This window comes from Pinus tabuliformis, chromosome 4_2, assembly GCF_031772625.1.
Source record: "Pinus tabuliformis cultivar Carrire ecotype Pingquan chromosome 4_2, CPIR1, whole genome shotgun sequence".
NCBI lineage: Eukaryota > Viridiplantae > Streptophyta > Pinopsida > Pinales > Pinaceae > Pinus > Pinus tabuliformis.
In genome coordinates, this window is record NC_142304.1 from 90749927 (window position 1) to 90822015 (window position 72089).

Consider the following 72089-nt stretch of genomic DNA (forward strand, 5'->3'; position numbering starts at 1 on the left):
AGGATGGGGTGCATACTTTTGAGTACATGTATGGGTGTACTTAGAAGAGTGACTTGATGTGGAGGATTGATATGAGACACTTTGGAGTGATGGAGTTGTAGCGATGATGATTCCTTGGTGACAACACTTGGGCATGGGTTGAGCTGAGACTTAACCACTTTTGACACATGGGAGCTGATTGATCAATGATAACGGGCAGTGCATGGATAACACATTGCAAATGAGATGAGGAATAATTCATTGACCTGGACATGGATTATATGGAGATGGATTCCTGATCGAGTTGATGTTGTGACAGGAGTCTGAGAAACGACTGATTATGGCATGAGGATGTGCATTCTCATGCTTTGGGCGTGACAGTTGGATTAGCTACCTAGCTAGTTCGAATCATGGGGTCTGGAAATGTGTAGAGATGTGTTAGCATTGCATTGGAGTATCATGGTAGCAGTTCACAAGATGATGATACATGATGAGGTCAACATGATATGTTGCAGGGAGCATGTAGCTTGAGATGGAGGGACTAGCCTTCCACGATGGGAGTAGCATGTGGAGATTGTAACAGATGTGGTTGATGATCATGGATTGAGGAGACCTTCCGATATATGACATACGAATGGAGTATATGCCTTGGTATGGATATCTTGGCGACATATGGTTGTCAGAATGAGAGATTGTTTAGGATGACAATGATTTCAAGTGGGGGAGAATGTAAGGCCCACGAGATGTAGGGCGTTCAGGTGCATGGGCAGTTGGATGAGCTGCGACACGGTGGGAGAACCCAAAAAAAGAAATCATGAAAATGTGATGTGTTTTGGTGGAGACATGTGTTTATAACTCGTGGGCGGTCCTGGGCAAGCCGATAGGTGGGTGAATTGACGGGAGGGCCAACGGGCGAGCCAACTTAACGATGGGAGGGTGAGCGTGGATGAATGAGTGGGATAACGAGTTAAGGAGAGAAAACCAATGCGTTGAGAGTAAGTTGGTGGGTCAGCCTGGGCGCCCCCACACAATGTGTGATGGGTATACATAATGCGGAGGTGAGTTTGAAAGGAGGAATTCAAACTTGGACAAAGCGTCTTAGTGAGAGGTGCGAGCTAAGTCTATAGTGGAGGTTCTGTTCAGCGTGCAGATATGCGCGCATGACGAGCATGTCGAACCACAGCGTATCATGCAGACCAAATGAACCGAATAGGGCCTTTGTGCAGGGCTTAAGAACGAGTGAACCAGATAGGGTGTTCATGTAGGGCTAAATGACAGGTGAACTGGATAGGGCATTCGTGCAGGGCTGAATGATGAGCGTGCTAGGCGACTCAGTGAGGGCATCCATCGAATGAGCTGAACGGTCGGTTGGTGGTTCGTGCAGGATGACACAATGAGGGCATCTCCCAAACGAAGGGGTGGTTGAACCAGAGGCATGAACGGGAGTTTGTGTAGGCGGTACTATGTGCGGCCCAATGAACAAAGGGAGGTCAAGACCGTGAATGAGAGTTCGGGTGAGAGGTGACATGGGTGTGTGTGCACCCACTAAACAAAGGCACGGTTGGGCTTAATGAAATGTCGGGTAGGGTAAGATGGTGAGGGTGTTTGCTGAATGAATGGTGAACGAGATGGGTGAAGAAGTGTGATGGGTTGTGAACAAATGCGGACAATGTGCATACGTGCCGTGTAGGCGTGCACAATGACATGGGTGGGAGCCCAAGTTGGGCAAACAACACGATGAGTTGAAAAAACACCTTTAGGGGTGAACAAAGAGTTGGGTAGAACATGTGGCAACCATTCAGAGGTTTCGATGAGCTGGGAAACTGAGTTTGCCGATGAAGTTGTAAAATTGGCTAAGTGTAAATTTAGGGTTTCCTCCAAGATTTAACTTGTACATGAAATTTACATATATTGATATATGGGCAGACTCACATTAGGGAGTTGCCCCTCCATTTATACTGTTGTGCATTTCTATATGTTAATGTTGTTATGATGGATGTTCATGGTTTTCATAATGTATAAAGGATAAACTAATACTTGGTAACAAAAAATAAACTAAGTACGAATTTTAGGCGTAGTCCATGACTGTGCATATTGGTGAAAAGAAAAGGTTCGGTGGTGCCGCACCTCACTATAGTGTGGTTGGAATATTACCGCCAATGTAGGGGCATGACAGAAATGAAGGGACAAGGGAGAGCTAGGCAAATGTGCTACACGAACGTGCACAAAGCCCACCCCGGGTCACAACATAGCATTTTTGATATAGGCTCATGTGCCCGGGCATGCCCTCACACTCAACAACCTGTCCAAATTAGTTTACATGGATTCCCTCACCTAACCCACTCAAATTAGTTTACATAGATTCCCTTGCTCGACCCTCCTGAACGAGTTTACATAGATGCCCTCAAATGACCCGCCCGAATGACTTGCCCAAACAAGTTTACATGGAAGCCCTCAAACGACCCACTCGAATGAGTTGACATGGACGCCATCAAACGACCTGCCCAAATGAGTTTACATGGGCACCCACACGACTGAAACAAAGGCACAAGGGAGAGTAGGGAAAATGAGCTACACGAATGTGCACAAAGCCCACCCTAGGTCAACAACTTATCATTTTTTTATATGGGATCGTGTGCCTGGGCACGCCCTCACATTGAATGACCCACCCGAATGAGTTTACACGAACGTCATCATCTAACCCGCCCGAACGAGTTTACACAGATGCCCTCGCCCGACCCTCCCAAATGAGTTTACATGGACACCCTCAAACAACCCGCCCGAATGACCCACCTAAACGAATTGACACAGACACCCTCAAACGACTTGCCTGAACAAGTTGACACGGACACCCTCAAATGACCCGCCCGAATGAGTTTACACAGACGCCCTCAAATGACCCACCCTAACGAGTTTATAGGAACGCCCTCGAATGACCTGCCTAAACGAGTTTACACGGATGTTCTCAAATGACCCACCTGAACTAGATTACATAAACGCCTTTAAATGACCCACCCGAACGAGTTTACACGGTGTCCACACTACCAAAACGATGGCACAAGGGAGAGCTAGGCAAACGAGCTGCACGAATGTGCACAAAGCCCACTCCAGGTCACAACTTAACATTTTTGATACGGGCTCTTGTGTTCAAGTGTGCCCTCAAATTGAATAACACGACTGAACGAGTTTATGCAGGCGCCCTCAAATGACCCTCCCAAATGATTTTACGTGGAAAACAACCCACCTGAATGAGTTTACATGGTAAACGACCCGCTTGAATCAGTTTACATAGAAAACGACTTGTCTGAACAAGTTTACATGGGCACCCTCAAATGACCCTCCCAAACGCGTTTACACGGCCGCCCTCAAATGACCTGCTCGAATGAGTTTACATGGAAAACAATGAGTTTACATGGGTGCCCTCAAACGACCCACCCGAATGAGTTTACATGGCAAACGACCTGCCCGAATGAGTTTACACGGAAAATGACCCTCAAACGACTTGCCCACATGATTTTACATGGAAAACGACCCTCTCGAATGAGTTTACATGGGTGCCCTCAAACAACCTGCCCGAATGATTTTACATGGCAAACGACTCGCCTGAACAAGTTTACACTGACACCCTCAAACGGCCTGCCCAAACGAGTTTACATGGCAAATGACCTGCCCGAATGAGTTTACACAGGCAAATGACCTGCCCAAACGAGTTTACATGGGCAAATGACCTATCTAAATGAGTGTACACAATAAACGACCCACCCGAACGAGTTTACATGGGCTCCAACACACGACCGAAATGAAGGCACAAGGGAGAGTCGGGCAAATGGGCTGCACGGCAGTGCACAAAATCCACCCCCAGTCACAACTTAGCATTTTTGATATGGCTACGTGTGCCCTGGGTGCCCTCACACAACACGACATGACCCGACACAACCCGACCCACCTGTCACGCCCCCAGGCCTACGATAGTCTTTCAACCGTACTTGGCGAGGTGCGGCACCACTGAACACTTTCTTTTCACCAATACTTATGTTCATGGACTATGCCAAACCACTTGTCCTACTTAGTTTGTGTTTCTAAACCAAGTAATTATTATGTTTCCTTTATACCAATGAACATCCATACATTCATTAACATCAACAATTATACATGAAGAACACAATTGCATAGTATAAAGGGAGGGGAAACTCCCTAAACAATGAGTCTGCCCGAATACAATATATTATATAATGTTTACAATGCTTTACAAGTATACTTAGAAACACCAAGTTTCATACTTAGCCAACTTTACATCAAGGCCACACCTTCTTGTGTCAGCCAAGTTCCTTGCCCAAGTAGGGTGGGCGCACCCTTACACGGACCGCCAACCACACTCCTCAACCGAACTTCATTCACCTTGTATCTCTGTGCAAGATGAGCGACTCACCCAAGTCGCTCGTTCACCAAACAGTTGGCACCTTCACCCACGAGTTACCCATGTTCACCAATCGAATGTTGGGGGCTCTCATCCAAGTTACACCCATGTTGTTTGCCTTTTCCTGGCGGATTCCCTTACCCGAGGCTTATCCCCACTCTTCTAAACGATGGGCGCTCCTCGCCCACGCCTTCACCCAACACCCAAGTCCTTTGTGTGAGCTATCATGTAGTCCTACCCGTGAGCGAGCGCATAGACCTACACCTCTGCTTGACTTCCTAACACCTTTGTGCACTTCTACTTGCGATGTAGAGTGAATGATTCATGTTCAAATGATCGTTCAAAGCTCCAACAACGCACCAATATATACGCATTGTTATGTGGTCATGCCTCCTCTTGGCCAACCCTTGTTTAACATCAACTGACGCCCTCTCCTTCACCTTTCCATGCGGTTGGCCTATCGGCCAACACTCCAAACACGATTCTCCACTGTCGACTTATTTCGATGAATGCCCATGCTGTCCACCATATAAACACGCTCGCTCAACACTCGTCCATAATATTTTCAAGTGTCGCTCTGCTGTTCTATTCCATTTGTGCGCACTTTTCCAACCAACATTCGCACTTTACCTTTCATTCGTTCACTTGCTCGTTTTGATTATGCCATGGACCGCAGGTCCTTACATCCTCCTCCACCTGAAGTCGTTATCATCCTCGACAACATCCCATCCTGGTAGCCATCCACCAAGATCAATATTTTTATATCTGAATAGTCTTATCCATGATATCAACTCCCCCACATACTGAAAACATTGTTGCAACATATGTAGAACCATCATCTCCATCATGTCTCATCCTGGCAATCATCTGTTACCAAGCTATCCATACCAAGGCATACACCCCATCGGTATGTCATACATCGGAAATCATCTCAATCCATGATCATCAACCACTCCGTCGCAATCTCCACATGCTACTCTTCATCATGGAAGGTTGGTCCCTCCATCTCAAGCTACATGCTTCCTACAACCTCTCGTGTCAATCTCATCATGTGTCGTCCTCGTGTGAACTACTGCCATGATACTCCAACACAATGCTAACACATCTCTGTACATTGAGCTCCCTCATGTTTGAACTAGTTGGGTAGCTAATCCAACTGTCACACTCAAACCATAAGAATGCACATCCTCATGCCACCATCAGTCGTTTCTCAGAACATCCTGTCACATCCTAAACTTGATCGAGAATCCATATCCATACAAGTATAAGCCATGCTCAGGTCCATGAAGTAGTCTCCATCTCATCTGCAACATGTTTTCCATGATGTTTGGTGTTAATGTGCTGCATGAAATCGGCCACATCTATCCCAACATCATCCATTTGCAAAACATCCATCTCATCAAACTCCAACTCTCGATGTGCCACATCCAGGTCCATGAAGCAACCTCCATCATATCTATATGTGCCATCCCTAAAGTCTGCCATAGAAACAAGTATACACCTGTCTCATCTATCCATGTGCTTCCCATGATCATAGATAAATCAGCTCCCATGTGTCAAAGGTGCCTGAGTCTCGGCTCAACCCATGCACAAGTGTTGCCACCAAGGCATCATTATCGTTGTAACTCCATCACTACAAAGTGTCTCATATCAATCCTCCACATCAAGCCACTCTTTCATGCCACACCCATACATGTACTTGGAAGTATGCATCCCATTCTGCATCAAAGTCTCTGACCTCAGCTCCTCAATGCATCAGACCCTCCAAGTCCACCATTTATGAAGTCCCCAAAAGGCACAACAATCTCATGTCATCATGAGCTCCATGAGTCATCTCTAACCAACACTCTAGCAAGCATACAAGTCTCAACCCAAAGGTCTCTGCAAGATGCATCAGCTCTCCATGTAGTAAGAATGCTCCATAGTCTGCTCACAATTTTATCCAAGTCCATGGCCTTGTTGTACAAGAGCGCACAACCTCTCCATCGACTCATAAGTAATAAGTCTCCATGTCACATCAACAAATCCACCTGCACAACATCCCTACCTTGTCACTCCTCATTGGATGCCCATAAGTGACACCTCTACAAGTGCTCCTGCACAATGTCCCTACATAAGACTGCCATGCTCCATGTCTCCAACCTGATGTCCATGACTAAGTTGCCCATGTAGTCCAACCAAGTAGACCCATCACAACAATCGGTCATCCTCATCCAAGTCTACAATCTTCGGTCTAGTGAACTCGGTCACCCAACCATATCATCATCACATGAGTCTCTCCATCATAGCTCCTCCACTAAAGGTTCCACCAAGACTATCTCTTAGTCTCAGCCATGAGAAGTCCACTGAAGTATCATCATACCTCAAGTGTGTGCCCTCCAATCTATCCATGAGTCATGCCAGGCACTTAGCCAATTCTCCATGTGGCTAAAGAATGACCCATTCCTCCACAATGATCATCATGTTCCTCCCTTGTCATGGGATTTTGTACCTTCTGCCACAAGGTCACAAAAAACCCCAAAAAGTCCTGCAAAAATCAACAATCCTTGCTTCTCCATACAAGGTCTCATCATAGACATCCATGGTAATATGTTTCCTTGCATCGACAAACTGACTTTTCCCTTCCCTGCATACGATTCATCTACAAAATGCTCAAGTGAAACAAAAGTATCAATAATACTTACATCATCATCATGAGGCTCCTCCATGTGAGTATCCTTATCCATCCATGTCTGCAAACTGCACGATCCTGGTCCAACTTGATCAATATCAAGTTCATCCTCCATTGTTGTCACATCTGCAACATCCTCAATCATCATGTCTTCTTCTTCCTTGTTAGCACAATCTAAAAATTCATCCTACTCCACTGTCCAACCAAGTTGAAGAAGTTCATCTTCAACATTCCTTTCCAATACTTCAAGTTTCTCTCAAATCCAGGGATTCTCTTCTTTCATCCACTTCAACCTATATAAGGTAAGGAAGAGCTTCTCTTTGCATTCTTTCAAACCTGCCATGCCTTGTCGTTCAGCTTGGCCCAAGTACTAAGCTTCACCTCTGCTAAACCTATTTCACCACTCACCAGCTTCACCAAGTTCCCTGCAATCATGAACCAGCCCTTGTTCCACTTGTATGTGAAACCAGCTTCCTTCACCTGCAAGTACCTGCTTCCACTGTCATCAATTGTCAAGCTTCTTCAACCCTGAATTAGCTTCAATACCATCTCTCACGAAGTTCAAATAAACACCATCTCCAACTGAGCTCTGATACCAATTGTCATGCCCCTAGGCCTATGGTAGTCTTTCAACCATCCTTGGCAAGGTGCAGTGTTATAGACATTTTTGTGCCTTAAAGCATTGAGCATGAAATGTCCATAATTCAAGGGATCCAAAGTCCTTAAAGATGTTGTTACTACCCCTAGAGGAACAAGGTCAACCAATGACAGCTTCTCCCAGAATTTCTCCACCAAAAACCACTCAGAAACAATCAATTCAGGATCAATTCAGAGGCTCCACTAGCTATCTGCGCTGAAATGCAGAGATTACACTGGCTAGGTGCACTGCAACGCAGGTAGAAGCACTACTAGGGTGCGTTGAGCAGGAAATGACAAATGGAAAGTTCATTCAACGAGGTGGAAAGGCCATGGAAGCTTCCAGAATCTTCCTCAATGACACTTGCCTCAATGAATTCGACTAGTGATGAGTAAGAGGTTCTCAACCTCCAAGTGGCAGAAAGAACTGACAGAGAGAAGCCAAATGTCAAAACATGAGCTGACTCATCCTCTCTGCTCACATCTATATATGGATCTCTCACCCAGAGGTTCAGGAGGTGGGAATTTTGTACTTTGCAGAGAATTGCTGTTGGTTTGAGATTGATATTAGCACATTGGGTGATTTATGCTTTGTTGGAGGAGAGGAAGGGATTCCATTGCTGGGAGGTAGATGCTGGATCGGAACTCACTTGGTTGTATCTCCTCTTGGACTTTCTTATTTCATCAATAAACTATTTGAGTTTCTCCTACATGTTGTATACTAATGATGTTTTGTTATGCTTACATGTTTAGCTTAATCTGATCTTGAGCTTTTTATGAATGTATATCTGTATCTTTGTGTAGTTTCTCTCTCTTGTGATCTTGTAGGAATTCGGTGAAGCTGGACCGGTGAAGGAGCAAGAAGATGGGAGCTACTGAAGAGAAGAGTGATTTGGATCGACAAACTAGCGGAAGATACAGGTTAGATAGATTCTTCTCCCTCACTTGCATTTCATAAAGAAGAATACTCGAATAAGTTTACATGTTTGTTGCTAAGGCACTATCACCTCTTAGAGTGGGATAGGGGCATTCCGAATTGGATACTTTTCCCAACAACAAATTGGTGACTCCGCTGGGGATCGTATCTTGTTGGTTTATTTGTGTTTCTGGTGTTGCTCTTCTCATAAACTCAGGAGTGCCGAATCGAAATGCACTTACCATTTTCAAGTGCAAAGTAGAGATCTGCCACTCTAGTCCAATCACTGGGCCTGTTTTTATGATCTGAAAAAACTGATCCACAAGTGCTCTAACAACCCTTGTGATAGATCTTAGTCCTCCTATAAATCATCCTCCTAATTGTACCTAATTGATAGCTTTGATCTGGCCAAAAACTGTTGATTTAACTGCAAACCGTAACCTAGAACCCAGAGACAACTCTCGTTTCTGCTTCAGTGCAGACTCTGTGAAGAGGTTCTGCATTTCAACGCAGGTCCTGTGAAGGCTACCTGCGCTGAATGTCAAAACCTATGTGTTGAGAGTGCGCTGATCAGTCTTTGCCTTGTGCAGCTGTGGTTCCCTGCTTCCTTTTGCTCAGTTTTATCTCTGTTTTTTGCAGCCTGTTATCAGTCAGGGTACCTATCTGAAACCCCTTTTCTTTGCCTCAATTCCACCTCAGTTGTATAAAGAAACTGTATTTGTTCTTTGTGTATTTGTTACATCATTTGCAGTTTCCCATTACAAAAGTAAACTAGTCATACTGTCGCCTTAGATCTAGACCTGTCATAAGTGTCGTTTTGATCTTAGGAGTGAGTTTGTTTGCTGTTCACAGTTGATTGAGCTTTTACTTTTGTCATTTGCTTTGAATTTATGCATTTCTAGTGTCGAAACAAGTAAATCATAAGGTGTCGTAATCGTCTTTTTGATTTTGAAAAAGGAACTTGTTTATGTTTTCACTTGAAATCGAATTCAAATTTATACAACAGCTTTCTTTTTAGGCATCAATATTAAGGAAGCGAAAACAAATACATGCATTTGTGCATTTGCATTTTGATAGCTCGCATGCTTTGATTTAGGGAAAAGTGCATTACAGTGTGCTCTATGCTCTTTGAGAAAAGTTTGTATCTTCCTTTTCCCCTTGTAGCTAGGATTTTCATTTTTGAAAAGATATAAAAGCTTGCTTATCATCTTTAGACTGCATTTAGGAATTGTATCATACATCTCGTGGTGATCCAAAAAGGCAAACTTCTAAGAAAGATCAACCTAAAATAAATTGAATGAACTTAACAATGCTTTGTAACTTAACGCACAACATAGAGGTCTAGGCTAGAGACGTGTTCCGGCGTCGTAAAACCTGGTGACTGTCGATCTCACTGATGGTTGGGTGATTCCTCCTGAGGGATGATAGCGTGAGTACGGATTGTGCTCCCACGTACCGTCGCGTATATATTGGGAGACCCCTATAGGCATAAAACCTTTATCCTTAGGAAGCCGTATCGGCCGCCCTACTGATCGCAATGCACTGAACACAGCATTCAGGAAGATTGACCGCCCGTACCTTAAAAAGTATTCTGCGGTTTTGCGAAAAGTTTGGCACACCCTCTACCTAGAACTCCAGACAGTTCCTTTTGGCCTTTTTCAGACTCTATAACGGAAAAAGTCCATCCGAGCATTTGTCACTTCGGGCTCGTTAAAACATCGAAGGAGACTAGAGTCATCTTTAGCTTTTTCTCGACTCTTTAAAATTGAAAAAGCAAGTTGTGTCTAAAGCGTCTAAAAATTCATTTAATTCGGAAACACACTTTACCCTTTTGTATTTTGGTTGATCGAGTAATCCACAATCGTGGAAGAAAGTCAATTGAAACCCCGTCGTTCGCGAAGGCTTACGAGTCAACCGTCTTTGTCTTCGGAATCGAAAATAGTATGGACAAAGCGAACTCGTTTAACCGGTTCTAAATCTCCTATCAAAGTTAGAACAGGTGTTCCAACAACATATGAGATTCTGGTTACTCCAAACATTTCTGGAAACCCTGCCTCTACAGAAGAAGTTCAACAACCACAGAGGGACAGTGACACTGATCCTAGTCTAAGAGCAAACACTTGTGTTACTGAACCAGTTCCATCTGTAACCGGTTCAGAGAGTCTTGTTCCTCAAACATCTGTCGCTGTTGATTCAACCCCTTCTTCGGCACCATAAATATTTTACAGACCTGACGGTCTTCCCCTTCCACCTAGTTTGATTGCAATAGAGGAAACTGTAGAAGATCCGCAAGCAAGTACTCCAACACATTTTGGAGTCGGGGTCACTCTATTTCCTTCGACATCAGAAGTTAGTCTACCACCAGTGGAAGTTCCTGTAGAATCGCTAGGTAATCTTTTGGATAGACTCAAAATGTCTGAACAACCATCAACATCTAGGACTGTGTCAAATGACACAGTGACAGCAGAACTCCCTGCCATCACTCGGACAATGTTTGCCGGCATACCATCTGTTCCGTCTAGCTCACAACCGCTAGAAGGAGTCCACCCAAGGACTATTTCGACAGTGTGGTCCGTTCCTGTTTGTTCCTCCAGAATAATATCCGGCAACTCTTATGTTGAAACTCGCAAAATTGATTCTTTTGGAGGTCAATTTGGGCAATCCAGTCCCCAAGGGCAGACAATCCCTTTGAGTTCCAGATTGCCGCCATATGGGGGGCAGTATGCCCTTTCATTACCCCCTCCGAGAGGATATCCATACGGGAGTTCACAACAGTATTCAGGTTATACTGGAGTTACATCAAATGGTTGGGTACCTATACTACCCCAACAACCAAGGGTTGTGTATTCTATGCAACAATGTGTACCTATGTCGAACATTCCTACAACACCAGCTATTGTAACAGTGTCACAAGTTCAAACGTTGCCTGTTGTATGTCAACCTCAGATTTCTCAGGTTGTAATGCAACAGCCCCTTGACCCTATGACTCGACCACAATTGCCAACTGGTGGGGCGACACAGGTCCAAACGGGTACAATTACCCCACACCTTGGTCCAACGGTTAGTATAGCGCAACAGAACATGGCTTCGCAACCGTGGCTAGTGCAATATCAACAACCACAATTCCAGCAAGTATACCAAGGTTCTGAGCAACAGATCTTTGTGAACAGTGGACAACCGTACATTCAAAATGGTCAAAATCAATCACTTTACGGTGGTCATGTCCACCAACCGTATCATTCATACCAACATCAATTACATTATGCCGGTATGCAAAGGCCAACTGCTCAGACAATCCCATCGTATCCTGGGTATGCTTCACCTAACTTGAATCAACAGTTACCATTCGTGGCAACTTTAGAGTTACCCGATTTACACCGGTTAACAAACGATCCAACTGCTTACGCCCCTTGGTGGCCAGCGATTCCTCACAAACTTCCTTCAGATATTCCTAAATTCAATGGAAATCTAGGTGAGGACCCATCGAATCACGTGATGACATTTCATCTGTGGTGTTCATGAAACAACCTAAACGATGATTCGATAAGGCTTCGCCTTTTTTAGAGGACGTTAACGGGTCCCGCAGCAAAATGGTATATTGAATTGCCTAGAGCTTCGTTCGACAATTTCAGCACCTTAGCCACGACTTTCTTAACCCATTTTCAATTACCGATAAGGTATGAAACGGGAACGGAAATCTTAACCAACTTTAAACAGACAATGGCCACTCACATATCTGATCATATACATGAGTGGCGACGTCGTCGTAGGATGGTAAAAACGTACGTTCCCGATCAGCTATTAGCTGAATGGTTTATCAAGTTGTTACTTCTTGCTATAACGGAAGATGTGGCAAAAGGGGAGTCGTAACGGAAGAGCAAGTTATCGCTCGTGCGCAATATCTAGACTTAGTCTATACTCAGTCTGGCACGCTCTACGACAAAATACCTGACACCCCTAGACCGGAATTCTCAATTCCTCCTCCTCCTAAATCAAACAATGACTCTCATGCCGGTAATGGCGTGATTGGCACGACAAACGCGAAGTCGACAAAGGCCAACTCCAAGAAGGCTCGTAAGACTTTAGATCAAAATTCAAAAGACGAAATTCTTGCTTCGGAAGTAAATGTCATATCAGCAGATAAAGGCAAAGAAACCAAACAACCAGGAAGCAAGAAGAAACAAAACAAAGGGAAGAAGAAGAAACAGGGTGAATCATCTCCTGAAAAAACTTCTTCAAACCCTCCTGGAAATAGGAAACTAAAATATCCATGTCAAATATGTGATGAGGATCATCGGACAGGAGAATGTCCATACAAAGCTGAGCTTAAAAGGTTCTTTAAGAGTTCGCAAACCTCAGCTGTGTTAACTAACCCGTTTCCAAATCCAGGCACAAATCTGGTTGATAGTGGAAATGCTTCTCCATCGCAAGTGCTTATGTTGTCGATTTCCAAGCAGCAAAATGATGCTTTTATTTCGACAAGGAACAAAGATTACGGGAATCCGCAGCTATCGAACGGCAAGGAAAAATATCAACCAAGCAGTTCGACAACAACTTCGACAGAAATTGTACCACCCATCATTCCTGAATTAACAATAAAACCGCCAAAGGGAGTAGTACACAAGTCGACATTTAATCCTCGCGCCAGAGTAGCGCAACATTATAACATAGTGGAAGATTTGGCCCAATCGCCATCCGCTATGTCGACTCTTGAAGTACTACAAAATTTCCCATCCCAAAGGCAGGCTTTGTTATCAGCCATTGGTGGGGTTGATCCTAAGGATTCCAATCTTGTATCCTTCGACCACAAAGGATACGATCCTTAGTTACCAGCTCAACTAGCTTTCCTTATCCAAGTGAAAGCCCTCAACAAAATTGTTCACCGAACAATTATTGATGAGGGGGCATCTACATGTATTATGTCGATGAGTTGCTGGAAAAATTTAGGATCTCCAACCTTGTCGCGATCCTCGACAACATTAAAAGCATTCGACAGAAGGACATATACCCCGTATGGTATCCTAAATAACTTGAAGGTTGAACTAGGGGGAAAAACAATAGAAATAGATGTTGAAGTCATCGATGGGAATATTGATTACAACATCCTACTAGGAAGACCGTGGATCTATGCCATGGCAGCTGTTGTGTTGACCTATTTTAGAAAGATTGCATTCCCCTTTCAAGGGGGGATTATGATCGTCAACGAACAAAACTTCCTCCCTAATGGTTCTCAAGTTACAGGAAGCATTCCCATGATCCATGGAAGCCCACATTCGCTTCAGAATATCGGAGTAGGCCTACTAAAAGATCATATACTGATGGGAACTTTCGCTCTTCCACCTCCAATCGATTTGGCGGAAGTAGCTTCGATAGGTACCTGCAATATGATATCTTCTACGAAGATCTCAGAAGAAGATATCAACATGGATCATGCAATGGTTTTGCCCCCAAGCCCAATAGAAATATTATAGCAATCAATGTTTCTGGCACGGGAGGCGAACCCAAATCAACGCTCATCAAGCGTTTGGGTAGATAGGTCTAGAGAATATGGTACCCATTTAGATCCTTGGTCGTGAGTGCATGGAACCGACGAAGGAATTCTACAATCAATGTTGATTGAGGGGGCACCATGGAATGATTTCCACCATCGTTCCCTTCTTCCTGACTATGAAGAAAATACTCAAGATGACCTTTATCACCCTACAGTTTTTGAATTCCTATCAAATACTGTAAATACGGTGGATTCCGAGCGAAACTTATCCAATATTGAAGAGACTATAGCCATAAATATCTCGACTAAAACGAATGTTGTAGAGAATATTTATGTCGGCAAAGGTTGTTCTCCTTCAGAATTGGAAATATATAACGCTCTTTTTCGCGAGTTCAGAGATGTCTTTGCTTGGTCATATGATGAAATGCCAGGCATTGACTCGAGTATCGTTGAACACGAAATTAAGATGTATCCAGATGTCAAACCAGTACGACAACGGCTGAGGCAGGTGCACCCAAAGAAAGCCGCTGCCATTAAGGCAGAAGTTGAAAAACTTCTCCATGCTAGTTTCACCTACCCAGTTCCTCTAACCGATTGGGTATCGAATATTGTCCCTGTTATGAAGAAACAAGGGACAATTAGAGTGTGTGTCGATTATAGGGATGTAAACCAAGCTTGTCCAAAAGACAACTACCCTACACCCTTCATCAACCAGATAATTGATGAATGCACCAAATGTGAAATATTTTCATTCATGGATGGATTTTCTGGGTATAATCAAATAAATATCCGCCCACAGGACCAGTGAAAGATTGCATTCATTTGTCCGTGGGGCACATTCGCATATCGAAAATTACCCTTTTGTTTAAAGAACGCAGGGGCGACGTTTCAGAGGGCAATGAATTATGCCTTCCATGACATCAAGAACATCGTTCAACCATACCTCGACGACCTTCCGGCTCATTCGCGAAAGCGGACTGATCATCAGCAGCATTTAAGAGCGATATTTCTACGTTGCCGACACTACAAGATACGACTCAATCCACACAAATGTGTATTTTGCGTCAGTTCTGGTCGTTTACTTGGCTTTGTAGTATCAAAGGATGGGATTTGTCTTGACCCTTGCAAGGTCCAGGCAATCATCAATTTGCCTTCACCTTCAAATTTGCTTCAGATTCAGAAACTCCAAGGGAAAGCAAACTTTCTGAGGAGGTTCATTCCAAATTACGCCGAACTTGCTAAAGGTTATACACGTCTTTGAAAAATGAGGTACCCTTCGTCTGGGATCAGGTTGCGCAAGATTCCTTTGATGCTTTAAAGGATTCCTTAATAAAAGCATCATTAATGTACGCACCCAATTATCAAAGAGACTTTAACCTGTATCTAGCTGCAGCAGATACGACCATCACAATGGTTTTAGTTCAAGAAGTCGATGGAATTGAACACCCTATATATTATTTAAGTAGAAAATTAAATGATACAGAAAGTAAATATTCTTATGTTGAAAAACTAGCGCTTACGGCTGTTCAAGCGATTCAAAGGTTTCGGCAATATGTCTCTTTCAGAAAACTACCATTTTGTCTGATTGCAACCCCATGACTTATATATTGTCGCGACAATTGCTGGGGGGCAAATATTCAAAATGGATAGCAATCCTTCAAGAATTTGATCTGGAATTTGTAAAATCCAAATCAAAGAAAGCTCTAGTTTTCGCAGAATTATTGTGTGATCTCCCATCGTCGTCCAATGATGAAACATCCGAAGAATCAATCACGGACGAGAATTTTTTTCTGATATCTACAAGCAATGAGTGGTATGGAGATATAATAATTTATCTCCAAACCCAAAAGTTTAGGCCTGACACCTCTCACTCAGAACAGAAATGTATACGATACCAAGCAAAAGACTACATGATCGTCGGCGATACACTTTACCGTCGTGGTATCGATACAGTTCTAAGAAGGTGCCTCACCCATGAGGAGGCCGAAAAAGCCCTGAATGAGTGTCATTCAGGCATGTGTGGGGGGCATCAATCTGGATATGCTACAACACAAAAAATCTTACGAGCAGGATACTTCTGGCCAACCATGTTCAAAGATTGCATAACCGCAGTCAGAAGTTGCCATGCTTGTCAAATTTTTGATAGCAAAACCAGAAGACCACCCGCACCTTTACATTCAATAGTTTTTGTTGGGCCTTTCGCCAAATGGGGCATCGATTTCATGACATGTAACCCCACCTCGACCAGGGGGCATGGGTATATTATAGTCGTCGTTGACTATTTTACCAAATGGGCCGAGGCGATGCCTACATTAGATAACACTGGTGAAACAGCTGCCCTTTTCTTTTTCAATCATGTAGTCACCAGATTGGCGTACCACACGCTATAGTTACAGATCATGGATCGCATTTTTGCAATCACATGATGGTTGAATTAGCTTCCAAGCTAGGGCTATCTCACAACAACTCTACCCCATATTATCCGCAAGCCAACGAACAAGTTGAAGCGATCAACAAGGTCCTGAAGCGTATGTTGCAAAGGATGATCGGGGTTCACAAAAGAAGGTGGCACCTAATCCTGTACTTAGCCTTGTGGGCCTACCGAACATCGGTAAGGAATGCGACCGGGTTCACACCTTTCCAACTGGTATATGGCCTAGAAGCAGTGTTACCAGTCCAGTGTGAAATCTCGTCTCTTAAACTCGCAATTGATCTCCTCCCTGGAACTTCAGAAGAAGAGGCCTGTTTCTTGGAATTAATCCAATTGGATGAAACCCGTCGTGATGCCGCGTTGGCTAACGAAGCCCATAAGAAACGAGTCAAGGCGCAGTTCGACAAAAATGTCAAACCCCGTGTCTTCTCAGAAGGTGACTTGGTCTTGCTTTACGACCAAGAATCCGATAAATTGGGAGCAGGTAAATTTAATTCTTTATGGATGGGCCCCTATATTGTTAAACGGGTGTTAGCAAAAGGAGCCTACGAGTTAATGGATTATGATGGAATTCCACTGGCGCAACCCCGTAATGGGTTGTACCTCAAGTGTTACTATGCTTAAATAGTAACCAGTATGCTTTTGTTGTATTTTGTTTTCGCTAAAGTGTTTGTTTTGGTCGAGTAATCCACCTTTTTACATTTATTACAGATGTCAAACCTTTTGGAGACATGTGTTGGATATGCTGATGGAGCGAGTCGTAGTTCGCGGAACCTGTCCTCTGCAGCCTGGGCCATTTTTTATCCAAGCAGTGAGTTAGTAAGTTTCAGAGGTGTATGTATTGGGCAATCAACAAATAACATCGCTAAGTATAGCGCGTTGATAGAACTGCACTCTGATGCCATCACCCATGGTATACGCCGACTAATCGTCAGGCTAGATTCACAACTCATAATACTACAACTCAATGGTATATATTCCATCCGAAATCCAGCCATTTATCACATGTTTCTAAGGGTTAAGATTTTGGAAAGACAGTTTGATTTAATTCAATACCAGCATATTTCCAGAAACTTAAACACATTAACCGACTCATTAGCAAACTATGTGTTAGATAGACATTTGCGACATTTATAAAAAGGAACACATCACCAATGTTGTACATGTGGATCACATAACTCAACTAGAATAAAACCCCGAAAATCAAAATATATATATATATATCGAGCAGTTTTAGCGTATAGTTCATGCTCGTTAAAAAATAAACATAAAATCGAGCAGTTTTAGCACATAGTTCATGCTCGTTAAAAAATTAACATAAGATCGAGTAGTTTTAGCGTATAGTTCATGCTCGTTAAAAAATAAACATAAGATCGAGCAATGTTTTTCCATGTTTAAGCTCGTTAAAAAATGAACTATCTTCCGGTAAATAACCACCGTGAATGTAACATTATCAGCCATTAAAGCCTTGGTCGTCTTTGCACCGTCACCTCCACTTTTCCATTGGCCGATCGTTCACCTCCATATGATTGTTTACCCATTTTGAGGAACAGCTGCGAAGAGTGATTTCACTAGCCATCCTTGTGACACTGCCGTGATTGGAAAATTCCAACTCTTACCTGGAATCAGCTGCTAACCCGTTTTATCACTCGTTCCTCAAAAGACGAGTCTTCTTTAAGCTCTTTTCATCTGACTTGTAAAATATGAAAAGATTGCCAAGTTTTGGCCTTCCAGCTCATTAAAGCGACCGGGAGTGCTATCCCTCCTCTAGATTTTAATCTTTTTGGACCTGAGGGATTATTTCGCAAAAAGATCGAGCGCTTGTTTTGTTCGGCTCCTTAAAACTATCGAAAATTCATCCCTTCTGTATTGTTTTATACTTTTTCGGACTTAAGGGATTAGATGACGAAAAAGGACTTTCGGAGTTGACTTTACGTACCTTTTTAGACTCTCTAAAAATGAAAAGGACCGAGTTATCTTTGTCGTTAGACTTGTTAAAAACATTAAATAGCGACAAACTTGTCTTTAGACGAGAACGAGTTTCACTATCGCTAGGCTCGTTAAAACATAGCGATGGGTTTGCTCGAAGGGAAAATTATAGAACAAGCATATGTTATCCTCCTCAAGCTTGACAAAAATAAAGAGGTACTGGTCAGCAATGACTGGGGAAAAATTGGGAAGAAACTGAAATAACTTTATTGGTAGCAAGTCGCTCTTGAACATGACACTTCCACTCCGTGTCTGAGTCGGGTTGGGTTGTTTCATTCACCGGTCACATCGCCATGGTCTCACCATACCATCCACCTTTGGGGTAAATGCTACCAATCCATCACACAAGTGTCACCGATATGTTCAAGAGAAGTCATCCAGAGAAGTCAACCGTGTTCCGTCCACTACCATACATTATCCTTCATCCTTTCATGACCGCCACCCTGAACCATATATCATCAGATCGTTTTCACCTCCATCAAAATCATTTGCTCCGTTCCGTGTCACTGATGTGGGATACATTAAGGCCCTCCTTTGACGGATCGCTTCTTGTCGACATCAGCTCATTATCCAAGAAATTGATCTAGGAACAACCCCTTCAGTAATTTGAAGCTTGCATGCCTCAATGGCAAGTTTCTCACTTCCGGTGACAGGTATACATCAATGACCTTCGACCGAAAGATTTTGCGTGGTGTTCGACACCAAGTCCTTTATTCACACCACGTGAATTGTACTGCAGTACCTTGAGGGTCATTATCATTATTGGTGATTCCTCTTGTGCTTGTTAACGGTTTACCTCATTGACCGGTAATCAAGCGATGTCTTTCCATTTTCGACTTCAGAACATCTCTCACATGGATTGACTTGTACTTAGAGTGAAGATCGAACGAGTTTGAAGACCCCAGATCTAGTTTCATCCATCCAGGCTGTGATATATATTCAGGAAAGATAAAGACATTGACATGTACATCATTGCAGCAGATAATCATCCTACCAAAAGGATGATGATTTCATCAAAATTATCAGTCTACCATCAGACGATTGTCTGTTCTATGTACAGAAAAATGAATTTATAAAGTTGAGCATGGGAATGCCCGCCTCAGCTAGATCATGAAAGCAGTATGAAAAATAATGTATTGTATTGTATCTTATTACAGGTCTCCTCCCAGCATTGGAAGAACTTCGGATCCTCCTAATAAAGAATTTCACCCGATAAACAACCTCATACTTTAGGGGGCAACTGTTATAGACATTTTTGTGCCTTACAGCATTGAGCATGAAATTTCCATAATTCAAGGGATCCAAAGTCCCTAAAGATGTTGTTACTACCCCTAGAGGAACAAGGTCAACCAATGACAGCTTCTCCCAGAAGTTCTCCACCAAAAACCACTCAGAAACAGTCAATTCAGGATCAATTCAGAGGCTCCACTAGCTGTCTGCACTGAAATACAGAGATTACACTGGCTAGGTGCACTGCAACGTAGGTAGAAGCACTACCAGGGTGCGCTGAGTGGGAAATGACAAATGGCAAGTTCATTCAACGAAGTGGAAAGACCATGGAAGCTTCCAGAATCTTCCTCAATGACACTTGCCTCAATGAATTCGACTAGTGATGAGTAAGAGGTTCTCAAACTCCAAGTGGAAGCAAGAACTAACAGAGAGAAGCCACAAGTCAAAACATGAGCTAACTCATCCTCTCTGCTCACATCTATATATGGATCTCTCACCCAGAGGTTCAGGAGGCGAGAATTTTGTACTTTGCAGAGAATTGTTGTTGGTTTGAGATTGATATTAGCACATTGGGTGATTTATGCTTTGTTGGAGGAGAGGAAGGGATTGCATTGCTGGGAGGTAGATGCTAGATCGGAACTCACTTGGTTGTATCTCCTCTTGGACTTTCTTATTTCATCAATAAACTATTTGAGTTTCTCCTACATGTTGTACACTAATGATGTTTTGTTATGCTTACATGTTTAGCTTAATCTGATCTTGAGATTTTTATGAATGTATATCTGTATCTTTGTGTAGTTTCTCTCTCTTGTGATCTTGCAGGAATTCGGTGAAGCTGGACCAGTGAAGGAGCAAGGAGTTGGGAGCTACTAAAGAGAAGAGTGATTTGGATCGACAAACTAGCGGAAGATACAGGTTAGTTAGATTCTTCTCCCTCACTTGCATTTCATAAAGAAGAATACTCGAATAAGTTTACCTGTTTGTTGCTAAGGCACTATCACCTCTTAGAGTGGGATAGGGGCATTCCGAATTGGAAACTTTCCCAACAACATGCGGCACCACTGAACACTTTCTTTTCACCAATACATATGTTCATGGACTACGCCTAACAACTTTTCCTACTTAGTTTGTGTTTCTCAACCAAGTAATTATTATGTTTCCTTTATACCAATGAACACCCATGCACATTCATTAACATCAGCAATTATACATGAAGAAAACAATTGCACAGTATAAAGGGAGGGACAACTCCCTGACCAATGAGTCTGCCCAAATACAATATATTATATAACGTTTACAAAGCTTTACAAGTATACTTGAAAACACCAGGTTTCATACTTAGCCAATTTTACATCTAGGCCACACCTTCGTGTGCCAACCAAGTTCCTTGCCCGAGTTGGGCGGGCGTGCCCTTACACGGACCGCCAACTGCACTCCTCAACTAAACTTCATTCACCTTGTATCTTTGTGCATGGCAGACGACTCACCCGAGTCACTCGTTCACCAAACAACTAGCGCCTTCACACACGAGTTACCCATGTTCACCAACCGAATGTTGGGCACTCTCATCTAAGTTACACCCATGTTGTTTTCCTTTGCCCTATGGGCACCCTCACCCAAGGCTTACCCGGGCTCTTCCGAATGATGGGGGCTCCTCGCCCATGCCTTCACCCAACACCCAAGTCCTTTGTGCAAGCTATCATGTAGTCCTACACATGAGCGAGCGCATAGACCTGCGCCTCTGCTCAACTTCCTAACACCTTTTCACACTTGTACTTGTGATGTAGAGCAAATGATTCATGTTTGAATGATCCTTCAAAGCTCCAACAACGTGCCAATATATACGCATTGTTATTTGTTCATGCCTCCTCTTGGCCGATCCTTGTTTAACATCAACCAACACCCTCTCCTTTGTCTTTCCATGTGGTCGGCCTATCAGCCAACACTGCAAACGAGATTCTCCACTGTTGGCTTATTTCGATGAATGCCCATGTTGTCCACCATATAAACATGCTCGCTCAACACTTGTCCATAATATTTGCAAGTGTCGCTCTGTAGTTCTGTTTCGTTCGTGTGCACTTTTCCAACTAACCTTTGCACTTTACCTTTCATTCATTCACTTGCTTGTTTCAGTTATGCCAAGGACCGTAGGTCCTTACACACCCCAACGCATTTGCATGGGCACCCACACAGCACATGTCCCGACCTGCCCAAACGAAATTTGGGGTTTCCATGGGTGCACGAACCAAATGAAATTTGGGGTTTCCGTGGGTGCAAGATCCGAATGAAGGCATGAGGGAGCATCAGGAAAACGGGCCACATGAACATGTAGAAGACACACAGGTGATCTCGACCCAACATTTTTGGCATGGCCACGTGTGCCTGAGCACCCGCACATGGCACAACATGACCCGACCGGCCCTGGGCAAGCCAACCCGACATGCCCAAATGCATTTACATGGGCACCCACACATGACATGACACGACCTGACCTAAACAAAATTTTGGGTTTTCATGGGTGCGCAACCTAAACGAAATTTGGGGTTTCCACGGGTGCATGACCCGAACGAAGGCACAAGGGAGCGTCGAGCAAGCGGGCCGCACGAATGTGTAAAAGGCACACAGGGGGTCACGACTTAGCATTTTTGGCACTGCCACATGTGCCCGAGCACCCACGCATGGCATGACCCGACTTGCTCAAATGAAATTTGGGGTCTCCATGGGTGCACGACCTGAATGAAGGCACGAAGGAGCATCGGGAAAATGGGTCGCACGAATGTGTAGAAGGCACATGGGTGGTCACATATTAGCATTTTTTGCATGAACACATGTTCTCGAGCACCCACACATGGCACGACATGACCCGAAATGACTCGCTCGAATGCATTTGCACGAGCACCCACACATGACATGACCTAACCTGCCCAAACGAAATTTTTGGTTTCCATGTGTGCATGGCCTGAATAAAATTTGGGGTTTCCATGAGTGCATGACCTGAGAGAAGGCACGAGGGAGCATCGGGCAAATGGGATGCACGAACGTGTAGAAGACACATGGGTGGTGATGACTTAGAATTTTTGGCACAACCACATGCGCCTAGGCACCCACATACGACATGGCACGACCCGACCCACCCTGGGCGAGCCGACCCGACCCGCCCTGGGCGAGCTGACCTGACCCACCTGAATGAAATTTGGGGTTTCCATGGGTGCACGACTCAAACAAAGGCACGAGGTATCATCGGGAAAATGGGTCGCACGAACATGCAGAAGACACATGGGAGGTCAGGACTTAGCCTTTTCGGAATGGCCACATGTGCTCGGGCACCCACACACAGCATGACACGGCATGACCCAGCCCGCCCGAATGGAATTTGGGGTTTGAATGGGTGCACTACCCAAAATAAGGCACAAGGGTAGGAATATCTTTGACTCTAATACATAAATATACCTAGTGTTACATGCCCTTAAGGTCTTCAATAATTTTTTTTGACTCTTCGACTCACCTATAACACTTTAACATGTGCTAGGCCTATTTCAATGAGAAAGAAAATCAATGATAAATATAATAATATATAATAATATATATATATATATATATATATATATATATATATATATATTTCTTTTCTTGAATAAATACAAATATCAAAAGTACATTTATGAAGACCGAACCCAGTTACACTTTCTTCAACCTTAACTAGGGAGGTATTCATAAATCATTACAAGGTGTTTGGCTATTTTTAAATATTGAATATTTCACATAAGAGAAAGTGGATTGGCAACCCATCTGTTATAGCATCATATTAGCCAACATTGTTCATAGCAAGGCCTTAACTAACAACTTTATCTCTCATAAGATCAGACCACAATGTTGGCGAGGCCAATGGCTTATAAACACCTTAGTCATTATCTCTCAAGGTACATACCCGCCCAGGTGTTCCCTGAGTATGATCTTCTAGGACAATTCTTGTCTTGGCTTCCCAACCCTCAAATAATATCACTCCTCTTGTCTTCTCTTGTCTTGGATGCCCTACACATCCTCAAAGAGCATCAAATGTGAGATTATTACCAAATCCTCCCATTCTTTCTTGCCAAGTGAAGACAAGAATGTTGTGTCTATATCTTCCCCTTGTTTGAGGAAGACATGCCCAAGTTTCCTCTGACAAGGAACTGTCCCAAGCTCCTTTGTAGTTGGGAACTTGTTAGAACTCTCTCTTCTATGGACTTGTCCATTCATCAACAATGTCTTCTTCGTGGGTCCTTCAGCTGCTTGAACTTCTTCTTTCCTTTGATGTCATGAAGTCTTTGTTTGAACTTCTTCTTGGTAGGGTACCGTCCATCGATCACTTTCCCTCCTGGTTTGTCATGTCATTGCTCCCTTCATGGAAAGCGGCCTTCTTGATATATATCAAGTCCCTTTTTTCATCTAGCTACTCCTTTGTCATCTTGTCTATCCTTCATAATAGTTATCACATCGATGCTTAGTTGTACTTGCTTGTTCCCATACTTTGATTTAGTGGCCCTTCATGACTTCATCGTGATATTGCTTCAATATAAAATGGTGCTTTTGTTGGATGGCCTCTTCATCATGACATATTTGTAGAGTTGAATCGGTTATCTGCGCCTTACTATCTCCAAGGCCTTCATAGGTGTCAAGGATCCTTTGATATTTTTCATCCTTTTTCAAAGTTGCCATGCCTTCTTTCGAGAGATGTTGAGGAATCTTGTCAAATAGTTATTCTTTGTGACCACGATGTTCTTCACATGCTTGATCTCTTGCCTCATTTGCTTATTCTTGGATTGATTAGTCAACCACCTTATACTACTTATGAGAGCACTTCTTCATGTTGACCTTTACTCCATTGTAGTACATGCCTTCGAGCATATCATTGATGAAAGAGATCCTTTTCTTCTTTATCATGATTCTAGAAATTTTCATGACTCAATATATATGATGACATGACTTAAACTTTGATGCATACATAACTCATCTTGATTATGCTTTTATCATCTCAGCTTTATTTGATAGTTCTCCTTTGGTGTAGACTTTCTTGCTTCATCTCCTCTCACCTGTATATCATCCTTTCTTGAATCCCATAAATGGGACTCCTAAGGAGACATCTACCCCCTTACGTAGGAACCTTATTTTGAAGAGTGTATTAGGATCTTGAAGACCCTTACCTTGCAAACGTTTCTTCCTTTGATGATGGAGGCCTTCTAATAATTTTCATCATGATCAATCATTTTTTCATTGTGGATGAGACCCTATAATAGGTATGCTCCTTCTATGTGAATATCTTGAGCTATATCTACACCATGCTCCTATATTCTAGAAGATATCATTAACCATGCAATATGTTCTATTTCTATATGCTCCTATACTACTCAAAACTTGAAAGAAGAATTTAATCAAAGATGTTGACTTAGTAATGGGAAGATCTTCCTTATTTCACTTTTTGTCATCTTCTTTCACTTCTTGAGTTACATGAGCTTCTTCCCTTTTTCTCTTGTTGTTGTTGTCCTTCTTAAGTTTAGGACAATCCCTTTTGTATAGTCCATATTCTTGGCATCCAAATCATTGGACTTTGGACTTCTAGTAGTCCCAACTAATTTATTACTTTCCTTGCAAAAAGAAATTGAGGTATAGTGAACTTGCATTCTTCTTGATAGAGTTTGAGATGTAGTGAACTTGCTTTCTTCTTGAATACTTGATGGATTTCCTTCCTTAGATCTTGATGTTCTTCAAGTTTCTTACTTCAAATGGACTTGCTTGATGACTTGACTCATAGTGCATTTCACTTTTCAAGATGGTGTAGCTTGATGTAGGTCCCTCTTTGATTTGTTCTTCTTGTAGGTGCCTTTATACAAGGTTTTTATTCTTGCTTTATAGTCTTCCATGATGAATGATAGATGGTAGACCTTCTTTTCCTTGATGTGATTGAGACTTCTTGGCTTGATTCTTCAACCTTGCAGATGTTGTTGAGATTCCCTTTCCTTGATGTGTCACCTTAGCTTCGATACCACGTTGAAGAATCTGGGGCAATGGGGTATAGTGGGATTCTTCCAGACTTGATAACAATTTGTGAAGCTATTTTACAATTTATCTTGTTATCTTAATCTTCTTGTCTTCTTATTAATGCATGTGTGTTTACTTCATAAAACTGGTGCCAAAAACATAAGAGCAAGAACACAAGATGTTGGCTCTCTACCAGGGCAAATCCTCTCTCTCTCTCAGAGAGGAAAACCCTTTTGTAAATTTCTCTTATTGAAGCTTATTATTGGTCATTGCGAAGCCCTAAACCCTTGACAAGAATATCCTCCAAGCACAACTCAAGTCCTTCCTCCTCTCTGCACTATGTTTCTTCGGCACTTCGTTCCCCGACACTGTGTCCTTCTTTCAACTTTTGATAGTACTTGGAGGAATAGCTCTAGAAAAGACTCCAAACTTTGATCCTTAGAGAGATCCTTTACCAATAAAGAAACATTCATTATCTTGACCAACCGAACCTTTTTCTTGATGTGAGGTTGCAGACTCGATGTAAACCAAGTTTCCTACACCTGGGGTGATTTCCATCACGACGAGACATGGAAACCCCAAATTTCCCGCACTTTGGAGGCTCTGGAAAAGGCGGGACATGGAATCCCCGAGTTCCCCATAATATGGTGAATTTTGTCGAGGAGGGACTGGGAGACCCCATGTCACACTCCTATCCTAGTGGTAGTATTTCAACCACACATAAGAGGGTGCAGCATCGTCATAATTTTTCCTTTTACCAATACTTGAGTACACGGTCTACGCCTACTTCAACACTCAGTCAATTTTCCAATAAGTGTTCTTAACAATGCAGTGAAAATAACTTACCATCAATTTATCTTTTTCAATTATTCTTTCAACTCGTCATCTCATGTGTTCATGCTGCACTGCTCACGTCTTGCATGACACAACTCCACATCTGAACTGCAAACCTGTCTACCCAAATTTCCATTCTGCGGTTCCCAAACTCTGCTCGTTGGTGTGGTCCATAGTGAGGATGCATGGCTCGCATGCAGTGCAGCCTGCCTACCTAGTTGGTAACCTGCCCCGCTCTTCCTATCTACACTACCAAGTCTAACCCACCTGTTGTAATCCACTCACTGTTGTGGCCCTCTTACCCACGTCGTTCTCTTCCTTCTATTTTCTCCAAACTCCTTCCTTTGCACTTGTTCTGCACTATGGAAATCTGAGTTCGATGTCCCTTCATCGAACGTGATCCTCCTTACTTATACACATGCTTTCGCCCAAGGGCCGTGTCCCTCGAGGATAACAAGGGTCAGCTCCATCACCTGCCACATAACCTCAACACACCCCATTCCAACGAACCACTGCATCCCTTCATGTCCATCGTTGCACCCATGGGTCAGCTCCAACTCTAAGCTAATTACACCCATTGAATCACGTCGCACACCTGCCCGTGTCCTAACTCGTCCACACATGGTCACCTCTTTCATCCAGGCACCCAACAAGGGTCGCCTGCATGCCTTCCGCCGGTGACTTGCCCATCATGCACGTATCAAGGGGCGTGCACCCTGCCCAACACGGTGCGCCTACTATGAGTGCGCCCATCACCGTCGCACATAAGCGAATGTCATGCCAAGTCTTCGCATATAACCAAACACTCACCCAAGTCACATATAACCGAACGTGGGTGCCCATACTATGGGTTCAGTCTTTCGACTCTCTCGGGCGCTCCCAACTCCAATACCTAACACCCCAGCCCCCCCCCCCCCCCCCCATACATGGTAGAGGTTTCCGGCACGATGGGAGATGGAAACCCTAGATTTTGTGCACTTGGGTAGCTGTCATCATGGTGGGGCAGGGAAACCCTACTTTCCCCGCACTTGGACGGCTCCCGTCACAATGAGGCATGGAAACCCCAAGTTCTAGAGATAGACCAGGCAAGCAGTTTCCACCCCGCCGCAAAATGGAAACCCCGAGTTTGCAAGACTTGGGTGGTTCTTCATCGTTCCACAACATGGAAACCATGAGTTCCATAAACTTGGGTGATTTCGGTCGTGTTGTGACATGGAAACCCAAGTTCCCAGTACGAGGGCCGCAGTTTTCACCCGAGCGGGAGATGGAGACCCCAGAGGTTCCCGGAATTAGGCGGTTTCCATCATGCCACAAAATAGAAGCCACTAGATTCCGTGGGCTTGGGAGGTTCTCTGTCATTCCCCAGCATGGAAACCCGAGTTTCTTGCACCTAGGTTGTGGTTTCTGTCGTGGTGGGACATGGAAGACCCCGAGTTTCCCATAATTGGGTGGTTTCTATCATGCCACAGAATGGAAAGCCCCATGTTCGATAGACTTGGGCAGTCGTTCGCCATCATGTGATGACATGGAACCTGAAGCTCCCCAAAATTGGTCGGTCATTCCCTGTCATGTGATCACATGGAAACCAAAATCTCCACAAACTTGGGCGGCAGTTTTAGCCGTGGCACGAGCGACATGGGAACTCCGCTTTTCCCAGACTTGGGTAGCAATTCTTGTCATGATGTGAAATGGAAACCCTGTGTATCCACTGACTTGGGTAGTAATTTCCATCGCGCCTCGAAATGGGCAACCCGAGTTCCCCAGACTTTGGTAGCTTTTCGTCAACCCACAACATGGAAATCCGAAGTTCCACAGACTGTCGGGCAATTCAGGGTGTGTTGCGACATGGAAACCCCAAGATTCCTAGACGTGGGTGGTTTCCATCGATGGTTCCAAACATGCCGCAACATGGAAACCATGAGTTCCACAAACTTGGGTAGCAGTTTTGAAACACCCCAAGTTCCCCAGACTTGCAAGCTGGTTTGCATCGTCATGGAAACCCCAAGTTCCCTGCGTTGGGGCATTGTTGAAAACCTCGTGTTTCCATTGTGTCGTAAAATGTGGAAACCCACGGTTCCATCAAGGGTGGGACATGGAAACCCCAAGTTTCCCCAGACTTGGGCACCACCGTTTTCGGCTGTGGCACGACATGGAAACCCCAGGTTTCCCAGGCTCAGGCACCAGGGTAGGGCATGAAAACCCCAACTTTCCTTAGGCTTGGGCATCGCTAGTTTCGGTCGTGGCATGACATGGAAACCTGAAGTTTCCCAAGCTTGGGTGCCAGGGCATGACATGGAAACCCCAAGTTTCCATAGGCTTGGGCGCCGCTGGTTTTGGATGTGGCGTGACATGGAAACCCCAAGTTTCCCCAGGTTTGGGCGCCGGGGCGCAACTTGGAAACCCCAAATTTTTGGCACAACATGGAAACACCAAATTGTTTGCGCCAGGTAGAAGCCCCAAATTTTAGACGCCAAGTGGAAACTGAAAACTTTGGATGCAACATGGAAACCCAAAAAATATTTTGCGTTGGGCGGAAGCCCCTAATTTTAGGTGCCGGGTGGAAACCCCAAATTTTGGGTGCTGGGGCGTAGTATGGAAACCCCAATTTTTCCCATGCTTGGGCACATTTTTTGTCGCAATGTGGAAACCCCAAAATTCCCACCCCCAAGTAATAAAAAAGTATCGTCTAGAGGAAGAGGCAAAGGTGCGAGAGGAGGAGGGCTGTCTGGAATTGTTTGTGACAAGAGCGAAGCTCTAAATTGAGGCGACCAATGGCTGAATCTCAGTGGATTGTGGCAGCACGGCCACTCTGCCACTTAAAATGTCCCGTCACGTATTTAAGTCGTCTACAAATGATTCTTTTCAACGACCATTTGGAATTGAACTTCAAAGCTTCCTCGATCGATATGCTTCACGATCACGGTTTGCAAATGACACTCACCCTTGGGGGCGATAAAGCGACGCCCCCATTGTAGGTTGAGATACAGTCGAAGAGTGACATGCACCACTTCTAGCATGGATTTTGACTTAGAGGCATCCAGTCATAATCCGACACACGGTAGCTTCGCGTCACTGGCCTTTCAACCAAGAGTGATGACCAATTGTGTGAATCAATGGTTCCTATCATACTAATTTGAATTACTATTGCAGTGCAGTTCATCAGTAGGGTAAAACTAGCCTATCTCATGGTGGTCTAAACCCAGCTCATGTTCCCCATTGGTGGGTGAAAAATCTAACACTTGGTGAATTTTGCTTCACAACGATAGGAAGAGATGACATCGAAGGATCAAAAAGCAATGTCACTATGAACACTTGGCTGCCACAAGCCAGTTATCCCTATGGTAACTTTTTTGACACCTCTAGCTTCAAATTCCAAAAATCTAAAGGACTGATAGGCCACGCTTTCACAGTTTGTAATCATACTGAAAATCAAAATAAAATGAGCTTTTACCCTTTTTTTCCACACGATATTTCTGTTCTCGTTGAACTTATATTAGGACACCTGTGTTATCTTTTAATAGATGTGCCACCCTAGCCAAACTCCCCACCTAACAATGTCCTCTGCCTGGATCTACCCGCTGAAATGTGCCTTAAGGCTAAAAACAAGGATAGTGCCCCGTCTCCACCCTATGGAATAAATAAAATAATGTTAAAAGTAGTGGTATTTCACTTGTGCTGAAAACGGCTCCCAGTTATTCTACACCTCTCAAGTAATTTCACAAAGTTGGACTAGAGTCAAGCTCAATAGGGTCTTCTTTCCCCACTGATTCTGCGAAGCCTGTTCCCTTGGTTGTGGTTTTTCTAGATAGTAGATACAGATAGTGGGAATCTAATTAATCCATTCATGCATGTCACTAATTAGATGACGAGGCATTTGGCTACCTTAAGAGGGTCATAGTTACTCCTGTCGTTTACCCGCGCTTACTTGAATTTCTTCACTATGACATTCAAAGAACTGGGAAGAAATCACATTGTGTCAACATCCATAGGGACCATTGCAATGCTTTGTTTTAATTAAATAGTCGGATTCCCCTTGTCCGTACCAATTCTAAGTCGACTATTCAATGCCTAGGGAAAAGCCCCCGGCAGGGGGCATTCTATGCCCGTAGCCCATTCGGCATGCAACTGCTCACCCTCACCATGAGAGTAGCTCGGGAAGACTGTCGACAACCCATGAGCTGAGGGCATAGACCCCTAGGCCGAGCCCTCAGAGCCAATCCTTTTCCCAAAGTTACAGATCCATTTTGTTGACTTCCCTTACCTACATTGTTCTATTGACCAGAGGTTGTTCATCTTGGACACCTGATGCAATTATGAGTGTGACCGGGCATGAATGGTACTCAATGCTCCAAATTTTCAAGGGCTGTTGAGGACACACTGGACACTGCAAGATGTGTAGTTCTCTTATAGCTACTAGACCATATCTCTAGGTGAACCGATTCCATGGTGGGAAAGCTATTAAAAGGAAAATATAACTCTTCCCGAGGACCCCGACGACGTCTCCGGATTTCCTAACGTTGCCGCCCACCGCAATGTATTGGTTTGGGAATATTAACCCAATTCCCTTTTGATGCTTGTGCAGAGTGCACCCTTGATACAAGGCTTCCCCATCGCTTAGGATCGACTAACCCATGTCCAAGTGCTTTTCACATGGAACCTTTCCCCACTTTAGTCTTCAAAGTTCTCATTTGAATATTTGCTACTACCACCAAGATCTGCACCTGGGGCTGATCCACCCAAGCTCATGCCCGAGGTTTCTCAACTAACCCCACGTCCTCCTACTCATCAGAGCCAGGAAATTTCTCCTACGGTCGAGTATAGGTTGTGCACTTCAATGCCATCCATTTTTGGGGCTATTTGATTTGGTAGGTGAGTTGTTACACACTCCTTAGCGGATTTCGACTTCCATGACCACAGTCCTACTGTCTTAATCAACCAACACCTTTTGTGGGATATATGTTAGCATGCAATTTAGCACCATAACTCGACTTTCGGTTCATCCCGCATCGCTAGTTCAGCTTACCAAAAATGGCCCACTTGGAGCTCTTGATTCCACGGCGCAGATCAATGGAGCAGCCGCACCCTCTTACCTATTTAAAGTTTGAGAATAGGTCGAGGGAATTACGCCCTCGATGCCTCTAATCATTTCCTTTACCTGATAAAACTTGCATGCGAGCTATAGCTATCCTGAGGGAAAATTCGGAGGAACCAACTACTAGATGGTTCGATTAGTATTTCACCCCTATACCCAAGTCAGACGAATGATTTGCACGTCAGTATCACTACGAGCCTCCACCAGAGTTTCCTCTAGCTTCACCCTACTCAGGCATAGTTCACCATCTTTCAGTTCCCAACAGGTGTGCTCACGCTTGAACCCTTTGCATAAGCTCAAGGTCGGTCGACAATGCACCCCATAGAGAGGGGATCTCTCCCGTCCGCTTCCTTGCGCCTCTCAGGTTTTCAAACACATCGACTCGCACACATGTTAGACTCCTTGGTCCGTGTTTGAAGACAGGTCAAATGGAAGGCCCACCAACCAACAACACAAGCGCACAGGTGCACTTGACCCACCACAAGGGCGCACGCTTCATTCCTCGACCACCACAACTGTAAACCAACAGGCAGTAATCCACCCGTGCTTGTGATGATGGAGCAGCCCGTGTTGGTTTGCACCTTAAGTCGAGCGGTAGACCAACCTGAGCCATTCCACATTCGACCGAGATGCATCGACAGCCTCCATCCGCTTCCCTCCCAGCAATTTCAAGCACTCTTTAACTCTCTTTTCAAAGTCCTTTTCATCTTTCCCTCACGGTACTTGTTCACTATTGGTCATTCATCCGTATTTAGCCTTGGATGGAATTTACCACCCAATTAGGGTAGCATTTTCAAACAGCCCGACTCACTGACAATGCCTCATGATGTGGTAGGGCCCCAGCCTGACGGGGTTGTCACCCTCTCAGGCGCCCCCTTCCAAGGGACTTGGCCTAGGTCTACTAATGAGGGCACTTCTACAGACTACAATTCAGGAGATGCTGTCACCCGATTTTCAAGCTAGTCTCTTCCCGATTCGCTCGCCGCTACTAGGGGAATCCTTGTAAGTTTCTTTTCCTTAGCTAATTATATGCTTAAATTCAGCGGGTGTTCTTGTCTGAGATGAGGTCATAAAGTTGGAGCTAAATCCATCCTACCCAATGGGAGGACAAAAGAGAGCAAAGCAATTTTGAATGAAGCTACACAAAGCCCACATCAGCCAACACTGACTACCCATCCAAGGGGACAAGATCACCACTTGCCAATGCATGCCACGAAACATCAATTGAGGTATTTGAGCCAACTGCACCACATTGGGCATGGACGACCAGCTCTGTTGCTCCATAACATATTGTAGGGAGTGCATTTGAATGGGATGCAACGCCCAGGTAAATGTGCCCTTGACCAACGCCTCGGGTTCAAATTTCATTCAAAAATGTGATGATTCACGAGGTTCTCCGATTCACACTAAGTATCACACTTCGCTACGTTCATCATCGTAACAAGAGCCGAGATATTCATTTCCACATATTACCGAAAAATCTGCCACAACACTGAATAGGGGCATCCCCCACAACAAATGTAAGGCTAAGGGCCAAAAGGAGGAAAGGAAGAAAAATGCAGGAATGAAAGAGAAACAAAGGTGTCTACCCCCATCACAAGGGGAGGTTCAAACAGAGAACAATCTCCTCGAGCCCCATTCCCTTGCAAAAATGGGGGAAATGCATGGAACAATAATCAAGAAGGACTAGGGTGGCCACCTCGGGAGCTCTCATTGCTTTTAGTCCTTCTCGAACACCAATCCACAACAATTCCCCCTTTTCTTCGTAAAGCTAGGGACTAAAATGAAGAAGGGAAGAAAACAAGCTGAAAGAAATAGAGATCAAACATGGCTACCAGCTCACAAGGGGAGGCTCAAACAAAGAACAAGCCTCCTAAGCCATGTGCCTTTGCAAAAAGGGGGGAATTAAAGGGGACAACGATCAAGAAGGACTAGGGTGGCCAACCCATGAGTTCACACCACATTTCATCCTTCTCGAACACCAATCCACAACAATCCCACCTTTTCTCCGTAAAGCTAGGGGCCAGAAGGAAGAAGGGAAGAAAACAACATGAAAGAAAGGGATATCAATTATGGCTACCGGCTCACAAGGGGAGGCTTCAAATAGAGAACAAGCTTCCCCAACCTCGTGCCTTGGAAAAAAGGGGGGAACTGCAGGGGATGACAATTGAGAAGGACTAGGGTGGCCACCCTAGGAGCTCGCACTATGTTTCATCCTTCCCGAACACCAATCCACAACAATCCCACCTTTTCTTTGTAAAGCTAGGGGCCAAAAGGAAGAAGGGAAGAAAACAACATGAAAGAAAGAGAGATATCAAACGTGTCTACCGACTCACAAGGGGAGGCTCAAATAGAGAACAAGCTTCCCAAACCCGTGCCTTCGCAAAAAGCGGGGAACTACAGGGGACGATGATCGAGAGGGACTATGGTGGCCACCCCCAGAACTCGAACGGCTTTTCATCCTTCCTGAACACCAATCCACAACAATCCCACCTTTTCTCCGTAAATCTAGGGGCTAAAAGGAAGAAGGGAAGAAAACAACATGAAAGCAAGAGATATCAAATGTGGCTACCAGCTCACAAGGGGAGGCTCAAATAGATAACAAGCTTCCCAAACCCTGTGCCTTCGCAAAAAGGGGGGAAATGCAGGGGACGACGATCGAGAAGGACTAGGGTGGCCACCCCAGGAACTCACACTGCTTTTCGTCCTTCTCGAACACCAATCCATAACAATCCCACCTCTTCTCCATAAAGATAGGGGCAAAAGGAAGAAGGGAAGAAAACAACACCAAAGAAACAAAGATCCCAAGAAAAGAGAGAAGCTCAATAGCACGCTGAGTAGATGTATGCTAACCAAAAAGAAATCAAATGAGGAACCCAATCAAAAAGCATTCCACCCCTTCACACCCTCCCACATACATAATGGCACAACACTCTTTCTAGCTTACAACATAACAAGCAACAATCAAACAACCAAGCAAATAAATCACAGCCTAAACTTGACCACTAAAAAATACAAGGGCCACGATGAGACCAGTGTTTGGATCACGTTACTGAGAGGTAAACAACCCCCTAACCCAGCACAAGGTTTCAAATGAAAAATAGACTACTAATAACAAACCAACCCCGTTGTTGCACCCCTCTGTGTACAAAACACCCAACAACCTCTCCAGTGAGAAAGTCAACGAGCATCAAGAATCAAACTCCAAAGAGGCATTGTCACGGGCCAACGCTCAATGCTGGAGAAATCCATGGGCCACTAATACATCGGTGGTGCAAGGCCACTAAAGAGAGGGACATCCATAAAGTTCACACCATGAAACAAAGAAATGACCAAGTCCCACAAAAAACCAACAATCCAAAGGGAGGAACAAATACACAACTCGCTACTTCTTTTTTCTTAGAAGGGGGGTGGCTCATGAGAGGATGAGGAATTCCCTCGATGGCAAAGGCATGAGATAAGATTGCCACCATCGTGCCCATTGGCGGGAAAAATTGCGATCTCGATGGAGCTCAGACCAAGGGAGGGGTTGTTTATTACCTAGATAGCCAACCATTCCATGAGGGCATATCGAGGAACGGTCGGGAGGACTAGGGTGGATAGCCCAATAGGTTGAACCGCTCTTCATCCATCCCATACTAACCCCACCACGACAATTTCCCCTGATGAAAGGTTTGAGCTACCAGGCATGCACGCAACCACTCCCTCGACCCAAACACTAGAAAAGAAGCTCACCCAAGCAACACATCAACCACTGCCGCCTTTTCGAGAGAACCAACTATGGAAGCCCACACCCTTGGCCCATGCCTTCCAATGAAAAAAATACCGAGCACTGCTGTTATGAATGACTCTAAATTTATCCATTGTATTTACCAAGCACCTCAACTACATCAACCATGCCCAGCTGAATAGATTGTTTGAAGGGATCCCAAGAAATAAGATTTTTAACCCCCTACAAAAACACATTGGGGGAAAGAAAAACAAAGGATGGATGGGACAAGCACAAGCATGGATTGCAAGCACACACATGAAAAAACAAGCGTTACCTCAAGACAAGAAACCAACAATGTTCCCGCCAAACACCAAACCTGCTCCCCTAGAGACACACCACACAGTCCCACATTGCAATCAAAACCCAACCAACCCGAACCAAAAAAGAAAACCCCTACTATCAATGATCCTACTGCAGGTTCACCTATGGTAACCTTGTTACGACTTCTCCTTCCTCTAAATGATAAGGTTCAATGAACATCTCACGACATTGACGGCGGTGAACCACCATCATCGACGCAATCCAAACACTTCACGGATCATTCAATTGGTAGGAGCGACAGGCGGTGTGTACAAAGGGCATGGATGTAGTCAACACAAGTTGATGACACGTGCTTACTAGGAATTCCTCGTTGAAGACCAATAATTGCAATGGTTTATCCCCATCATGATGCAATTTGATAATATTTCCCGATCCTCTCGAACTAGGAAGAAAAACTCGTTGGCTGCATCAGTATAGCATGTGTGCAGCCCAAAACACGTAAGGGCATCACAGACCTATTATTGCCTCAAACTTCCATGGCCTAAATGGCCATAGTCCCTCTGAGAAGCTAGCCGCGAAGGGGAACCTCTGTGTAGCTAGTTAGCAGGCTGAGGTCTCATTTTTTTATCGAAATTAACCAGACAAATCACTCCACTGACTAAGAACAACCATGCACCACCACCCATAGAATCAAGAAAAAGCTCTCAATTTGTCAATCCTTACTATGTCGCGACCTGGTAATTTTCCCCATGTTGAGTCAAATTAAGCCACAAGCTCCACTCCTAGTGGTGCCCTTCCATCAATTCCTTTAAGTTTTAGCGTTGCCACCATACTCCCCCCGGAACCCAAACACTCTAATTTCTCAAAAGGTGTTGGCAGAGTCCTTAGAGAAACATCCGTCGATCCCTAGTCGACATCGTTTATGGTTGAGACTAGGATGGTATCTGATCATCTTCGAGCCAACAACTTTCATTCTTGATTAATGAAAATATCCATGGAAAATGCTTTCACAGTGGTCCGTCTTTCATAAATCGAAGAATTTCACCTCTAATAATGAAATACGAATGCTCTCGATAGTCCCTATTAATCATTACTCCGGTCTTGAAGGCCAACACAATAGGACCAGACTCCTGTCACGTTATTCCATGCTAATGTATTTAGAGCATAAGCTTTCTTTGAGCACTCTAATTTTTTCAAAGTAACAGCACTGGAGCCGCGACCCAACCAATTAAGGTCAGGAGCATGCCGCTGACAAAAGGGACGGAAGGGCAAGCGCATACCGAGTAGGCGGATCGACCTTTACAACCCAAGATCCAACTACGAGATTTTTAACTGCAACAGCTTAAACATATGCTATTGGAGCTGCAGTTACCGCGACTGCTCACACCAGACTTGCCCTCCAATGGATCCTCATTAAGGGATTTAGATTGTACTCATTCCACTTACCAGACTCGATGAGCCTAGTATTGTTATTTATTGTCACTACCTCCCCATGTCATGATTGGGTAATTTGTGTGCCTGCTGCCTTGGATATGGTAGTTGTTTCTCAGGCTCCCTCTCGGGAATCGAACGCTAATTCTCTGTCACCCGTCACCACCATGGTAGGCCTCTATCCTGCCATCGAAAGTTGATAGGGTAGAAATTTGAATGAAGCATCGCCAACGCGAGGGCTGTGTGATTCATCGAGTTATCATGATTCACCAGAGAAGTGGGAAAGCCCACACCGGACTTTTATCTAAAAAATTCATCCCTTCCAAAGAGTCAGGACTTGGTGCATGTATTAGCTCTAGTATTACTATGGTTATTCGAGTAGTATGGTACCATCCAAAAAACTATAACTGATTTAATCAGCCATCCGCAATTTCACTGTTAGAAATAGTTCATACTTAAACATGCATCGCTTAATCTCCCACTTAAAAGGGAATTTCAGGCACTCTATTACCAAGAACTAATCTAAAAACCCATCAAGTCAAAGAGATATCAAAATATCATGTAAAAATTTTATGCCTTGCACCTCTTGCATCCCAAGAAGGAAGCACACGCAACATGCCAAGGACACGGTGAACAAATGGGTAGACCTGTTGAACCACAACGCACCAAGGCCACTTCGGAGTTTGCAACCACATCCCAACCAACAAGAAAACAAGAAATCACTCACCCACTCCCTTAGAAATGCCTCCAGAAACAACCATGCCCCACACTGAGGCCACCTAGGAGTCCACCTCGATAGCAGCAAAGGTGGACCTCAATCTCCTGATCGCCTACAGTAGCCTCGATGCAAAGGCAATAAATGGAGAATGACCAACCACACAACCTCTACATTATAAATGAGCCCCAACCCTCCCCGCCCCGCACGGAGGCCACCTAGGAATCCACCTGGATGGCAACAATGATGGACCTCGAACTCCTGATCACCTATGGCAGCCTCGATGCGAAGGAAAAGAAAGGATATAAAAGGAGGATGACCGACCACAAATCCTATCATAGAGAGGCCATACAAACTTCCCCTCCCTGTACTGATGCCACCTAGGAATCCACCCGGATGGCAACAATGATGGACCTCGAACTCCTGATCGCCTACGGCAGCCTCAATGCGAAGGAAGAGGAAGGATATAAAAGGAGGATGACCGACCACAAATCCTATCATAGAGAGGCCATACAAACTTCCCCGCCCTATACCGATGCCACCTAGGAGTCCACCCAGACAGCAGCAATAGTGGATCTCGATCGGATGATTTCCTGTGGCAGCCTCGACACAAAGGCAAGGGAAGGAAATAATACAAGACAAACTGAGCCTGCAACCTCCCCTAGAAATGCCCCCCAACCCTCCCCACCCTGCATAGAGGCCACCTAAGAGTCCATCTGATGTTGGACCTCGATCGCATGATCACCTGTGGTAGCCTCAATGCAAAGGAAACAAAAGGAAATAAAACAAGACCAACTGAGCCCACAACCTCTCTTAGAAATTCCCCCCGACCCTCCCGCCCCACACCAAGGCCACCTAGGAGTCCACCCGGATAGTAACAACGGTGGACCTCGATCACTTGACCGCCTGTGGCAACCACGATGTGAAGGTAAAGGAAGGAAATAAATGCAAATCAAGAGGCTCGCTACACAATACAAGAACATATCCAAATAGGAGGAGGGATCAGGCAGCTCTGCACCCCACGCACCCTACGTACAGGCAACCTAGGAGATTTCCCATAGCTTTACCAATTGGACAATGAATAATTTTCACCTACAACCACCTCCACTCAGAGGAGGGAGGTCGAAGCATTCCATCCTGAAAGCCTTCTTCCAGATTGCCCCCATCGTCGACGTAGCAAGCCTCCTCCCCATTGGACCACGAGCGCATACACAATTGAAACGACAAATTCCCATAAACATTGTGACTTAACATTTGCAACCAAAAAATCCTACCACGCACACGAGATGCAAGGAAAAATCCGACCACTCGATCAAACATATGGGCCAACACCTCTATCAAAACCTCGAAGCCAGCGCAACCACGGACGATGTGCACTTTGAAAGGAATGCCAACCCTTAACGTTACAATAAAGAGAAGAGTGCCTCACATTGCCCGATAGAAAAAGAAAGAAAGAGGGAGGGTAGGTGGTTTACAACCAAAACCCTTCCATGTTCCTCTTAAATGTATGCATCTCAACTGAAAATGCCAACATAGAAAGAGTACAAGCATAAGAAATTGACACCATAAACGGCCAAACAATGAAGAGGCTAGCCATCACAGGGAGCCACACCACAACAACCCATACAACTCTGAGAACTTAGAGCAAAAGGGGAATTGTTCACATATGCCTCCCGGGACAAGCGTGGCCAACATTACCGCTCATGTGCTACCGAGTGGGTATGGAGAGAAGATGAAAATCGGAAATCCTACAAATGACCCAAGGCCATTCTTTAGGAAAACCTGAAAAACCAACTCAATTACCAACCCACCTTTAACACGAAAAGAAAAACCCTCCCCACCAACTAAGGAGGAGGTGAACAATATAACGAGGAGCCAATTTCAGTGGAGCCACACATGGCTGCCCATCCCAATCAAAATTTTCTATTTGCAACAACCGAGGGGCACGATAGCGACATAGGCATGACGAAGTTTTGGGCTTTCCATCTGGGACCACAACAACAAAGGTTCAAAGGAGTGACGAGAAAAATTTAACATTTTTATCATTCAGATGGGCAAGAGGGACAGGGATGAGCATGGCCAACATTACCGCTCATGTGCTACCGAGTGGGGATGGAGAGAAGATTAAAATAGGCCACCCTACAAATGACCCAAGGCCATCGTTCAGGCAAACCTGACAAAATAACTCAATTACCAACCCACCTTTCACATGGAAAGAAAAACTATCACTTGTATCATTTGGATGGTCACAAGGGACCAGGACGAGCCAGGGAGCCCCACCACAAAACCCATGCAGCTCCAAGAACTTAGAGCAGAGAAGGGGAATTGCTCACATATGCCTCCCAGGATGAGCATGGCCAACATTACCGCTCATGTGATACTGAGTGGGGATGGAGAGAAGATGAAAGTCGGCCACCCTACAAACAACCCAAGGCCATCGTTCAGGAAAACCCAAAAAAACAACTCAATTACCAACCCACCTTTCACACAAAAAGAAAACCTATCACTTGTATCATTTGGATGGGAATTTTTATAGACATTTTTAGGCACGGAAACCCCAATCAAACATGTCCATAAAACAAGGGCTCCTAAGTCCCTAAAAGTGTTGTTTCATACCCTAAAGGAGCAAGGTCAGCTAATTACATCATCTCCCAGAAGTTCTCCACAGGAAACTTCTTAGAACAGGTCAAAACTTGACCATACAGGTTTCTCAATGCTAAGGGTGCAATGCATCCCACCTGCCCAATGTAAAGGGTGCGATGCATATTAGAAAACCCTTCTATAGGGTGCGATGGGCGAGAGTGGACAAATAGCAGAGACAGTTTGCGAGGTGGATGATCACAAAATCTTCCAGAAGCTTCTCCTATGACACTTGCCTCTTTGAATTCGCCCAGGGATGAGTAAGAGATCATCAATCTCTGAGTGGAATCAAGAACTATCAGAGAGGACACTAATCAAAATCCCAGAAGCTGAATCACCCCCTTGCAATCATCTATATATGGATCCCTCATCCTAGAGATCCAGAGGTTGGAATTTTGTATCTTGTAAGGAAGTGTTGTTGGTTTCTTGTTGGAATATCATATTGTTGGGTGATATAATCTTTTCATGAGGTGAAAGAATGGCTTTCATGCTGGAGGATGATGCTGGGTGAGAAAAATTGGTTGTAATCCTCTTTGCTATTCTTGATATTAATAAAGCTATTCACGTTTTCCTCCACATTCTTGTATGTTTGATGATATATGCATTTGTGCGGTCAATATATATATCGTCCTATATTGTTTATGATTGTAGATCTCTGTTCTTTGATAGTATTATGTTGCTTTTATTCCACAGGTGCTCTTTGAAGCCAGGTAGACGAAGGAGAAGCAGCAAGGATCTGTCAGAAGGGAGAGGAACCAAGCAAGGAACCAAGCGCAAGACTGAGGTTGGTGTCCTTCATTCCACTCTTATATACTTCTCATAAAGGAAAACGAAAGTAGTTTTAGTTTGTTTGTTTCTAAGATAGCTACCAGTCTTAGTGGGACTAGTAGCTCTGAGTGGACACTATATTTCCCGATAACAAAATGGCGAATCCACTGGGGAGTGAATAGATTGTTTGTTTTTCTATATTTGTTTTTTTTATAAACTTACAGACGGAGCCTGAAGTCAAGCCAACTAGCCTTTGAACTGAATTTTCTATGCAAGTGAAAAGTAGATCAATGCTGCTGCAGTCTATCTCTGGGTTTTATTTATAAAATGAACAATTGATTTGCAAACTTTCTAATTGCCCTAGTGGTGTCTCTAGTAACCTCATTAGATCAGCCCCTGTGATTACTATTTACTGTACATCATTTGCCTGGCCCAAATCCCTGAACTATGCTGCAAACTATGACCCCGAACCCAGTTGAAGTCTCATCCCTGGACCATCGCACCTTCTACTCTTGGGAATCTGGATGCATCGCACTTCCCGTGTACAGTAGGTGCACTGCATCGCACTTTCCCTGTGTTACAGGTGTGTTTATTAGATAAGACCTCTTCTGCTCTCAGATTTTGGTTTCTGTGTTCACTTTCTTCAGCTCTATTCAGGATTTTTACTGTTTGTGATCAGCATACCACTGTTGAAACCCCCTTCCTTTCCATCATTCCGCCTCCATTGTGCAACGAACTATGAATTTTTTTGTGTATTTTCCGCCATTTTCAGTTCTCTTTTACAAAGTAGTAGCATAGTCGAACTGTCGTCTTTGCTTTGAAAGTGTCGCAAGTGTCGTTTTCAGTCAAAGAAAAGAATTCTATTGTTCTTGATGGTTGATTATACAATTAATATTGTATTTGATTTGAATTAGTAGTTTTTCAAGTGTTGACAGCAGTTTTCAATTCAAAATAGTAAAGTTTCGTCATTATCTTCCTCTCGTTTTTGAAGAGAAATTTGTTAGTACTGTCGCTTTGAAAGATAATTCAGATTTGTACTTAGCATTCTTCTTGTCATTCACACATTAAGAAAGCTGAAAAAAAATACATGCATGTGCATTTGCATTTATACTGCTTGTTGGTTTGATTTTGGACAGTGCATCTAGTGTGTGCTCTCTGCTCTATGTTGAAAGAATATCATCTCTCTTTCTTTAGTAGCTATGATTTTCATTGCAAAAAGAATATTAAATGATTTTTTATCATCTTAGATTGCATTTTATGAATTGTACATCTAAATCATGCGGTGAACTTGAAAAGAAAATTTCTTAAGAAAGATCAATTGTAAAATAAATTTAATGAACCTAAAAACGCTTTGGAACCTAATGCAAAACATCTAGAAGTCTAGGCTAGAGACATATTCCAGCGTCGTAAAGCCTAGTAACTGTTGCTTTCACTGTTGGTTGGGTGATTCCTCCTCTTTGAGATGACAAGTGCCAATACAGACATGTTCTCCCATGTACGATCGAGTATATATTGGGAGAACACAATAGGCTATATCCTTTATCCATAGGAAGTCATGTCTGCCACACAGCATTCGAGAATGTTGACTGTTGTACCGTAAAAAGTATTCTGCAGTTTTGCGATTGGTTTGGTAATCCCTCTGTCTAGATTTCCAGAGTAATCTCTTTCATTCCTTTTCAAACTCCTTAAAGGAAAAGGTCCATCTGAGCACTTTTCACTTTAGGCTCATTAAAAATCGAAGGCAACTAGAGTAATCTTTTGTTTTTTCTCGACTCTTAAAAATTGAAAAAACAAGTTGTGTCAAAGCATCTAAAATTTATTTTAATCGGAATAATATCACCATTCCCGCATTGGTATTAGTTTGAGGAAAATGGAGTCCATCAACCAAGGATTTCCCCTTGGGGGAAATCCTAGTCCTTTCTCCTCTTGGGGAGATGTTGGTGCACCTCATATGGCCACATTGTCACTTCCAAGATTGACGATTGGCTTGCCAATTTGGCTCTTCTCGACCTCCGTCGTTCAAAACACTGTGATTCCTGAGCAATCAAGTCAGCAACTGGATGATACTAAAGTTACCCCCAAACCTTCTACTTCACCCGATTCTCCCTCTCCTCCTTCCTCTTCACTTGATAAAGTTGGTAAGGCCAAAAATCAAGTAACTAAGAAGGAGAAGAAGGGGAAGGAGAAGAAAGAGAAGAAGAAGGATCCAAAGGCAAAAATGGGTAACCAAGCATCGTCTAGTGAAAATCCACACACTGCACCATGCAAGCCTAAATCTCCATGTGTCATTTGCAAAGGAGACCACTATCATCGAGATTGTCCTTGCATCCCTTGGATCTTAAGGAACTGGTCTCCTCATTTGCACAACCTGGTGTCATCAACCTCTGAAGACCATGTTGAAAGTACACCATCAACTAGTGAGAATGAAGCATTTGGACAAAAAAGGAAATGTAAATTTCCTTGTAAATTATTTGAAGGCCATCACGCCGTCCACCGTTGTCCCTACCTAGACGAAGCTAAAAGAGTTTTGGATAACTGTTCGGCTTCCTCCTTGTTGTGGGGAAAAGTATCCGATGCGGATGACCCTATCCCTACTCTAAAGGTGACAGTCTTTAGCAACAACTGAAAGTAAAGCTTTGATGTTTTCCTTTATGAAAGTACAGAGAGAAAGAAGAAATGATTAACCAACCTGGTGTCCTTCGCTTAGTCGATCTTGATCCTCTCTCTTTGTCTCTTGTTCCCAGCTCCTTACTCTCTTTGCCGGTCCAGCTACACACAGATCCTGCACAAAACAAGAGAGGAAACTACAAGATACATGTACCCATAACTGATGCATGGATTAGAGTGAATCAAATATACATGTAAATACAATACATCAATGCAATACAAGTATATAGGAGAACATGCAAAACTTTATTGATAGAAGTAACAGGGTTCTGAGAAGGTTACAACCAATGATGGCTCCAATCCAGCAGCACCTCCCCAGCAGCAAGAACTCTCCTCTTCACCTCTAGTAAAACAATCACCCAATAGCTCTAACTGTAATCCAACAGCACCTCCTTGCTTTACACAAAATTCCAGCCTCCTTAGACCTCATAGAAGAGCTCTATATATAGGAGAGAAGAAGAGAGGATGAGTCAGCTTGAGGCTGGCATAGAGCTGACTAGTGTCCTCTCCCTCTTCAGTTAATCTTCAGTTCTTGTGTCCACTTGGAGATCCTTGCTTACACATGGTGATCAAGTACCTCTTACTCATCACAGGGCGAATCTCATGAACCAAGTGTCAGTTTGGAAGCTTCCTGGGCAGTTGACACCTTGCAGAATGACTGTGCCACTTGCCCAATCTCGCCCAGCGCAGGTAGCCTTCATTAGATTTGACTTCCAGCACAGGTACAAGGAGGACCAGTTGCATTCCAGCGCAGATGCTCAGTGGAGCTGCTGACATGATCCAAAAATAGCCTGTTTTGAAGTGTTTTCAGGTGGAGAACTGATTGGAAGTGCTGTTGTTTGATGACCTTGTTCTTTTAGGGGTAAGAACAACATGTTTAGGTACTGAGGATCCCTGTAATTATTGACATTTCATGCTCCATGTCGCGAGGCACAAAAATGTCTATAACACTCTTGGATATAAGAAACTATTGCCGAGTCAATCACTAGTTGAAAATCTAGCCGAAATGCCATTGTGGTTGGTCGAAGCATCTATCATTGAAGATAAACCCGCTAAATCCATACCAGATAAAAGTCAAAAGGTTGAGGCGACAGTCGACCCGGTCTTGTCTTCGGAAGGTCTATCTTCGAATGACACAATCACCAAAGAGAATGAGAATGAGACTGTCCAAATTCTTTTCGTAAACACAGACTCCAATGAACATGGGAGAAATCTACCCATTCCTTTACCGTAGGAAGGAAGTTCGTCAGAGTCATATTCGGTCATCTATTCAGTCCCACCTCCAAGCAACCTAGTCGTTTCTTTTGATTGGAATCTACTAGGTAGACCCTGGGTACCTGCCAATGTACCATTTCGAATCATTGTACAAGCTTACAAAATGATCATGGTTGGTACCATCATAGACGAGGGGGCTTCTATGAGTATCCTTTCCTCAATTGCATGGGAAGTGCTTGGTTTACCATCGCTTCTGCCTGAGATGAGAAATATGATAGGGTTCGAAAAAGGAACCAGTCAACCGTTAGGGATCCTTCCCAATGTGCCCATAACGTTGAAAGGAAAACCATTTACATGAACGTAATGGTAGTCCGAGGACCTCTAGATTATAATCTACTCCTTGGGCGTGACTATATTTATTGCATGGGAGCCATTGTCTCCTCACTCTTTAGAGTAATGTGTTTTCTGCATGAAGGTCAAGTGGTCAAGCTCGTAGACCAGCTTTTGTTCCCCGGCTCACACATAGAAAATAGTCAAATTCCATCCCTAAATGGTATTTTCACACAAAGAATGTCTCATCAATCTCCAGTCCGTCCACCTGAAGAGCGTGAGTGATTCGAGAGTACATGACTGAAACCCAGGGGGCATGCACCCTGGTCTGTTTTAGCAGGAAAACCTTGGGTATAGGGTAGGTTTCCACGGAGGATATATGACTAGTCTGACACACCCGTCCATTTAGGAAAATGGGATTAGACTGGAATAAGATTTCCTCGTCAAATTTATGTGAGTGGAGGCGACCGTGCCACTCACCTTTGTCTATTTCAGTAGACATCGCCAAGGAAGCATTTTGTCTGCAATGTGGATGGGGAGCTTTCATATGGTAACCTGGAAACTTTTCGCTATACATGGGGGTGTGCAAACCTTTTGGTATGCAAGCGAAGAGCGACCATTTAAACTCGTAGGATTGGTCATTCCTAACTTACATAAAGAAAGGATCCGGGGAAAAGCTTTGAAAGGTGCAGGCTCCATAAAAAATGGCATCTTAGATGAGATATCCTTATTATACGACTGGCACAAGCAGTTTTTATGTGGAGTTCAAGCTCGTTAAAAATTAAACATAAGAAATGAGCAAACGTTCCCCTAGAGTTTAAGCTCATTAAAAAATGAACCAATTTCTGGTAAATAACCATTGTGAATGCATTATCATCAGATTTTGAGCCCTGGTCATTTTCTCATCATCACCTCCACTCTGTTTTAGCTGATCATTCACCTCCATTTGATTGTTTAACCATTTTTAGGAACAACTGCGAAGAGTGATCCTGCTAGCCATCCTTGTCACACTCCCGTGACTGGAAAATTCCAAACCTTACCTGGAACCAGTTGCTACCTGAAATTATCACTCGTTCCTCAAAAACGAGTCTCCTTTAAGCTCTTTTCACCTGACTCATAAAATATGAAAATATTGTTGAGCGATTGGCCTCTCCAGCTCATTAAAGCAACCAAAAGTGCTATCCCTCCTCTAGATTTTAATCTTTTTAGACCTGACGGATTATTACACAAAAAGGTCAAGTGCTTATCTTGTTGAGCTCGTTAAAATTACTGAAAATTCACCCCTTTCACATTGTTTTATACTTTTTCGGACTTAAGGGATTATATGACGAAAAAGGATTATTGGAGTTTCCTTTACGTCCCTTTCAAACTCTCTAAAATTGAAAAGGACCGAGTTATCTTTGTCGTTAAACTTGTTAAAACCGAATAGCGACAAACTTGTCCATACAGACAAGCACGAGTTTCACTGTCGCTAGGCTCGTTAAAATATAGCGACGGGTTTGCCCGAAGGGAAAATTATAGAACAAGAATATGTTATCATTGTCAATCTTGACAAAAATAAAGAGGTACTGGTCAGCAATGACTGGGGAAAAATTGGGAAGAAAACTTGAAGAAACTTTATTGGTAGCAAGTCGCTCTTGAACATGACACTTTCACTCTGCATTCGGTTCGGGTTGGGTTGTTCCGTTCACTAGTCATATCACCATTGGTCCATCACACCATCCATATTTTTGGTTAACGCTACCAATCCATGTCAGTGTCGCTAGTATGTTCAAGAGAAATTGCTTAGAGAATTCACCTGTGTCTCATCTACTGCAATACATTCACGCTCCATTCTTTCATGACCGCCACCCTGAACCCTATATAATCAGATCGTTTTCACCTCCAAAATCATTTACTCCATTCTGTGTCATAGATGTGGGATTCATTAAGGCCCTCCTATGGCAGTTCACGCCTTGTTGACATCAGCTCATTATCCAAGAAGTCGACTTAGGAACAACCCTTTCAGTACTTTGAAGCTTGTATGCCTCAATGGAAAGTTTCTCACTTCTGGCGACAGGTTTACATCAATGGCCTTCGACCGAAAGATTTTGAACGGTGTTCGACGCCAAGTCCCTTATTCACACAACGCGAATTGTATTGTAGTACCTTGAGGGTCATCATCATTATCGGTGATTCCTCTCGTGCCTGTTAACAACTTACATCATTGGCTGGTAATTAGGCAATGTCTTTCCATGTTCGAGTCTAGAACATCTTTCACATGGATCGACTTGTACTCTGAGTGAAGATTGAACGATTTTGAAGACCCCAGATCTAGTTTCATCCATCTGGGCTGCGATATATTTAGGAAAATAAAGACATCAAATGTACATTGTTGCTGCACAGATGATCATATGAATCAAAGGATGATGACTCTATCAGAATCATCGGTCTCCTGCACAGACGATTTTCCGTATTATGTACATGAAAATGAATTTATAAAGCTGAGCATGGAAATGCTCACCTCAGCTAGATCATGAAAAATATTATGAAGATAATGTATTGTATTGTATCTTATTACAGGTTGCCTTCTAGCTCGAGAAAACTTCGGATCCTCATGATAAAGCATTTCACCCGAAATCAAAAGATTAATGACCTCATGCTTTAGGGAGCAACTGTTATAGACATTTTGGGCACTGCAACCCCAATCAAACATGTCTATAAACCAAGGGCTCATAAGTCCCTAAAAGTGTTGTTTCATACCCTAAAGGAAAAAGGTCAGCTGATTACATCATCTCCCAGAAGTTCTCCACAGGAAACGGCTCAGAACCGGTCAAAACTGGACCATACAGGTTGCTCAGTGCTAAGGGTGCGATGCATCCCACCTGCCCAGTGTAAAGGGTGCGATGCATACTAAAAATTCCTTCTGCAGGGTGTGATGGGCGAGAGTGGACAAATGGCAGAGACATTTTGCGTGGTGGGTGATCACAGAATATTCCAGAAACTTCTCTTAAGACACTTGCCTATCTAAATTTGCCCAGGGATGTGTGAGAGATCATCAATCTCCAAGTGGAATCAAGAAATATCAAAGAGAGGACACTAATCAAAATCCCAGAAGCTGACTCACCCCCCTGCAATCATCTATATATGGATCCCTCATCCCAGAGATTCGGAGGCTAGAATTGTGTATCTTGTAAGGAAGTGATGTTGGTTTCTTGTTGGAATATCATAGTGTTGGGTGATCTAAGCTTTTCATGAGGTGAAAGAAGGGCTTTCATGCTGGAGGATGACGCTGGGTTAGAACAATTGGTTGTAATCCTCTTTGCTATTCTTGATATTAATAAATCTATTCAAGTTTTCCTCCACATTCTTGTATGTTTGATGTTATATGCATTTGTGTGGTCATTATATATCTAGTCCTATATTGTTTGTGATTGTAGATCTCTGTTCTTCGATAGTATTATGCTGCTTTGATTCTACAGGTGCTCTTTGAATCTAGGTAGACGAAGGAGAAGTGGCAAGGATCTGTCCGAAGGGAGAGAAACCAAATGTAAGACTGAGGTTGGTGTCCTTCATTCCACTCTTATCTACTTCTCATAAAGGAAAACGAAAGTAGTTTTAGTTTTTTTGTTTCTAAGATAGCTACCAGTCTTAGTGGGACTAGCAGCTCCGAGTGGACACTAGATTTCCCGATAACAAAATGGCGACTCCACTAGGGAGCGAATAGATTGTTTGTTTGTCTATATTTTTTTGTTTTATAAACTTACAGATGGAGCCTGAAGTCAAGCTAGCTAGCCTTTGAACTGCATTTTCTATGCAAGTGAAAAGTAGATCAATGCTGCTTCAGTCTATCTATGGGGTTTGTTTATAAACTGAACAGTTGATTTGAAAACTTTCTAATTGCCCTATTGGTGGCTCTAGTAACCTCATTAGATCAGCCCCAGTGGTTCCTATTTATTGTACATCACTTGCCCGGCGTAAATCCCTGAACTGAGCTACAGACTATGACCCGGAACCCAGTTGAAGTCTCGTCCCTAGACCATCGCACCTTCTACTCTTGGGAATCTAGATGCATCACACTTCCCGTGTGTAGTAGGTGCGCTGCATCGCACTTTCCCTATGTTACAGGTGCACTGATTAGACAAAACCTCTTTTGCTCTCAGATTTTGGTTTCTGTGTTCACTCTCTTGAGCTCTATTAAGGAGTTTTGCTGTCTGTGATCAGTATACCACTGTTGAAACCCCCTTCCTTTCCATCATTCCACCTCCATTATGCAAAGAACTGTGAATGTTTTTGTGTTATTTTCCACCATTTTCAGTTCTCTTTTACAAAGTAGTAGCATAGTTGAATTGTCGTCTTTTGATTTGAAAGTGTCGCAAGTGTTGTTTTCAGTCAAAGAAAAGAATTCTATTGTTCTTTGTTATAGACATTTTTGTGCCTTACAGCATGAAGCATGAAATGTCCATAATCAAAGGGATCCAAAGTCCCTAAACATGTTGTTCTTACCCCTAGAGGAACAAGGTCAGCAAACCACAGCACTTCAAATCAGTTCTCCACCTGAAAACGCTCAAAAACAAGGCAATTCTGGATCATGTCAACTGCTACACTGGCTACCTGCACTGAATGTCAACTGCTACACTGGCTACCTGCACTGAATGTCAACTGCTACACTGGCTACCTGCGCTGAATGTCAACTCCAACACTAGCTACCTGCGCTGAATGTGTTTGGACAAGTGGCAGGCCCATTTCTCAAGGTGTCAATGCCCAGGAAGCTTCCAAAATGACACTTGGATCAGGGAATTCGCCCAGTGATGAGTAAGAGGTTCTTAAACTCCAAGTGGAAGCAAGGATCTCCAAGTGGACTCAAGAACTGAAGTATAACTGAAGTGGGAGAGGACACTAGTCAGCTTGAAGCCAGCCTCAAGCTGACTCATCCTTTCTCCAAATCTCCTATATATAGAGCTCTCTCATGAGGTCTAGGGAGGCTGGAATTTTGTGCAAAGCAAGGAAGTGCTGTTGGTTTACAGTTAGAGCTATTGGGTGATTGCTTTTATAGAGGTGAAGAGGAGATTTCTTGCTGCTGGGGAGGTGCTGCTGGATTGGAGCCATTGATGGTTGTAACCTTCTCAGAACCCTTTTACTTCTATCAATAAAGCTTTGAATGTTCTCCTATATACTTGTATTGCATTGATGTATTGTATTTACTTGTATATCTGATTCACTCTAATCCATGCATCAGTTATGAGTACATGTTTCTTGTAGTTTCCCTCTCTTGTTTGTGCAGGATCTGTGTGTAGCTGGGCCGGCAAAGGGAGCAAGGAGCTGGGAACGAGAGACAAAGAGAGAGAGGACAGGATCGACAAAATTGAAAGACACTGGTTGGTCAATCTTTTCTTCCTTCTCTGTACTTTCATAAAGGAAAATATCAAAGCTTTACTTTCAGTTGTTGCTAAGGACTGTCACCCTTAGAGTAGGGATAGGGTCATCCGAGTCGGATACTTTTCCCCACAACATTCTTGATGGTCGATTATATAGTTACTCTTGTATTTGATTTGAATTAGTAGTTTTTCAAGTGTCAAAAGCAGTTTTCAATTCAAAATAGTAAAGTGCCGTCATTATCTTCCTTTCGTTTTTGAAGAGAAATTTTTTAGTACTGTTGCTTTGAAAGATAATTCAGATTTGTACTTAGCATTCTTCTTGTTATTCACACATTAAGAAAGCTGAAAACAAATACATGCATGTGCATTTTCATTTAGACTGCTTGTTGGTTTGATTTAGTATAGTGCATCTAGTGTGTGCTCTCTGCTCTATGTTGAAAGAATATCATCTCTCTTTCTTTAGTAGCTATGATTTTCATTGCAAAAATAAGATTAAACGATTGTTTATCATCTTAGATTGAATTTTAGGAATTGTACATCTACATCATGCGGTGGACCTGAAAAAAAAATTCTTAAGAAGGATCAACTGTAAAATAAATTTAATGAACCTAAAAATGCTTTGGAACCTAACGCACAACATCTAGAAGTCTAGGCTAGAGACATATTCCAGTGTCGTAAAGCCTGGTAACTATCGCTTTCATTGTTGGTTGGGTGATTCCTCCTCTTTGAGACGACAAGTGCCAGTACAGACTTGTTCTCCCATGTACCGTCGAGTATATATTGGGAGACCACAATAGGCTATATCCTTTATCGATAGGAAGCCATGTCTGCCACCCTATTGGTCGCAATGCACTGAACACACAATTCGGGAAGATTGACTGCCGTACCGTAAAAAGTATTCTACAGTTTTGTGATTGGTTTGGTAATCCCTCTGTCTAGATTTCCAGAGTAGTCTCTTTCATTCCTTTTCAGACTCCTTAAAGGAAAAGGTCCATCTGAGCACTTGTCACTTCAGGCTCATTAAAAATCGAAGGCAACTAGAGTCATATTTTGTTTTTTCTCGACTCTTAAAAATTGAAAAAACAAGTTGTGTCAAAGCATCTAAAATTTATTTTAATCGGAATAATATCACCATTCCCACGTTGGTCTTAGGTTGAGGAAAATGGAGTCCACCAACCAAGGATTTCCCCTTGGGGGAAATCCTAGTTCTTTCTCCTCTTGGGGAGATGTTGGTGCACCTCATATGGCCACATTGTCACTTCCAAGATTGACGATTAGCTTGCCAATATGGCTCTTCTCAACCTCTGTTGTTCAGAACACCATGATTCCTGAGCAATAAAGTTAGCAACTAGATGATACTAAAGTTACCCCCAAACCTTTTCTTCATCCGATTCTCCCTCTCCTCCTTCCTCTTCGCTTGATAAAGTTGGTAAGGCCAAAAATCAAGTAACTAAGAAGGAGAAGGGGAAGGAGAAGAAAGAGAAGAAGAAGAAGGATCCTAAGGTGAAAAGGCGTAACCAGGCATCGTCTAGTGAAAATTCACACACTGCACCATCCAAGCCTAAATCTCCATGTGTCATTTGCAAAGGAAACCATTATCATCAAGATTGTCCTTGCATCCCTCGGATCTTAAGGGACTGATCTCCTCATTTGAACAACCCAGTGTCATCAACCTCTGAGGACCATGTTGAAAGTACACCATCAACTAGTGAGAACAAAGCATTTGGACAAAAAAGGAAATGTAAATTTCCTTGTAAATTATGTGAAGGCGATCATGCCATCCACCATTGTCCCTTCCTAGAAAAAGCTAAAAGATTTTTGGATTACCGTCGGGCTTCACCGCTACGACTTCCTCCTGGATACAAGAAACTCTTGCCGAGTCCATCGCTAGTTGAAAATCTGACCAACATGCCATTGTGGTCGGTTGAAGCATCTGTGATTGAAGATAAACCCGCTGAATCCATACCAAACGAAAGCCAGAAGGTTGAGGCGGCAGTCGACCCGGTCTTGTCTTCAGAAGGTCTATATTCAGATGACACAATCACCGAAGAGAATGAGAACGACACCGCCCAAATTTTTTTCGTAAACATAGACTCTGATGAACATGGGAGCAGTTTACCCATTCCTTTACCGCAGGAATGAAGTTCGTCAGAGTCATATCTAGCTGTCTATTTGGTCCCACCTCCAAGCAACCTAGTCGTTTCTTTCAATTGGAATCTACTAGGGAGACCCCGGGTACCAGCCAATGTACCATTTCGAATCATAGTACAAGCTTACAAAATGATCATGGTCGGTACCATCAATAGATGAAGGAGCTTCGACAAAGGAACCAGTCAACCGTTAGGGATCATTCCCAATGTGCCCATAACATTGAGAAGGAAAACCATTTACATGAACGTAATGGTAGTCCGAGGACCTCTAGATTATAATCTACTCCTTGGGCGTGACTATATTTATTGCATGGGAGCCATTGTCTCCTCACTCTTTAGAGTAATGTGTTTTCCGCATGAAGGCCGAGTGGTCAAGCTCGTAGACCAGATTTCGTTCCCCGGCTCACACATAGCAAATAGTCAAATGCCATCCCTAAATGGTCTTTTCACACAAGGAATGTCTCATCAATCTCCAGTCCGTCCACCTGAAGAGCACAAGTGATTCGGGAGGACATGATTGAAACCCAGGGGGCATGCACCATGCTCTGTTTCGACAGGAAAACCTTGGGTATAGGGTAGGTTTCCGTGGAGGATATATGACTAGTCTGACACACCCGTATATTTAGGAAAATGGGATTAGACTGGAATAAGATTCCCTCGTCAAAGTTATGTGAGTGGAGGCGACCGCGCCACTCACCTTTGTCTATTTTGGTAGACATCGCCAAGGAAGCATTTTGTCTGCAACGTGGATGGGGAGCTTTCATATGGTAACTTGGAAATTTTTCGCTATACTTGGGGGCATGCAAGCGAAGAGCGACCATTTAAACTCATAGGTTTGGTCGTTCCTAACTTGCATAAAGAAAGGATCTGAGGCAAAGCTTTGAAAGGTGCAAGCTCCATAAAAATGGCATCTTAGATGAGATATCCTTATTATACAACTGGCACAAGATGTTTTTATGTGGAGCTCAAGCTCGTTAAAAATTAAACAAAAGCAATGAGCAAACATTCCCCCATAGTTTAAGCTCATTATAAAATGAACCAATTTCTGCTAAATAACCAATGTGAATGCATTATCATCAGCTTTTGAGCCCTGGTCGTGTTCTCATCATCACCTCCAGTCTGTTTTAGCCGATCATTCACCTCCATTTGATTGTTTACCCGTTTTGAGGAACAACTACGAAGAGTGATCCTGTTGGCCATCCTTGTGACACTGTCGTGACTGGAAAATTCCAAACATTACCTGGAGCCAGCTGCTACCTGAAATTATCACTCGTTACTCAAAAACAAGTCTCCTTTAAGCTCTTTTCACATGACTCATAAAATGTGAAAAGATTGCCGAGAGATTGGCCTCTCCAGCTTATTAAAGCGACCGGAAGCGCTATCCTTCCTCTAGATTTTAAATTTTTTGGACCTGAGGGATTATTACACAAAAAGATCAAGCGCTTGTCTTGTTTGGCTCATTAAAATTACCAAAAATTCATCCCTTTCATATTGTTTTATACTTTTTTTGACTTAAGGGATTATATGACGAAAAAGGATTATTGGAGTTTCCTTTACGTCCCTTTCAGACTCTCTAAAATGGAAAAGGACTGAGTTATCTTTGTCGTTAAACTTGTTAAAACCAAATAGCGACAAACTTGTCCATATAGACAAGAACGAGTTTGACTATCGCTAAGCTCATTAAAATATAGCGACAGGTTTACCCAAAGGGAAAATTATAGAACAAGCATATGTTATCCTCCTCAAGCTTGACAAAAATAAAGAGGTACTGGTCAGAAATGGCTAGGAAAAAATTGGGAAGAAAACTTGAAGAAACTTTATTGGTAGCAAGTCGCTCTTGAACATGACACTTTCACTCTGCATCCGAGTCAGGTTGGGTTGTTCCGTTCACTAGTCATATCACCATTGGTCCATCACACCATCCATATTTGGGGTTAATGCTACCAATCCATGTCAGTGACACCGGTATGTTCAAGAGAAGTCGCTCAGAGAATTCACCTGTGTCTCATCCACTGCAATAAATTCACGCTCCATTCTTTCATGACCGCCACCCTAAACCTTGTATCATTAGATCATTTTCACCTCCAAAATCATTTACTCCATTCCATGTCGTAGATGTGGGATTCATTAAGTCCCTCCTACAGCGGGTCGCTTCTTGTTGACATCAGCTCATTATCCAAGAAGTCGACTTAGGAACAACCCTTTCAGTACTTTGAAGCTTGCATGCCTCAATGGGAAGTTTCTCACTTCCGGCGACAGGTTTACATCAATGGCCTTCAACCGAAAGATTTTGCACGGTGTTCGATGCCAAGTCCCTTATTCACACCATGCAAATTGTACTGTAGTACCTTGAGGTTCATCATCATTATCAATGATTCCTCTTGCGCCTGTTAACAACTTACATCATTGGCTAGTAATCAGGCGATGTCTTTCCATGTTCGACTCTAGAACATCTTTCACATGGATCGAATTGTACTCCGAGTGAAGATTGAACGTGTTTGAAGACCCCATATCTAGTTTCATCCATCCAGGTTGTGATATATGCAGGAAAATAAAGACATCAAATGTACATTATTGTTGCACAGATGATCATCTGAATCAAAGGATGATGACTCTATCAGAATCATCGGTCTCCTGCACAGATGACTGTTTGTCTTATGTACATGAAAATGAATTTATAAAGCTGAGCATGGGAATTCCCACCTCAGCTAGATCATGAAAAATATTACGAAGATAATGTATTGTATTGTGTCTTATTACAGGTCACCTTCCAGCTCGAAAAAACTTCGGATCCTCATGATAAAGCATTTCACCCGACATCAAAATATTAACGACCTCATGCTTTAGGGGGCAACTGTTATAGACATTTTTGGGCACTGCAACCCCAATCAAACATGTCCATAAACCAAGGGCTCCTAAGTCCCTAAAAGTGTTGTTTCATACTGTAAAGTAACAAGGTCAGCTGATTACATCATCTCCCAAAAGTTCTCCACAGGAAACTGCTCAAAACAGGTCAAAACTGGACCACATAGGTTGCTCAATGCTAAGGGTGCGATGCATCCGAACTACACAGTGTAAAGGGTGTGATGCATACTGAAAATCCCTTCTGTAGGGTGCGATGGGCGAGAGTGGACAAATGGCAGAGACAGTTTGCGAGGTGGATGATCAAAGAATCTTCTAAAAACTTCTCCTATGACACTTGCCTCTTTGAATTCACCCAGGGATGAGTAATATATCAGCAATATCCAAGTGGAATCAAGAACTGTCAGAGAGAGGACACTAATATAAATCCCAGAAGTTGACTCACCCCCCTGCAATCATCTATATATGGATCCCTCATCCCAGAGATCTAGAGGCTAGAATTTTGTATCTTGTAAGGAAGTGCTATTGGTTTCTTGTTGGAATATCATATTGTTGGGTGATATAAGCTTTTCATGAGGTGAAAGGATGGCTTTCATGCTGGAGGATGACACTGGGTCGGAACAATTGGTTGTAATCCTCTTTTCTATTCTTGATATTAATAAAGCTATTCAAGTTTTCCTTCACATTCTTATATGTTTGATGATATATGCATTTGTGTGGTCAATATATATCTGGTCCTATATTGTTTATGATTGTAGATCTCTGTTCTTCGATAGTATTATGCTGCTTTGATTCCACAGGTGCTCTTTGATGCCAGGTAGATGAAGGAGAAGCGAGAAGGATCTGTCAGAAGGGAGAGGAACTGAGCAAGGAACCAAGCACAAGACTAAGGTTGGTGTCCTTCATTCCACTCTTATCTACTTCTCATAGAGGAAAATGAAATTAGTTTTAGTCTTTTTGTTTCTAAGATATCTACCAGTATTAGTGGGACTAGCAGCTCCGAGTGGACACTAGATTTCCCGATAATAGGCACGAGAGGAACAGGACAAGCTAGGGAGCCACACCACAACAACCCATACAACTCCAAGAACCTAGAGAGCAGAAGGGGAATGGTTCAAATATGCCTTCCAGGATGAGCATGGCCAACATTACCGCTCATTTTCTACCGAGTGGGGATGGAAAGATGATTAAAATTAGCCATGTTACAAACGACCCAAGGCCATCGTTCTGGAAAACCCAAAAAAACAACTTAATTAACAACCCACCTTTCATATGAAAAGAAAACTGATCACTTGTATCATTTGGATGGGCACGAGGGGACCAGGACGAGATAGAGAGCCACACCACAACAACCCATACAACTCCAAGAACTTAGAGAGCAGCAAGGGAATTATTCACATATGCCTCCTGGGATGAGCATGGCCAACATTACCACCCATGTGCTACCGAGTGGGGATGGAGAGAAGATGAAAATCAGCCACCATACAAATGACCCAAGGCCATCATTCAAGCAAGCTCGAAAATAAAACTCAATTACCAACCCAACTTTCACACGGAAAGCAAACTTGTCACTTGTATCATTTGGATGGGCGTGAGGGACCAAGAGGAGCCCAAGAGCCACACCACAACAACCCATACAACTCCAAGAACTTGGAGAGCATAAAGGGGAATTGTTCACATATGCCTCCCAGGACAAGCATGGCCAACATTACCGCTCATGTGCTATTGAGTGGGGATGGAGAGAAGATGAAAATCAGCCACCCTACAAATGACCCAAGGCCATCTCTTCAAGGAAACCCGAAAAAACATCTCAATTACCAACCCACCTTTCACATGAAAATAAAACCTATCACTTGTATCATTTGGATGGGCACGAGGGACCAGGATGAGCTTGGGAGCCACACCACAACAGCCCATACAACTCCAAGAACTTGGAGAGCAAAAGGGGAATTGTTCACATATGCCTCCCAAGACGAGCATGGCCAACATTACCGCTCATGTTCTATCGTGTCGAGATGGAAATAAGATGAAAATCGACCACCCTACAAATGACCCAAGGCCATCCTTCAGGCAAACCTGAAAGAAAAACTCAATTACCAACCCACCTTTCACACGAAAAGAAAACATATCACTTGTATCATTTGGATGGGCACGAGGGACCAGGACGAGCTCAGGGGCCACACCACAACAACCCATACAACTCAAAGAAAATGGAGAGAAGAAAGGGAATTGTTCACATATGCCTCCCAGGACGAGCATGGCCAACATTACCGCTCATGTGCTACCGAGTGGGGATGGAGAGAAGATGAAAATCGGCCACCCTACAAATGACCCAAGGCCATTCTTCAGGAAAACCTGAAAAAACAACTCAATTACCAACCCACCTTTCACATGAAAAGAAAACCTGTCACTTGTATCATTTGGATGGGCACGAGGGGACCAGGACAAGCCAGGGAGCCACACCACAAAAACCCATACAACTCCAAGAACTTAGAGAGTATAAGTGGAGTTGTTCACATATGCCTCCCAGGACAAGCATGGCCAACATTACTGCTCATGTACTACTGAGTGGGGATAGAAGATGAAAATCAGCCACCTAACAAATGACCCAAGGCCATCTCTTCAGGAAAACCTAAAAAAACAACTCAATTATAAACCCACCTTTCACACGAAAATAAAACCTATCACTTGTATCATTTGGATGGGCATGAGGGACCAAGAAACGCCCAAGAGCCAAACCACAATAGCCCATACAAATCCAAGAACTAGGAGAGAAGAAGCGAAATTGTTCACACATGCCTCCTGGGACAAGCATGGCCAACATTACCGCTCATGTGCTACCGAGTGGGGATGGAGAGAAGATGAAAATTGGCCACCCTACAAATGACCCAAGGCCATTCTTCAGGAAAACCAAAAAAACAACTCAATTACCAACCCACCTTTCACACGAAAATAAAACCTATCACTTGTATCATTTGGATGGGCACAAGGGACCAGGACGAGCCCGGGAGCCACACCACAACAACCCATACAACTCTAAGAGCTTGGAGAGAAAAAGGGGAATTGTTCACATATGCCTCTCGGGATGTCCATGTCCAACATTACTGCTCATGTGTTACCAAGTGGAGATGGAAAGACTAAGAAAATCAGCCACGCTACAAATGACCCAAGGCCATTCTTTAGGCAAACCTGAAAAAACAACTCAATTACCAACCCACCTTTCACATGAAAAGCTGACGCAGGGACCAAAAAGAGCATGGCCAACATTACAACTCATGTGCTACCGAGTGGGGATGGAGAGTAGATGAGAATAAGACACACTACAAATGACCCAAGGCCATCCTTCAAGCAAAACTGAACAAACATCTCAATTACTAGCCCACTTTTCACACGAAAAGCAAGACCACACTTGAACGAGTTTACATGGGCGCCCTCACACAACCCGACCTGACTGTTATAGACATTTTTGGGCACTGCAACCCCAAAATAAACCAAGGGCTCTTAAGTCCCTAAAAGTGTTGTTCCAACCCCTAAAAGAACAAGGTCAACTGATTGCATCTTCTCCCAGAAGTTCTCCATGAAAAACTACTCAGAACTGGTCAAAATTGGACCATTTCACCTGCTCCATAGGCAAAGTGCATTGCATCCCACCTGAATACACATAGTAGGTGCGATGCATGTCAAAAAACCCTTCTATGGGGTGCGATGGGTGAGAAGGGACAAATGGCAGGGTCAATCCGCAAGGTGGAGGAGCATGGAATCTTCCAGAAACTTCTCCTGTGACACTTGCCTCTCTAAATTTGACCAAGGATGAGTAAGAGATCAACAATCTCCAAGTGGAATCAAGAACTATCAGAGAGAAGACACTAATCAAATCTCAAACACTAACTCACCCCCCTTGTGAACATCTATATATGGATCCCTCATCCCAGAGATCCAGAGGCTGGAATTTTGTATCTTGTAAGGAAGTGTTGTTGGTTTCTTGGTGCAATATCATAGTGTTGGGTGATCTAAGCTTTTCATCAGGTGAAGAAGGGCTTCTTGCTGAGAGGATGATGCTGGGTCAGAACAATTGGTTGTAATTCTCTTGGCTCTTTCTTGATTATCAATAAAGCTATTCAAGTTTTCCTCCACATTTTTTTATGATTATTGTTTTATGAATTTGTGTGGTTAATATACATCTGATCCTACATTTCTTATGATAATAGATCTATGTTCTCGTATAGTGTTATGCTGCTTTGATTCTACATGTACTTTTTGAAGCTGGGTACACAAGAAAGAAAGTAGCAAAGGACTATCAGAAGAGAGAGGAATCGAGCAAGGAACCAAGTGCAAGACAGAGGTTGGTATCCTTTATTCTTCTCTCATCTATCTCTCATAAAGGAAAACGAAAGTAGTTTTAGTTTGTTCATTTCTAAGGTAGCCACCAGCCTTAGTGGGATTAGCAGCTCTGCATAGACACTATTCCTGGTAACAAAATGGCAACTCCACTGGGAGCGAATAGATTGTTTGTTCATCTGCATTTGTTTACTTTATAAACTTACAAACGGAGCCTTAAGTCAAGTCAGCTAACCTTCGAACTGCATTTTCTATGCAAGTGCAAAGGAGACCAATGCTGCTTCAGTCAATCTCCGGGTTTCGTTTATAAATTAAACAATTGATTTACAAGCTCTGTAATTTCCCTCGTGGTGGCTATAGTAACCTCTTTAGATCTACCCCTGTGATTGATTTACTGATTACCACTTGCTCGGCCAAAATCCTTGAACTGAACTGCAAACTCTGACCCAGAACCCAATCAAAGTCTCATCCCTAGTCCAGTGCACTATCTGTTGTGTGAAATTCAAATGCAGCACACTTCCCGAGTGTAGTAGGTGCGTTGCATTTCAGTTTCACTGTGTTACAGGTGTGCTGATCAGATAAGGACTTGTTCCTAAATTTTTGTTTCTATGTTCACTCTTTTCAGATCTACTCAGGAGTTTTGCTGCCTGTAGTTAGTACACCTTTGTTTGAAACCCCTTTCCTTGCTGTTATTCTGCCTCCATTGTGCAAAGAATTGTAAATGTTTTTATGTATTTTTTGAGTCATTTTCAGTTCTCCTTTACAAAGAAGTAGCGTAATTGTACTGTCATTTCTTGATTTGAAAGTGTCGCAAGTGTCGTTTTCAGTCATAGAAGAGAATTTGATTGTTCTTGATAGTCGATTACAGTGTTACTATTATATTTGATCTGAATTAGTAGTTTTTCTAGTGTCGAAAGAAAGTTTTCAATTCCAAATCGCAAAGTGTTGTCATTGTCCTCATTTTGTTTTGAAAAGAAACTTGTTAGTAATTGTCGCTTTGAAAAATAATTCAGATTTGCGCTTAGCTTTCATTTTATCATTTACACATTAAGAAGGCTGAAAACAAATACATGCATGTGCATTTGCATATAGTGTGTGTTCTTTGCTCTTTGTTGAAAGAATGCCATCTCTCTTTCCTTAGTAGCTAGGATTTTCATTTGCAAAAAGAAGACTAAACGACTGTTTATCATCTTAGATTTCATTTTAGGAATTGTACATATACATCACGTGGTGAACCTAAAAGGCAAATTTCTTAAGCAAGATCAACTATAAAATAAATTTAATGAATCTAAAATTGCTTTGGTACCTAACGCACAACATCTAGAATTCTAGGCTAGAGACATATTCTAGTGTCGTAAAGCCTGGTAACTGTTGTTTTCACTGTTGGTTGGGTGATTCCTCCACTTTGAGACGATAAGTGACAGTACGGACTTGTGCTCCCATGTACCTTCGAGTATATTTTGGAAGACCACAATAGGCTTAATCCTTTATCCATAGGAAGCCGTGTCTGCCGCCCTATCGATCGCAATGCACTGAACGCAGCATTCAGGAAGATTGATTGCTTTATCGTAAAAAGTATTCTGCAGTTTTGCGATTGGTTTGGTAATCCCTCTGTCTAGATTTCCAGAGCAGTCCCTTTCGTTCCTTTTCAGACTCCTTAACGGAAAAGGTCCATCTGAGCACTTGTCACTTCAGGCTCAATAAAAATCAAAGGCGACTAGAGTCATCTTTTTTTTTTTCTTGACTCTTAAAAATTGAAAAAACAAGTTGTGTCAAAGCGTCTAAAATTTATTTTAAACGGAATAATTATCACCTTTCCTACGTTCGTCTTAGGTTGAGGAAAATGGATTCCACCAACCAAGGAGTTTCCCTTGGAGGAAATCCTAGTCCCTTCTCCTCTTGGGGAGATGTTGGTGCACCCCATATGGCTACATTTTCGCTTCCAGGATTGACAATTGGCTTGCCCGTATGGCTCTTCTCAACCTCCGTTGTTCAGAACACCGCGATTCTTGAAAAATCGAGTCAGCAACTAAACGATTCCAGAGTTACCCCCCAACCCTCTACTTCGTCCAATTCTTCCTCTCCTCCTTCCTCTTCGCTTGATGAAGCCGGTAAAGCCAAAAATCAAGTACCTAAGAAGAAGAAGGAAAAGAAGAAGAAAGAGAAGAAGAAGAAGGAGCCAAAGGCAAAAAGGGGCAACCAAGCATCGTCTAGTGGAAATCCACACACTGCACCGACCAGGCCTAAATCACCATGTGTCATTTGCAAAGGAGACCACTATCATCGATATTTTCCTTGCATCCGTCGGATCTTAAGGGACTGGTCTCCTCGTTTGCACAACCCGGTGTCGTCAACCTCTGATGATCATGTTGAAAATACACCATCAACTAGTGAAAGTGAAGCCCCTGGACAAAAAGGAAGATGTAAATTTCCTTGTAAATTGTGTGAAGGCGATCACGCCATCCATCATTGTCCCTTCTTAGATGAGGCTAAAATAGTTTTGGACGACCATCCGGTTTCACTGTTATGGCTTCCTCCTGGATATAAGAAACTCTTGCCAAGTCTGTCTTAGTTGAAAATCCAGTTGACACGCCCTTGTGGTTGGCTGAAGCATCTATAATTGAAGAAAAACCATCTGAATCCATACCAGACAGAAGTCAAAAGGTCGAGGCGGCAGTTGGGTCAGTCTTGCCTTCAGAGGATCCATCTTTAGATGATACAATCACCGAAGAGAACAAGAACGACACCGTTCAAATTATCTTCGTAAAAACAGACTTCGATGAACATGGGGGCAGTCTACCCATTCCTTTACCACAGGAAGGAAGTTCATGAGAGTCATATCCAGCCATCTATTTGGTCCCACCTCCAAGCAACCTGGTTGTTTGCTTTGACATGAATCTACTAGGCAGACCCCATTTACCGGCTAGTGTACCATTTCGAATCATTGCTCAAATATATAGAATGGTCATGGTCGGTACCATCATAGATGAAGGGGCTTCTGTGAGTATCCTTTCCTCAACTGCTTCGAAAGCGCTTGGTTTTCCATCGCTTTTTCCTGAAATGAGAAATCTAACAGGCTTTGACAAAGGAACCAGTCGACCGTTAGGGATCCTTCCCGATGTGCCCATAACATTGAGAGGGAAAACCGTTCACATGAACGTAATGGTAGTCCAAGGACTCCTGGATTATAATCTACTCCTTGGATGAAACTATATTTATTGCATGGGAGCCATCGTCTCCTCACTCTTTAGAGTAATGTGTTTTTCGAACGAAGGAAGAGTGGTCAAGCTCATAGACCAGCTTTCATTCCTCGGTTCACGCATAGCAAATAGTCATATACCATCCTTGAATGGTCTTTTCACACAAGGAATGTCTTGTCAATCCCCAGTCCGTCCACCTGATGAGCGCAAGTGATTCAGGGGACATGACTGAAACCCAGGGGGCATGCACCTTGGTCTGATTCGGCAGGAAAACTTCAGGTATAGGGTAGGTTTCCGTGAAGGATATCTAACTAGTCTGACACACCCATCCATTTAGGAAAAGGGGATTAGACTAGAATAATATTCCCTCGTCAAAGTTATGTGAGTGGACGCGTCTGTGCCACTCACCTTTGTCTATTTCAGTAGACATCGCCGAAGAAGTTTTTTGTTTGTGGCACAAATAGAACAATCTTTGGTAACCTAAAAAAGGTAGGGCTTTCCCGATAAAACAAATGTTTTGTCTACAAATTTAGGGGTAACCTTAAAAGGTAGGCCTTTCCCGTTAAAACAAATGTTTTGTCTGCAAATTGAGGGGTAACCTTGAAACTCTATTTCACTATACTTGGGGGCATGCAAACCTTTTGGCATGCAAGTGAAGAGAGAACATTTATTTTTTAAATTTGTAGGTCCTCTAACCCTCTAAACTCGTAGGATTGGTCATTTCCTAACTTGCATAAAGAAAGGATGTGGGGAAAAGCTTTGAAAAAATGCCATTTTTAGATGAGACATTCTTATTTTATGACTGGATCGAGCAATTTTAACGTGAACTTCAAGCTCGTTAAAAAATAAACATAAGCAATGAGAAAGTGTTTCCCCCAGCGTTTAAGCTCATTCTAAAATAAAAAATGAACCAATTTCCGGTAAATAACCGTCATGAATGTAGTACTTCAGCCTTTGAAGCCTTGGTCGTGTTCTCATCATCACCTCCACTTGGTATTGGCTGATTGTTCACCTCCACTTGATTGCTTACCCCTTTTGAGGAACAGTTGCGAAGAGTGATCCTGTTAGCCATCCTTGTAACACTGCCGTGATTGGAAAATTCCAAACCTTACCTGGAATCAGCTGCTACCCGAATTTATCACTCGTTCCTCTAAGATGAGTCTCCTTTAAGCTCTTTTCAACTGACTCGTAAAATATGAAAAGATTGTCGAGCCATTGGCCTCTCCAGCTCATTAAAGTGACCGGAAGTGCTATCCCTCCTTTATATTTTAATATTTTTGGACCTGAGGGATTATTACACAAAAAGATCGAGCGCTTGTTTTGTTCGGCTCGTTAAAAGTACTGAAAATTCATCCCTTCTATGTTATTTTATACTTTTTTAGACTTAAGGGATTAGATGATGAAAAAGGATTTTTGGAGTTTCCTTTACGTCCCTTTTCATACTCTCTATAATTGAAAAGGACCAAGTTATCTTTTTCGTTAAACTCGTTAAAACCTAATAGCGACAAACTTATCCATAACAGACAAGAACGAGTTTCACTATCGCTAGGCTCGTTAAAACATAGCGATGGGTTTGCCCGAAGGGAAAATTATAGAAAAAGCATATGCTATCCTCCTCAAGCTTGAAAAAAATAAAGAGGTACTGGTCAGCAATGACTGGGGAAAAAATTGGGAAGAAAACTTGAAGAAACTTTGTTGGTAGCAAGTTGCTCTTGAACATGACACTTTCACTCCGCATCCAAGTCAGGTTGGGTTGTTCCATTCACTGGTCACATCACCATGGTTCCATCACACCATCCACATTTGGGGTTAATGCTACTGATCCATCATGTCAGTGTCGCCGATATGTTCAAGAGACGTCACTCAGAGAATTCACCTGTGTCTCATCCACTGCATTACATTTACGCTCCATTCTTTCATGACTGCCACCCTGAACCTTATATCACCAGATCGTTTTCACCTCCATTACAATCATTTTCTCTGTTCTGTGTCATTGATAGGGGATTCACTAAGGCCCTCCAATGACAGATCACTTCTTGTCGACATCAGCTCATTATCCAAGAAGTCGATCTAGGAACAACCCTTTCAGTACTTTGAAGCTTGCATGCCTCAATGGGAAGTTTCTCACTTCCGGTGACAGGTTTACATCAATGGCCTACGAACGAAAGATTTCGCGTGGTGTTCGACGCCAAGTCCTTTATTCACACCACGTGAATTGTACTGTAGTACCTTGAGGGTCATCATCATTATCGGTGATTCCTATCGCGCTTGTTAACGGCTTACATCATTGGCCGGTAATCAGGCGATGTCTTTCCATGTTCGACTCCAGAACATCTCTCACATGGATCGACTTGTACTTTGAGTGAAGATCGAACGAGATTGAAGACCCTGGATCTAGTTTCATCCATCCGGGCTGTGATATATATTCAGGAAAATAAAGACATAAAATGTACATCATTGCTGCACAGATAATCATCCAATCTAAGGGATGATGGCTCTACCAGAATCATCAGTCTACACTCAGACGATTAACTGTCTCATTTACATGAAAAATGAATTTATAAAGCTGAGCATGGGAATGCCCGCCTCAGCAAGATCATGAAAATATTATTAAGATAATGTATTGTATTGTATCTTATTACAGGTCTCCTTCCAGCTTGAAAGAACTTCAGATCCTCATGATAAAGAATTTCACCCGACATCAACAAATTTATGACCTCATGATTTAGGGGTCAACTGTTATAGACATTTTTGGGCACTGCAAACCCAATCATAAATGTCAATAAACCAAGGGCTCTTAAGTCCCTAAAAGTGTTGTTCCAACCCCTAAAAGAACAAGGTCAACTGATTACATCTTCTCCCAAAAGTTCTCCATGAAAAACTACTCAGAACTGGTCAAAATTGGACCATTTCACCTGCTCCATAGGCAAAGTGCTTTGCATCCCACCTGAATACACACAGTAGGTACGATGCATGTCAAAAAGCCCTTCTATGGGGTGCGATGGGCAAGAAGGGACAAATGGCAGGGTCAATCCGCAATGTGGAGGAGCATGGAATCTTCCAAAAACTTCTCCTATGACACTTGCCTCTCTGAATTCGACCAGGGATGAGTAAGAGATCAACAATCTCCAAGTGGAATCAAGAACTATCAGAGAGAAGACACTAATCAAATCTCAAAAGTTGACTCACCCCTCTTGCAAACATCTATATATGGATCCCTCATCCCAGAGATCCAGAGGCTGGAATTTTGTATCTTGTAAGGAAGTGCTGTTAGTTTCTTGGTGCAATATCATAGTGTTGGGTGATCTAAGCTTTTGATGAGGTGAAGAAGGGCTTCTTGCTGAGAGGATGATGTTGGGTCAGAACAATTGGTTGTAATTCTCTTGGCTCTTTCTTGATTATCAATAAAGCTATTCAAGTTTTACTCCACATGATTGTATGATTATTGTTTTATGCATTTGTGTGGTTAATATACATCTGATCCTATATTGCTTATGATAATAGATCTATGTTCTCGTATAGTGTTATGCTGCTTTGATTCTACTGGTACTCTGTGAAGCTAGGTACATAAGAAAGCAAGTAGCAAAGGACTATCAGAAGAGAGAGGAATCGAGCAAGGAACCAAGCGCAAGACAGATGTTGGTCTCCTTTATTCTTCTCTCATCTATCTCTCATAAAGGAAAATGAAAGTAGTTTTAGTTTGTTTGTTTCTAAGGTAGCTACCAGCCTTAGTGGGATTAGCAGCTCTGAATAGACACTATTCCCGATAACACTGACCCAAACAAACTAGTTTTCATGGGTCCCCTCACACGACATGACACGACCTGACCCAACCCACCCGACCAAGTTTACATGGGTGCTCACACACAACCGAAATAAAGGCACAAGGAAGAGCTGGGCAAACGAGCTACACGAACATGCACAAAGCCCACCCGAAGTCACAACTTAGAAATTTTGATACAGGCTCATGTTATTGGGAGCGCCCTCACACTGAACGACCTAAACAAACGATTTTAAATGGGTGCCCTCAAATGACCCACCCATATGAGTTTACACGAATGCCCTCAAATGACCCGCCTAAACGAGTTTACATGGGCGCCCTTAAATGACCCGCCCGAACGAGTTAACACGGGCACCCTAAAATGACCTACCAGAACAAGTTTACACATCTACCCACAAACAAACCGCCCTAGGTAGTTTACACAAACACCCTCAAATGACCCGCTTGAACAAGTTTACATGAACGTTGTCACCCAGCCGGCCCGAACGCATTTACATGGATGCCCTCAAACGACCCACCCAAACAAGTTTACACGGACACCCTCAAATGACCCACTCGAATGAGTTGATACGGACGCCCTCAAACAACCCACCCAAATGAGTTTACATGGGTGCCCAGATCATCGAAACGAAGGCACAAGGGAGATTCAGGAAAATAAGCTACACGAATGTGCACAAAGCACACCCCGGGTCACAACTTAGCATTTTTTATATGAGCTCATGTGCCTGAGCATGCCCTCACACTGAATGACCCCACTAAACAAGTTTACATGGACACCCATGCCCAACTTGCCTAAATGAGTTTACACATACGCCCTCACCCGACCCGCCAGAATGACCCACCCGAATGAGTTTACACGGATGCCCTCAAATGACCTGCTCAAACAACCTACCCAAATGAGTTTACATGGATGCCCTCAAATGTCCGCCCGAATGACACACCCAAACGAGTTGACACGGACGCCCTCAAATGACTCACCCAAAAAAGTTAACATGGGCACCCACACGACCGAAATGAAGGCACAAGGGAGAGGCTGGAAAACGAGCTACATGAACATGCACAAAGCCCACCCCTAGTCACAACTTAGCATTTTTGATACATGCTCATGTGCATAGGCGTACCCTCACACTGAACGACCTGACCGAACGAGTTTACATGGACACCCTCGCCTGACCCGCCTGAACGAGTTTACATAGACGCCCTCACCCAAACCGCCCGAACGACCAGCCGAAATGAGTTTACATGGATTCCCTCAAATGACCCGACCAAACGAGTTGACATGGATGCCATCAAACGACTCACCTGAACAAGTTTACATGGGTGCCCACACAACCGAAACGAAGGGACAAGGGAGAGCCAGGCAAATAAGTTTCACAAACGTGCATAAAGACCACCCCTGGTCACAACTTAGCATTTTTGATATGGGCTCATGTGCTCGGGCACTCCCTTACACTGAATGACCCGACCAAACGAGTTTACATAGACACCCTCACCCGACCCGCTCAAACGAGTTTACATGGATGCCCTTACTCGACCCGCCCAAACGAGGTTATATGGAAGCCCTCAAATGACCCACCTAAACGAGTTGACATGGACGCCTTCAAACACTTTCCTGAATCACCTGCCATGGAAGCCCTCAAACGGCCTACCTGAATGAGTTAACATGGGCACCCACACGATCGAAACAAAGGCACAAGGGAGAGCCAAGCAAACGAGCTGCATAAATGTGCACAAAGCCCACCCTGGGTCACAACTTAGCATTTTTGATACGGGCTCGTGTGCCTGGGCACGCCCTCACACTGAATGACCCGATCGAGCAAGTTTACAGGGACGCCCTCAAACAACTCGCTAGAACGACCCCCCCGAACGAGTTGGCATGGACACCCTAAAACAACCCGCCCAAATGAGTTTACATGGGTCCCCACACGACCGAAACTGTAATGCCTTGAGATCCATGCGACAGATGGGAAACTCACCGAACAAGTAGATGAGTTGCGGTTGGCGAAGTGCGTGGGCACATATGACGAGCTGTAGGCCATGTGAGCATTTTGGGAAGAAATGTGATGGAGTAATGTGGAGTTTTACTTATACCCATGTGGGCGGTCCCCGGTGCCCCAACTGACGAGTAGGCTGACAGATGAACGATGGAACGAGTGGGTAGAGGAACGATGAAATGGGAGGGACGACATGTTGGTAAAGTGGAGAAAGTTGATGGTTTTGCGATGATGGGCAAGTCAGCTGGGCATTTAAACGATGGGCATTCAAGCGTATAAGTAAGCAAATGAAGGAGATGGGTTGAATGGATGAGTTTGTGTGGAGTTGGTTGGCAGTCAAACCAGGCAGAGGAGATGGGCGACCCAAGTAGAGCATCAAGTGAAAAAATGCAGGGCAACTGGGTGGTTAACATGGTGGGCAGGTTGGGCAACCCACGGAGGGCATTGGGTGAACGCGTTCGTGGTGCGGCCGGGTGGAGTAACGGAGTGGGGCGTCCATATGGTGGGTCATGCGAGGCGTGCAAAGGGCGCGTAGGCTAAATGATTGGATGAGTTGGCAAATGGGTGAAGGCGACTTGTGGTTGGGTGTGTCGGCACCAGGTGGAAACAAAATGAAGTGTGGGATGGCGAACGAAGGTACGACGAGGATGTGCGGAGGGCACCCAAGGTGGGTGACATGGGCATGCCGAGCGCGTCCGAGTTGGGCAAATGACACGAGACATGTGACGGTTGAATGGAGAGTTGGGTGAGTCGTGTAGTGACCATTCGAAGGTGCCGACGAGCTGGGCAACCGAGTTTGCCGAAGTTGTGAAAATTTGGCTGTGTAAATTTTTGGTTTCCTCCAAGATTTAACTTGTGTAGTGAAAATTGAAGATTATATATATATTGATTAGGGTAGACTCTCATTGGGAAGTTGCCCCTCCCTTTTTTCTGTTATGTAATTGTTCATGTTATTGCTGTTTATGATGAATGTTCATGGTTTTCATCATGTATAAAGGATAAACTAATACTTGGCAACGAAAAATAAACTAGGTACGAAAGTTAGGCATAATCCACGGTCATAAGTATTGGTGAAAAGAAAGTGGTCAGCGGTGCCGTACCTCGCTATGGTGTGGTTGGAAGATTACTGCCGGTGTAAGGGTGTGACAGGTGGTATCAGAGCTAATTCAAGTGAAGAGCAGGTGAAAGAAGTTGATCATTGGTATCAAGAGCTGATTCGGTTTGCAGGGAACCTGGTGAATGGTGGATGGTATATACTAGATCACAAAGAAGGAAGCTGATGGCAGAGATGGCAGGTGAACCTCATGCTATGGTGAGTGAATCTAGCCACAATGCAATCGAAGCTTTCATAAACAGGATATTGGAAAGGATGGAAGAATTGGATTCTTTCTGGACTTCGAAGATGGCTGGGGTCACTAAACATCAAGAAGGCAATGCAAAGATGAGAGAGGAATTCAATGAACTCCGAGATTGATACGAGTATACTGAATGAAAGTATACACAATTAGAAGAGGAAGTCAAAGAGATTGAGAAGGTGAGAGATCAAGGTTTGGCAAAAATCTTGGAATTGCAGCAATCTATTGATGAAGCAAAGGATGAGATCATGGTGTTGAAGAAGGTTGTGAGGCATAACTCAGGTGGAGGAGTGTCTCATGTGAAATTCAATGAACCAGAACCTTATGATGGTACAAAAAGTGCGAAGACTCTTGGTAACTTTCTATGGGACATGGAGCAATACTTGGAATGCCTGGGATTGCCTAATGAGAAGACTAAGGTAAAAGTGGCTGCTCAGTTCTTTACACAGGATGCTAAGATGTGGTGGCGAAGAAGGATGGATCAGATTGCCAATGGAAGTGCTGACGACATAACTTCGTGGGATGACATGAAGAAGGATTTCTAGACCCACTTCAGTCCTCAGGTTGAAACTTGGGAAGCAAGGATGAAGATAAAGTTTATAAATAAAATGGGAAGTCTGCAGGCATATTAGCGGGAGTTTGCAAGTGCAGTTCTAGAACTTCGAGACATGGCGGAAAGGGACAAGGTGATCAACTTTGTTATAGGGCTGAAAGCTTGGGCACGCATTGAAGTGAAGAGGCAGAAGATTAAGACACTTGAGGAGGCTTTTGCTGTTGTGAATTGTTTGGTGGAGCATTATGATGAAACTTCTAATGAAAAAAAGAAGAAGTTTGATAAGCCGAAGGAGAAAAGTACGAAATATGATGCTTAAAAATCGAGTGACAAGTCGAAGATGAAGAAACCATTGAAGTTTTGGATATGTGTAGAACTACATATGGTGACAAATTGTCCTTCAAGACTGAAAGTGGCTGCGGTGGCACAGTCTAATGAGAAGAAAGAAGAGACTTCTATAGGGGTGATGTAGACTCTTGGATCTACAGCTACTATGGAAGCAGTCTCACGAAGAGATTCAGAAAGGAATAGCTTGGAGTATGTTCAGATGAATATTGGGAGTGCGGATGTACTCACTATGGTGGATAGTGGGGCTACTCACAACTTCATGAGTGAAGATGTTGTGAGAAGGATTGGGCTGAAATTTGTACCAGTGCAGGCACAAATTAAGACAGTGAATTCTCCTCCTGATTCCATGATTGGTGTGTTGAAAAGGTGGAGATGACATTAGGTGACTGGACTGGGAAAGTCAACTTCATGATAGTGCGGATTGATGATTATGAAGTTGTACTAGGAATGAAGTTTTTGAAACACTATGATGTGATGATTGCTCCACATTTGAAGGAGTTGTACATTTACGATGTAAGGGAAGATGTACCCATTGGTGTTACAACCATTGGTGTGACAAGACCTGAGTGTAAGTTGGCAGTGATGTAGATGGAAGACAAGAAGCATATGGATGAGGTGTGTAAGCAATTATCTACTGTTGAGGCAAAG

General features: G+C 43.4%; 1 non-coding gene and 2 pseudogenes across 1 annotated transcript; all 3 read right to left on the reverse strand.

Annotated features, from left to right (window-relative positions):
* Positions 1 to 29366: 29366 nt before the first annotated feature.
* Positions 29367 to 32774, reverse strand: LOC149168404 (25S ribosomal RNA). The gene has a single exon (XR_016259982.1). It is a non-coding gene; the product is annotated as a 25S ribosomal RNA (ribosomal RNA).
* A 247-nt stretch (positions 32775 to 33021) lies between these two features.
* Positions 33022 to 33175, reverse strand: LOC149168405 (5.8S ribosomal RNA; annotated as a pseudogene).
* Positions 33176 to 35876: 2701 nt separating this feature from the next.
* On the reverse strand, positions 35877 to 37677 carry LOC149168406 (18S ribosomal RNA; annotated as a pseudogene).
* Between the last annotated feature and the right edge of the window lie 34412 nt (positions 37678 to 72089).